This window comes from Paramisgurnus dabryanus, chromosome 8 (genome assembly GCF_030506205.2).
Source record: "Paramisgurnus dabryanus chromosome 8, PD_genome_1.1, whole genome shotgun sequence".
Lineage (NCBI taxonomy): Eukaryota > Metazoa > Chordata > Actinopteri > Cypriniformes > Cobitidae > Paramisgurnus > Paramisgurnus dabryanus.
The window spans coordinates 30,571,851-30,643,939 of NC_133344.1; the positions used below are offsets into that span (position 1 = coordinate 30,571,851).

The window sequence follows — 72,089 nt, forward strand, 5'->3', positions numbered from 1 at the left end:
TTGTAAATTCTTCATACATTTTTATCACAAATCACCGCTCTCTCTTTTACTTCGATTTAATCCACACTCCACCTCTAGGGCTGCTCAACAATAGCGTGCATGCGCAATTATCTTGACTAGGGAAATCTGGATCAAATTAGTTGCATTGCGTAAACTTCATTTACCTTTTTTGAAACTGCTTTAGCCTCGCCTTATTTGTTAGGTTAATTCAAGTCAGGTTCGTTACTTTAATCCTTTTTTCCAAGCGAGAAAAATAAAATTATATATAATTTTTTTTAATCTATACATGTATTTGTGTATGTATACATGCAAAATAATTACACACAATACACACAAATATATTATGCAAATATAAACTTTTATTTTGTATGCAAATAATTGATAATTGTGATTAATCTTTTGACAGCCCTACTGGTTATACTTTGTCTTTAAAGTGGTGATGATATGAGGAATCAAATATATGCATAATAATTACACACAATACACACAAATATATTATGCAAACTTTTATTTTGTATGCAAATAATCGATAATCGCGATGATAATCTTTTGACAGCCCTACTGGTTATACTTTGTCTTTAAATTGGTGATGACATGAGGAATCAAATTTCCATTGACTTTTTGACCTAAACTAAAGAGCTTAAAGACAAAGAAAGTCACCAAGACCACTAAGAAATCATATATCAACTTTAATATCAACCTATAACTCATACTGCTTCATAGGATGATCACTCCACTCGGGGAGATGAGAGATCTTCTCTTCAGTGCTGGGCTCGATCGGCCAACCCCAGGCTTTGAAGAAGGACGACAGATTCATTTTCACCACCTTGGAGAAGGTCTCAGCGTACAGATTCATCTTGCCTGGATTGTTATTAGGCACTCCAGTCATGTCATGATAGGCAGCAAAAACCTTCTTGAAAGCATCCCAGCCAAATCTGTCTTGAAGCTTAAAAAATATTAAGTGCATATATGATTATGAATACAGTGATGATAAAAATTCATCATTTTTATTTTCTTATTTTCAATGATTATCTTCCATAATATAAAATGAGTTGTTTAATAAGTTTATGAAAGCTGGCATCAATAATTGTTTTTTATTACAAAAAAAGTACATAAAAAGTGTTCAAAACTGTCTACAACTGGCAATGGTAAGCTTATAATAATGGTTTTCAATTTAAGCTGTCGGTGCAATTTTGCAAGAAATGTCAATTTGAGTTGAACTGATTTAGAGAAAATAACTCCTCAAGTACTTGAAACTCCAAACCGAGTTGGCAAAGGCAAAAGTTATGGGTTGCAGCTTTAACAAACAATATTGCTTTGTGCTGTCATAAAAAATATGTAACCAAATATAACCAAAAATTACATTATCCAAATTTTTGCGGAAAAACGAAACAAAAAACTGACATTATAAGCTGTTTGTTCCTACCTGCATGTAAGTCTCCAGTGCTGTCCACATGGTCCATTTTTCCAAATTCCTGCCACCTTTGACATAATCTTCAATGCGATCCTGGCGATTTTTTTGGGTCATCTTTGGGTGAGCAGTAGCCCTGTCGATACCAAGCACCTCCTCATGCACATACACTGACCACAGGATGCAGGTGCACTCAGATGTGTGTGGACGAAACTCCCAAACTTCACGCTGCTGGTTATGACCAAGCTCATGTATAAATCCCCACAAATCACTTTTATTGGCTTTCTCTGGATTCATCAGGCCTGGGGCGGAGGTGGAGTGCACCATGATGGGATATCCAGAATGCATAAAGCCTAAGCGAGAAAAAATAGGAGTACTGTGTGAAAACATTTTGGTCAGGGCTGACTTGAGAAACCCAGAGGTCTAACAGAACACTTTAAATGTACATTAAACAGAACTATACACAATGTGTTAAAATCATTTAATTATTTTGTGGTTAGACAGAATTAATACTGTAATTAACTCTCTCGGTGTCTTCCCTAGTCATGTCTTTTATTTTGATGTTCTGTCTGTGTCTTCCATATCTGTAGTTTCTTGTAGTTCTTTTGTTCGTTGGTCTGTGTGCTGTTCCCCAGGTGTATCTTGTTATCCCTTATTACTCTGTGTATTTAGCCCCAGTGTTTGCATAGAGTAGTGGTTCTCAAACTTTTTTGGCTGAAGTACCCCTTTTTATGATTTTTTCAAGCCAAGTACCCCTTAACCAGTCAACAACATTTGATTTTGAGATACAGCGAAATGAGAGTGAGACAGTTATTATATCTGATGCCCCAGAGCAGGTTTATTGCTTATTAGTATTCATCACGAAACTGGTGGTATTTTTGAGGCTCTGGTTTGTTTTTTCTTTTTAGCATCCTCTTTTAAGAAGCCACCTCTCATAACTTTTATTATTTCACGCAGACCCTGCTCCTGATTTTTTTTATTGGAGAGCTACTTTCTAAAAAATAAAAGTGGTCGAGAGCTACTTGTGTCACCTTATACCTAAATTAGTGAGTTCATAGACACCTGTCTATTAACTCACTGTGATTTGAACTCTTTCCCCGCCAGCATTTAAAAAAAAAAGTTGCCAGCCAGTGCCAGCATTTTTTTTTTTCACAAAATTGTAATACCTTCCAGAAAATGTTTTTCTTTAAACATAAACATACAATACATCAAATGAAAGAACAGATCCTTTTAAACAACAAAAAAACTTTCATGTTGTCTTTATTTATACATTTTTATCACCTCTTTATATGGGTAGGATTCGTCCAAAAATACCACATTTTGAATAAAAAAATAAATTATTAAAGATCAGATTTAGAAAGATGATCCAAACATAGAGTATTTACTACTTTTGGATTCATAATAGGGATGTGCATGTATGTCACGTATGGCTCTCTGGTATCTCCTGACATTTGATGTTTAAATATGAGATGATATTGAACTTGTGACGACTGTATTTTCGTTTTATCAAAAATGAATCCGAAAATGACGGCATCCATTTTAACCATAGAGCCTCGACTCGAGATATGCGCGGATCGTCCGGTTGCCGCGGCCGGGCTTCACAGCGTTGCGCGGATCGTCCGGTTGCCGCGCCGCGGGCTTCATAGCGTTGCGCGGATCGTCCGGGGCGGGTGCGCCGACTTATCTTTTTGTTTTTGAATCATACATGTTAAATTACTGATGTCATATGATACGCCGCTCTGCACAACTCAACGCGACGTCAAACACGTAGCCAGTCTTTACCACAGGCGCTTGTAACCAGACATCCAAATGCGCCATAACCACAGAAAATAAATAAACCCACGAGCGAGCTACCTTCAATTAAGACGCGAGCTACCTGTAGGAATTTGTGTGGAATACAGCTGTTTTCCCAAGGTTATTATGGAAGATTTAATGAGGTACATTTAAATAAAACTCAAACATATTTACAACACTGACAGATGTCACTTACTTGAATATATATATATATATATATATATATATATATATATATATATATATATATATATATATATACGCACAGCAACACCACAAAAGAAAGTAAACTTTAAGTATGAAATGATAACAGGAGCAGACTCCGTGTATCTCCGTTGCTGAAGCTGCTGAACTGAAACCTTGTGCATGCGCCAGACAAGGTCAACAGGTTAAACTCGCACATGCATTTTGTACAATGTGCTTTAAATTTATGATTTTTCTAATGCATCTTTGTGTAGTCCTAATGTCATATAAAAATACTATCATCATGAATTACTGATTTTATTAATTTATTCCTAAATGTCAGTTTCCAATTTTTTCTCACGTACCCCCTGCAGTACCCCAAAGTACCCCTAGGGGTACGCGTACCCCCATTTGAGAACCACTGGCATAGAGGGTAGACAGAGGGGCAGCATTTGTGAAAACACGTCTAAATGGGAAAAAGCTGTTGTGCGATAGACTGTACTAATAGATTAACAAGAATTTAGAGCTATTGTTTTACAGACTGCCAAAAACACCGAAAGGAGAAGTAAATTGATCGTTCATGCTGTAGTACGGCTGGTAAATAATCAACTTTAAGTTTATTTATGAAGAGACACTATAAAACAATTAAACCTCAGGTGGTGTTGCTAACCCAAATTTGACTCTTAGGTGAAACTCTTTACAGACATGCAACTCTCTGTTCTCCTAATCTTTTCATCACAAAGGCTTTGGCACTGTTAGCCTTAAGGCTCACATCACTGAGTATCTGCTGAAATATATGATGTAATGTATACATATTATGTGGTTCTAAGATGGTATTTTATATTAATGTTTAGTATTATTTTAAAGGTTATGGTGCGATGAGTAAAAAGGTCTCATTTCTATAAGTCTAAGATATGATGGATTAAGGTTTTAGAACTTTGGATAGAAGATGCATTTCTTGTAGAGGTGGGGTTTTTCCTTGATATTTCTGGCTAGTTTGACCAGTTGCCAAGATACTCCTGGCTAGTTTAACCAGGTGCTCTTTAGTATCACTTGGCACAGGTCAAACTGGATTTTGACCAGGTGTTCTTTAGTATCACTTGGTACAGGTCAAACTAGATTTTGGTAGTTTTCTCAAGCTGTGTATAAAAGGTGGCCTGCCAAAACATTCGGGGAGCCATTCTGTACCCAGAAGCTCCCACACTCTGTGTGTATTCAAACCTTATGGAGGCATCCTGTAACCAGGAGCTCCCACACTTTGTGTGTGTACTAAAACATCATGGAAGAAATCTTTAATAAGAATCTTCTTACACCATTTTAGGTGTATTATATTCACGATGGAAGTACTCTGTAGCCAGAGTGTCTATTACCAGGTATGACTTTGTAACTTTTGCAATTGTTGATCATTTTAATTGGAATTGAATCATATTCTGTATTATATGATATTCTTTAAGCTGGAACCTGCCTGGTATAATAAATTGTTATTCATTTTAATTCTTCATAAATTGTATTGATTTATTTGAATTCTTTCAGAAATTATTATGACTAGTAGATTAGAAGGAGTCTGGTATTACCGCAAGATTATTCTGTCAGGATATGATCACACTGGTGTTTTGATGGTTGAATGAAGCATGGGGCACATTCATTAAAACTCTAAGATTTATGTCTATCACCTGCCTTAGCAAGTTGCATGAGCGCTAAACTAAAGTAACTATTTTTATGATCGGAGCAAGCATGGAGCGGCCAGACATAAAAATATTAGTTTTCCCGGCAACCTCTGACTAAGATCAGACTGACAATTTTGTGTCCGTGAGATGTACGCAACGGCCGGCGTATATCCTGTGCGATATCGGGTCCCTAACGAACGAATAACTAAGACTATGGGAATTTATAAATAATCAAACATATAAATTATGATCAACAGATAATTGGAATAATGCACTAAATTCTTACTATATAAATTGGAGTCAGATTATAATTTAACCACAGAGATCAGAGAAATAAATTTTATAAATGGAATTATTCTTCTAGAAGCGCTAAGGACGGCAAGAACATGTGATGCCTTCACCACGCATTGGATACCTTCCTTGGGCCAATGGGTGGCGTCTTACAATGCCAACATTCACAGACCACAGGTGGGTTGACAAGTTGTTAGGGTCACTATCAAGCAGAGGTTTCACTTTCTACTTAAAAGTATTTTTCAAGTATTTGTATTTTATTCATTCCAAAGCATATATCATAATTTTTACTCTATTACATTTCATAAATACAAGTTTTTGTTTTACATTTCATATTTAGTACTTTTACTCAAGTAAAAGTACACAATTTTAATGAAATTGGGTATTAAATAAATTTTAATATGCAATATTAAAGAATACACAGTATGATTACAGTATGAATACAGTAAGTATTGTCCACCTCTGATCAAGTCCAACTAAATTTAATCTAAGCTGATAATAATAATAATAATAATAATAATAATTCATTACATTTTATATAGCGCTTTTCTGCAGCACTCAAAGCACTTTACATATGAAAGGGGGAATCTTTTCAACCACCACCATTGTGCAGCATCCACCTGGTTGATGCGATGGCAGCCTTATTGCACCAGAACACCCACCACACACCAACTTATTAGTGGAGTGAGATATAGCCAATTAGTATATATGGGGATGATTAATAGGCCAATGGGCAAGTTTGGCCAGGATGCCGGGTCACATCCCTACTCTTTATCAAATGACACCCTGGGATATTTAATGACCACAGAGAGTCAGGACCTCGGTTTAATGTCTCATCCGAAGGACAGTGCTTTTTTTGACAGTATAGTGTCCCCATCACTATACTGGGGTGTTAGGACCCACACAGACCACAGGGTGAGCACCCCCAGCTGGTCTCACTAACACCTCTACCAGCAGCAACCTGGTTTTTCCAGGAGGTCTCCCATTCAAGTACTGACCAGGCTCAACCCTACTTAGCTTTAGTGGGCAAGCTGTCTTGGGCTACAGGGTGATATGGCTGCTGGCTGAAAATAGTTAGTTTTCCTGGAATTTTCGCAGCAGCCACTATGAAAACCAGCCCTTTTATCTTATATCTAATAATCCTATATCTAATCTTTAGACCAAGCCTGCAAAACTGCAAACACATTACACAGGGCCGGCGCCACGAGGGGGCGTGAGGGGGCGTCGCCCCCTCACTGGCACTATCCCGCCCCCTCAGATCACCATTAATGTTGAATGGGATTTTAATGATAAAATGCGCTATTTAAAAATCACGTTTGCCTTGTGTATTGTCTTCCTAAAGTGAATTTTAAAGTCTTATTATTTAACAAAACAAAAAAACAAGTGTGCATGTATTCTACCGTGACACACGCCCACTCATGTGTAGCCTATAGGCTTGTTCGAATTCATCAGGCGAAGACGTCAAAATGCCGCGAGAGCGAGACGAAACGACACTTAGTATGATTTCTCGAATCGTTCTCGCGGTACTTTGACGTCATGTGGTTGTTGGTTCTTGCAGCCGCACCTGAAGTTGAACAAGTTTGTGTTGACGGCTTTAGGCACGCCGACAATGAGCCCGCGTTCTGAGTCTCAGAGGGAAATCAAGATGTCAAAGTGGGAAATTATATAAAAATGTACAGACAGGAGTGTGAGAGTGACCTGGGCCTGCCCTGTAGCAATGGATATATGGAAAATAGCATTGGAAGTTCTACAAACCGGACTCCGGATTGTCACACATCAATTAATGCTGTGGCGTGGATGAATTATCGGAGCATTTCAGGTGCAAAGATCCAAATGTTCGGCTGTCATTAAGTCAATTCGGGCACCATGAACTTCAGCCAGACTGTACATAGTTTTGAAAAGTTCAGATGTTCATGTTCTTCAGCATCCTTGCAAGTCAACGTACAACCAACAGCCTATTAATGTTCTGCATTTAACGTTAAAGGTAAGCCTGTACGATCTCTCTCTCTCTCACACACCTGTTTATCAGGAGTAAATAGATAAAAAAACAGACATTGTTAAATTTATAATTAACGAATTTGAATTAGCCTATCCTACAGCATAGCAGTATATGTAAACGAGTTATTGTCATTTTGCTATTGTGGTTCTCTAGCTGCTTAATTGCTAGCTTATACTTGTGGCAGTTAAAATAACTACGTTATATGATCATATTGAACCAAAATGGACCGTTTTTGGGCTGAAAACCATCAACTCTATTTGCCAACACTGCCCCCCACCATTACGTAAAATGTATTTCTACCTCTGGGTCTGAACTTCTAATGAGTAGTGTTGTGCTAATATGTAACGTTAGGTATGCGTTTTTTTGTTGTTGTTGTATTGTTCAGAGCTCTGTACGTTGCTCACTATAGCTGTAGTTTTTGTGGTTGTATTACAGAGATGTTTGTTTATAACACTTTAAAACTTAATGTACCAAACCTATGTATTTTCTAGCTGAGGGAATTATATTCATTCATGTGATCGCCCCCTCTGGTATTTTAGACGCCCCCTCATCAGCGCTCGGCTGGCGCCGGCACTGACATTACAGGCTTAAAACTCAGTTTGCTATTGTAAACACATTTTGCAAAACTCTAAACCCAGTTCCCTGCATCAGATACATTATTGAAAACTAAAAGCTCTTAGGGGCTGTGTTGACTTGGTATTAAGATGTGTTTTCATCGATCGGATCACAAGTGGATGAGAGAGACACATTACGTTTACACTTGGTATTTAAATCCGTTTCTTTTGTCCACTTTCGACCGCTTCTGTCCTGAATACTGTGAGGGGGTGGTCTGTGAGACGGTGGGCGAGTCTCTCTGCTGTCATTCAAACCTGAGCGGGAGTAATGATGAGTTTATATGGACGCAAACTAATATTATGTCGGAGTCCGCTGCTTGTTTAGCAAGTATACATGCTGCACAGTGTTTTGCACGTTTATATGTTGGAGCTTTCTCTGAATTTTCAGCGCAATTGATGAAATAGGATCGCGCAACTTTCACGCTTTCATCAGTTTTATCAATGAAAGGCTAAAAATAGCGCTGTTCACCGTGTGTTCACGCCAGAAGTAAAAAAAAAACGTAAAACTTGTGTTTAATACCTTAGATTAGATAAATGGGCGGAGAGAAGACGGTCGCGTGTGGCTGTTCGAACACATTCAACCACATTTGTGTTCCGCAACTCCAAAGCGATCCGATCGAAAGTGGTTTCGACTACCTCTGGATGTGGTTGAAAGTGGTTGAAAGTGGACGCGTTCAAAACGTTTTGAACACCGTTTACACCTGGCATTAACGTCGTCCACTTGTGATCCGATCGACGTAAACGCATGTTAATGCCAGGTGTAAACAGTCTCTTAGTTTCATTGGAAAAACACTGCCATTAAAAATGTCTTACTCATTTACTGATTAACTACACAAAGTGCTTACGTGTGAAAACACTTATAGCTAATTTGCTCACTTGGAAATCAGAGCTTGAGCAAAATATTTAGGCTTTAAATGGCTTTCTCGTCCAGATCAGTCAAGGTTTGTTGTCATCTGGTACAACGTAAGTTTCCACCAGACTCATCTGGTCCACAATTGGATCAATGATTATCAAAACTTTTGTGTGACTATTTGCATTACCTGTATGTGTGTGTGTTTTGGTAGTATTGGCTGTAGAGTTTTGAGAGCCATAGTTTCAGAAATTGTGTGTAAGCACTATTATTTGTCCTGCATTGGCACCTTACGTCATTTACATAGTTTTAGTTTTTTTCAACACCACCAGAAAACAAATGCAGAATGATCAGCAAGCCATTATCAAGCATTTAATGAAGTCATATGGACTGCTCATTGGCTCTCAGTAAATTATTTCCTTTTCTTCATTGAAAAAGAAAAACATCAGATTGAGTTTGGAGATGTGAGAGTACTGTAAGTGGATGTTGTCAGCATGCCCTTTTTTGAGTAAATATTCAAAAGCAGTTCATACCGTCAGAGATCTGAATATCTGCAACAAATCGCTCCTTGCGGGGGAACTTATGAGGTATTGCCGCCAGGTCAGCTATACCTCTCATTATTGCATCCCAACTTTTGGCCACCTCATCAGGACGATCCAGACTCCGTATCACACTTGACTCTAATGTGATGATGATGTTCTGAAACTCAAGCTCTGCCCAGGGGGCCGGGGCCTGACGGATCCCACCAACCCATTCAGATACAATGGTCTCTCCTGAAGGGACAAAAGCAAGTTAGCATTTCAGATTTTACTACAGTCCTTCACTTTTGATGAAACAAGCTTAAACATATCACACACATATGTATCTCATTATGATACTCATTAAATATAAACAGAGATACTGATTATTGAACTAAATAGCTTCAAACTAAATCTTGCAGAATTACAATATCTCTGTAGATGGTTGCGCTGTTGTTCCATCTTCTGGAGTTATGAACACAGGTGTTATGTTGTCTAGCAAGCAAAGAAGTGCTACATAATTGAATTTAACATACTTACCAGACTTGAAGTATGGAGCCTTTACTGCAGTCTGCACCACAATTTCCACCCCATCCACTTTGGTTTTGGGAGGTGCAACTAGGTAGATGAGCCCTCCCCAAAGATTACAGATTTGAACAATTTTTTTGTTTAAGGGAAAACGCTCATAGACCACAGGAGCTCGTTTCAAAACATCTGCAGCCGAAATGTTATCTGTCTGGCAACCGATCTGGACCTGTAGTAGACAGTTACATTAAAACATGTCGCTATCACCATATTAATCTGCAATAAATTATCTAATTACAATGTAAACAAAAATCTGCTATATACTGTATAAAATTAGTCTGGACACATTAAAATAATGTACTTGAGGGCATTATTTCAATCACCTTCCAGTTTTTCCCAATGAGCTCTGAAGGAATAACCATGTGTGTCCTCATACCAGGAGAAAGATACAAGCCTGTGCTTATCCATTCTTTAGCGTCTGAAACAACAGGTGATGTGCTGTTAATACGCCATAACAACTCTTGTGTGTAACAAGTCAATTTCCCCTAATTGCTTACGTACTTCAACAAAAGGAATAACATTTTCCCCTTCATTTAAAATTAAATACCATACCACCAGTGTTGGCGCTGATACAAACTCTTGCATCAGTCACAGTGGGCAGGTCAGGTATATCCTTAATGATGTATGGCAGGAGGGCATCAGAATCAGGCATGGTTTTGTAAAGTTCAGTCCCAATTTGGAGCATTAGGTAGTCTTTGAGAGTTTTAACAGGACATGTACTACTAACCTGTGGAACACCAATCTCCTTCACCACGTTGGTTAAAAGAGTTACCACTGAATTATATGAAGCACAGTCATGTGCACGCATGCAAAGGTATCTTGCACAATTATTGCCAAGTTGTTTCAAGCAGCCCTCTTCATTAGGAGTAAGTTTGTACCCCTTGGTTACATGCTTCTCAAAGTATCTCAGTCCATTACGAAAGTGGTACACATCTTTAAAGCTCTGCTTGATATCTGGTGCTTTGTATAATCCTCCAGTCACAGTGTTGTTCAATATACTCAGTCCCATCTTGTTAAGAATGCGATTTCCTGGGTATTCAGTCAGCACATTGCAGTCACCGTTTTCCAGGGCCCAATACCAGGCATGACCTCCGATCAGAAGACCACCTCCTTCTGCCACAAATTCTTGGATCTTTTCACACTCTGCATCACTGTAGGAAGTGCAGACATGGACACTGAGATCTTCTCTGAAGTTAGTTAACTGGCATTTCTGACCGGATTGGCTCAGTATCTTTTGGGCTCCTGCGAGTTTGGGTATGATCCCAATAATGCCTTTACGCCCGTCATCCAGCCAGTTAATAGCATTAATCAGAAAAGTGGACAGAGATTCACGGCTCAGATAGCCTTCGTGGGTTACCACAATAACCCGTCCTTGTCCATAGTACGCGCCGGCAATAAATACTTTTCCAGCTGGAGTAACTGCAATAGGAAATGCAAATGGTCCATGCACCATCAGCTCAGATGCCACATACGCACACTTGATGTCAAACATAGGCACACCTTTCAGCAGGAATTCTAGGTCATTCTTAAAATCCTTGATTATTCTGAAAAATGACAATAAAATAGTTACAAGAAATAGTTTAAGAAGTGTGTTTTTGAAAGTGCATAGGTTAAAGCTGTACTTACGATACAGCAAGCCAACTTGAAGGTATTTTAGAAGGCACAGGAATCACGCCACGTTCTCCTGTGTGTTCTGTAAAGTAAATTCCTGCAACGCTGCACACTTTGTTTCCAGGGAAGTTCAGAAAAACATCTTCCTTTGGATGAGAGTAAGACCAGTGCCATGCTTGGCCAGCAATAATCAAACCACCCCCAGCTTTGAGAAAAGCAATCAAATTCTTTGCACAAGCATCAACACTGTAAGCATCTGTGATATATACAGCCAATCCCTCACGAAAATCTCCAAGCTCTGTGCTGGTAGGCGAATTGCTGAAGTTATCAGCTACAGGTCTTAATTTTTTCTGAATCCCTACAATGCTGGCATCACCGGTACATGGCATGAGCCACATCAGGGCATTCTTTATTAGGCGGGGGAAACGGGTCAAGTAGTCTTCATGTCCCAACACCACCACACGTCCCTGACCGTAACGAGATGCAGCCATCAGAACTTGACCTTTTGGATTCATGGCAAGTGGAAAGGCATCAGAACCGATCAGCACAAGATCACTAGGCACCGGATTGCCTTGGAGGTCAAGCTCACTCAGACCAGTCATGATGGTGCAGTAGTCATTTTCACACGCCATGATGCTTTAAATAGTCAAAAAGCCTTTTAAAAAAAGACAGAAAAATATATGTTTATAATTGTCACATATACTACAATCTGTACTCTACAATATAGCATTTAAAATACAAAAGAATAAGTTGCAAGTCTTAGGTTTGGGTATTGCAGTATTTATGTGCTGTTGAGAATGTTGCAGAGTGTAAGGGCGCACTCACATTATCCAAACCAAACCATGCCCCAGCGCGATTGTCACCCTTCCCTACTCCTCGAGGTGCACACACTCACACTGTACTTTTTATCGATCCGAGTCCGGGCGCGCTTTCGTCATTAAGATGCGATTGTTTTGAAAAAAGCAGGAAGTAAAGCTCTCTCTTAACACTGGAACCCACCGTAATGATAAGTCTGTGTTTTTTATTCGGAGTCGTTTGGTGCGCGATTACAGACAGCCCTCTCACATGTCATCATATTGCTTAGTTGATCTGTCACGTGCGCAGCTCGAACATTCAAGTAACCCCACTGCGCGCATCAAAAGGTTTTCACGGCGGCAGATGAAGGTGAGTGGTCGCGCAACTGACGTCTTCACCTTTTGCGCTCACACCACAGCCTTCCACGCCTGAGCCCAAGTGAACCGCGATTAACCAATCCACGCCCGGGCGTGGAACAGAGTGATCATACTAGTCAAACAAACCAGGCTTTGGGGTCAAGCGCGCCCAAGCGCGGTTTGGTTTGGATAGTGTGAGTGCGCCCTGTGACCCTAGGTCCCTTTTATATCCACCCTTTTATATGCATCTTAAATGGCTTTTACAGCCATTCTCCGGAATAATGTACATAACATTTTACATACTCCACCTTTCTCAGCTGTTAACATATCTAAAGCCAGTCTGTTTTGAATTACATCATATCTTAATCTGACTCATTTCATTATTGATGAGTATTAATGTATTTGATGTATTTTGTGCTAAAAGTAAGACAACTATATGTTTTTGTTATCAGCGGTAGGAGGTTTGTCCGTGGCAGCTCTGGTTCTACTTGCATCAGTATCTGTTTATCCATTCATGGGTCTGGGACTTTCCTGCAGTTGCTAGCGTGCACCCACAATACATGTGGAAACAGGGTGGATTGTTAGGACAATGTCTTCAACAAATGCACAAGCAGAGCACTTCCAAATCTCCCTTTCACTGGTTATGGCGAAAGACGGCATACTCTTTAAAAATTTTTGGGTAACACTTTATTTTACGGTGTGTTTGTTACACATGTTACATGTAATTATCATAGTAATAACAGTTAATTAGGCATAGTTAACCCTAAACCAAACCCTAATCCTTACCCCAACCCTCTTATAAGTACATGTTGTTAATGATTATTATTTAGTACTTAAATGTATAATTACACTGTAACAGTGATGCCGTAAAATAAAGTGTGACCGATTTTTGTTTTAAACGTCACAGACATTTAGCATCTGCTATCGCAATTACTGTAGAAACAGAATCTTTGGCTTTAGTATTTTTAAGTAACCTCTAGTAAAGCGTTAAGTATGGGCATTTTATCTGATGTGAGAAATTCCCTATGTCAGGTTACCCCCAGGATTGTCAAATTATAGTATTCAAGGCTTTTTAAGACCTTTTTTATACCACTTCAAATGAAATGTAATATCTACATCGCATCCATTCGGGTAGAATAAATAATTTTAATGTATATATACCTCAAATAATTATATACCTCAAATATATACCTTATAATGTAATATACCTCAAATAATTACTATTTACAAGTGTTTGAGCATTCTTGACAACATGCCTCTCCAAGGCCCAAACGGCCCAACCCTTATCTTTACCCAACAATCAAAACCAACAATCAAATAGATTTAAATGTACATTTATACACTTATTGTACATTTGAAAATCCCTAAATCAGGGATTGTGCAGTCCGCCACGTTTTAATCCTTATGGCGGAGAAGGAAATTTATGTTAAAACAATAGCCTTGTTTGATCCATGCAATAAGCGGCAAATCAAACAATAACACCAATTTTAAGTTTTTTTTTTGCTGTTTAAAATAGTTAAGATAATAACAACATCTTATAACACTCATCAGTAATACTCTGAACCAGAACAATACTGACAAACAAAATTAACCATATTATGGCAAATGAAACAGAAACCCCTTATTGGGATACTCAAACACAACAACACATTAAAATGTAATGTAATTTTGACCCTAAAAAGACAAGAGATCTATTCACTGCACCAGACAAATAACTGGACACAAGCTCTTATATAGATATATTTATGTTAATCTTTTCTGTTAATCTTTATACAAGACAATACAAAAGTTTTCTAATGCTAACTAAAGTACTATTTGGATGGGATTAGTTTTACACAGGGAGGTTGGGTAAAGCCATTTTTATCAGAGCTTCTCTGTGATTTTAGTCCTGTCCGAATGCTCCAAGTCAGTAATAATTATGGACAATGTCAGTAAAGATTACGGCGACTTTTATTTCTGTAAAAAGGTCCGGAGAAACCTCAGGTAATACTAATCCAGTGCGAATAGACCAGCTGTAAATATACACGTAAATTGCGTCATTTCCTTTTAATTTGCGGGTTTCTTTTAAATATAAAAGCGCTTAAAGAAGCATTTACTTGCGTTCTAGGCGGAAAAACAAGTCAGTGGTAAGTTAGTTTCTGAATAAGACGACACAAACTTAAAAAAAGTCCAATTTACTTCTCAGAGGCACGGAACTGTTTCTGAAACTGACGTTTTCCCCAAACTGAAATTAATCACAGTGTTTTGCATTTTTCTCATCTGTTTCATGTTGTTTTCACATCTGATATCAGAAAGCAAGGTAAAGTCCACATGACGACGAGAGGTGACACGCTGCGCAATCGAGTTACCCCTCCCACTTTTGAATGTTTTTCTGAGATTTCTAATCCCGTCCAAATTGACCATTAATATAACAGACGTCCTGTGGTAAAATTACATTACGCCATCTACCCCTGTAAAACTAATCCCGTCCGAATAGGGCTTTACTCTGACAATGTCAATATGTAGCTTATAGTATATATTGCAAAATGATATTATCTTATTAAACAGTAAACAGCATATATAAGAACTTAAAAAATTGCGTTATTGTTTGCTGCTTATTATTGCATGGATCACACAAGACTATTGTTTAACATATAAATTAACCTTTTCCGACATAATGCTCATATTAAAACGTGTCTTCTCTACCTAGATTTACTAGAGGCAGATTGTGGAACAGAAGATTGTGTGTGTGTCACTGGCTGAATCCGAAACCGCATACTGCCATACTATATAGTAGGCAAAAAGCAGTAGGCGAACGAATAGCATGTCCGAAACCTCAGTATACGTAAAAGGGTAGGCGAGAATTACCGGGATTTTGGACTATTTCTCGCGAGATTCAGAGGCACGTGTACTTAAAGGGGACATGTTATGATATTAAAAAAAAAAAAGTAAACTAAGTCTTAATCTAGGTCTGAGCAAAAGTGTGCCGTTTTGGGTGTGTCATTTAAAATGCAAATGAGCAGCTGAAGTGCAAACACTGATCACAATGATGGTGGTTTGTTGCAATTGAAACTCAATTGTGCTGTGAATTATTTTCTCTCTCTCAATTTCTCTCTGTACTAAATGGCTGTGCTGTGGTTGGATAGTGCAGATAAAGGGGGCGGTATTACCTTTTTCTGACATCACAATAGGAGCCAAATTACATTGACCCATTTCTTCACATGCTTGCAGAGAATGGTTTACCAAAACTAAGTTACTGGGTTGATCTTTTTCACATTTTCTAGGTTGATAGAAGCACTGGGGACCCAATTATAGCAGTTAAACATGGAAAAAGTCAGATTTTCATAATATGTCCCCTTTAAGTATCGTCCAAAACAGCATACTTTACCAAAATATAGTACGTGAACAGATCTAGTATGTCCGAATCCTCAGTATTCATTAAATCAGTAGGCGAAAAATCTCCGGATACCCTACTGAGTCCGCCCAAATTTGGAAGCATGCATCGGATGGACACTTCTATACAGTTGGGGTACTCGGACTTGGACTCGAGTCCAATTTTGAATGAACTCGGACTTATCACGCACTCGGGTGAATTTGTACTCGGACTTGACACGGACTTGGACATTTTGGACTCCGAAAATATCCAGAGTACAGTCGAGTCAGGGTCATGTGTAACAATAAAACCAGCATAAACTTGAGATGAGAAATTAATTAATGTCTCTGTCTCGTACACACTGCAAACTTTCGGGAGTGACAACCGCATTTAAATGCAGGAGTGAATCCCCTAAATGTTCGTTTAATGTCTGTACGGAACAAGACTCACTACCGAAAATGTGATGATTGACACATGCGGTTGTCACTCCCTGCATTTTGTGGGAGTTAATTCGGTTGTAGAATGCGGTTTTGATTCCTGTAAATTAGCCTACTGAAGTGTGTGTTTACAGAACAGGATTAAGCATTAAAAGGTGAAGTGACAACCGAATTACTATGCAGGGTTTACGGGACCGTCTCCCCTCCTGTTATTTTACTGCAACACACTGGCAGGCAGCAGCCAGTCGCATCATACGTGCAGACAAACACACACATCACACACATCAGTGCGTGGCTAGCACGATGTCCTCAAAGTCAGCAATAATTTGTTTTGCTTACGAAAATCATAGAGAATTTATTTGCAAGACATCTGGTAAAGAGAAGATACTTATATATCCCTTTCTTTTCTTTGAAATCAGTTTTGGTAGGAAACTAGTTGACATAAAATAAAAATGTTCAATGGCAATGACAAGATGCAATAAAGGTATTTTTATTACATTTTTATATTGCCATTGGTTTAATGGGTTGAAAGGTTAAAGTAATAATAGAAAGTAACTATTTTTTTACCTTCAAATTTTGTATCTTTTTTCAATTTAAAGGAACAGTATGTAGGATTGTGGCCAAAACTCGTACTGCAATCACACAACTGGTGGCCAGTACACAAAATGACAACATAAACGTCAGTTGAGGGCTGCAACTCCACTTTTTAAATGACAATATCCTGGCCGAAACACTGTTGTCAGTGATATAAGTTTTTGAAATGAAAATGATTTCTTAATGTCTAGTGACATTTCAGGGCCATTTTATGATTATTGTTGTACAATTCAAATAAAAAACCTTGGGCAATGCTGGTGCATGGGGGGCCCCGGTTCTTGGGCTTTGCTTAGGGCCCCCAAAATGGTAAACACGCCACTGATTAATTGATATACATTTCTTACATACTGTTCCTTTAATTACTTTCTGGACTAGGGCGGACTCGACTTGGACTCTGCCTTTAAGAACTCGGACTTGAGTCCAACTCGGACCCTTTTGGACTCGGACTTGATGTTTAAGGACTTGGTCTTGACTCGTACTCGACAAAGGTGGACTCGGACCCAACTCTACACTTCTATCCCAGCTTTCCTATGATGCCACGGGAAAGCAAAGCAATCGACCGGAGACCAGCCAATCGGGTGATTTCATACACACACAGGGCTTTTCCAGCACCCTGACTTCACAAACAGACCCAGGATATCCCACTCAAGTGCTCAGCTGATTCATCAAAATAAATCTGTAGAAGTGTCAAAGCTGTGTTGAGAAGGCATTAAGTATGTGATAGTTTCTTTAAAAAATACATTTGAATAAAGTTTTGTTTTTATTTACGTTCACACACGTTTTCATTTATTGTGATGGTTTTATTCATTCATTTTTTTATTCATGTTTCCTGTTGTTTTAAGTAAATAAAAGAAAATAATTGCTTCACTAAAGTGTATATAATCACTTGTCATCTGACAATACATATTAAATTACAGTCTGCTTGTTTTACTCATTTTTGTCCACTTAAAAATAACGTGTAATATAATATCTGTAACACTAACAGAGACCGTAGTAGAGTTGTCAAGTTACTGATGCAATCAGGTGTTAGTGCACCTGTCCCTCATCCAAACGCATACGTTTTCATGCCTGTTATGAGGTTTGTTTGAGTTCATGCACGCTGCAAGAACCAACAGGTGGATGACATCAAAGTACAGTGAGAGCGATTCCAGAAATCATACAGAGAAGTCTGATTCTGAGTCGCTCTTGCGGTATTGTGATGTCATCCTCCTGTCGTTTCTTGTGGTTCCGCACATGAACTCGAACAAGTCTATTGCGTTATGGGTCACACGATAACGTCAACATGGCGAATGCTGTCCATACTAACGCAAATGTACGTACTGTCACTCAGTGAAATTCTGTACCTACTCAGTAAGTATGCGATTTCGGATACAGCCACTGATTAAATCAAACAACCGATCACAGGTGCAAGGACACTCGTCATTGTCCCGCCCCCACAGTCCCAAGTCATCTTGATCGAGCAAGTGCGTGTCGTGCAGCTCAAGCGCATAGAGAGAGGCCCTGTCCCAAATGGCGCACTTCATGTGGACTTTCGGTCTTGTGGCCTTAAATTGCGCTTTCTTGCTTAGTCTACAAGTCCGTAGGGTGTCCCATCTGTCATTTTTACGCTTTGAAGTGTGCTTATCAGTGCCTCCTTTGCCCCCTTGATGCGGTCTTCAGCGAAGCCCGCACTGCAGCAGGCTTTGCGCACTTTACCAACCCAGAAGTCCTTGCGAAAGGGCAATCAGACCAATCAGACGACGGAAGGGAGGAGTTCACACTGACAAGCAACTTCTCTACCTATTTCTGGTGTGATGCTCGAGTCTGTCCCAAAATACGACTCCGGTGCACCCACGTGGACTCGCATCAAGGCTCCCTAAAGTCTGGACTACGTGATTTCATCAAAGTGTGGACTCTGAGTAGGACCACAAGTCCGGAGTGTGCCATTTGGGACAGGGCCAGAGTCGAGCGAGCACTCCCAGCCTTTGCTCGCGTGACTGCTTTGTGCGCTCCCGCGAGGACGTTTTTCTGCGAACACGCGAGGATACTTTCCCGTGCGCGAATAGTGTTCTGCGCGCTCGCTAAGATGCTTTTCCGCACATGGATAGTGTTCTCCGCTCGTATCTGTCGCATGCACGCAAGTTATTTACAGCATATAAGTCTATTGATCATTTGAAAAATTAAGACCTCTGTGAAAAATTCAAGACTTTGAGGTGAAATTCAATACCTTTTAAGGCCTTAATATGGGAAAATAAAATTCAATACTTTTTAAGACTCCGCGGGTACCCTGCTATGTTTCCACAGAGCTCCAAAATCATAAAAAGCATAAGTACACAACTTTGAAAACACATCTAGAGTCAGTTTAAATGGTCACTCATTGACCAGTCACCAGTTTGGATGTTTCAGTCAAAGCCAATAGGTTCAGTATCTTATGCAGAGTAATCAAATGGCAGTCTAGATGTTAATGTTTCAAATGTTTCAGTTGCAACAGCAAAACCATCATTGTGCCTGTTTGGGGATCTTTTGAAGCAGAGCCACCCACAAAAGGAACACTGTCACAGTGTTGGAGGTCACAAGTGGAGGTCAGACAAGTCTGGTCTGGGTGTGCACACTTGTTCAAGAGCAGTTAAGCAGCAGTGATGTTCATGCCCATTACCCTCCACAGGCAGAAGAGGGTTAAAGGTCATGCATCCCCTTGTGAACAATAAGTGTGCTTAAGTGTACTTTTATAAAGTGTACTTATTACATAAATAATATACTTTAAGTACTGTATATACACTTAAGTGTGAATTAAATGCAATCTTTTCGGCGCACTTAATGCACATTAAGTGTAATTAATTTCAAATATATCATATATTAAGTTGAAATAAAATGTAATAAGTTGCCATTAAGAGTAATTTTTTGGAACAACTTAATTGGTACTTTATTACAACTTTATATCTACTTTCATAATTGCTTCTAGTGTTTTTACAATATACTTAAAGTGCACTACACAATATAATTACATGCAATTAATGTGATTTAAAATATACTTTAATGTCTGTTAACAATACTCTTAAGTGTGAACTGAATGCATGGTTTCAGTGCACTGAATGCACATTAAATGCAATTAATTTCAAATATATCATATATTAAGTTGAAATAAAATTTAATAAGTTGCCATTAAGAGTGCTTTTTTGCAACAACTTATGTGGGTCCTTAATACAACTTTATATTTACTTTAATAATTGCGGTACGAAGGAGGACGTAGCGGTGATAGTGAGCAACAAGCAGAGACAGAAGGTAAGTTGATTAATTAATTATTTTACTTTGAGTATTGAGAAACCTTTCTATTTCTTTCCTCAATCACAAAAAAATAGTAAACAACAATGAAAATACAATGAACTTTATATATAAATATATATATATATATATATATATATATATATATATATATATATATATATATATATATATATATATATATATACACTCTGGGTGCACCCTCTAAATTACTTCTCATTTACAGAAAGATGTACAAATTGAGATGGTACAAATGATATATCATCACATGTAACACACTGAAATCTGTATTCAAGTTCAAAGTTCTTATCAATTGGAGTATTGATCAGTCTTAAATTGTCAGAACTGTGCTTCTGAAATGTTTCAGTTCAATAAAGTAAACAAACAAAATAAGGAAACAGTTTCTGAAATGTATCCTCTTATTTGTCTGAAGAAAAATATTTAAAATAGAAATTTGTCCTTTGCTCTAGATTCGTGATCCAATCAGGTCGAAATCAATTAGGAAAATCCAGCTCAAGGAATGTTCATACGAAAGGAAAAAAACCTGGCCTGTCCATTCACGTGTTTCTCTCTCTTTTGTCTTTTACAGGCACGTGCAACCAAAATGGCGTCAGCGAACAGCAGTGAACACAACACACCATGTGGTTTTACATAATCACACTGCAATGAACAATCCAGCCCATATAACATCACAAAATAACACCATTTTGTATCGTATGCATTAAACAAATAAAATGATATGACATTTAAAGTGTTTACATTCGTTTTTATGGCTAATTATAACATTGGTAATTATAACAAACTCACCAGGTCAAAATGAAAGCTCAAAAGTGCTCAATCCTAGGGCTGTGACGGTGGCAAATTTTTACCACCGCGGTGGAACCATCAACAACAACCGCCGGTGTTGCGGTGGTGGGGTCCATGGGGGGTTAGGGTGGTTTAAATGGTGAAAGAAAATAAAGTTTCACTAAATGCGCTTCCTGATGCGCGCGACCTTAACCTGGTAAAATTTTTATTTCACAACAAAAGACAAACGTGATGTGTATGTATCACTGTCACTGGAGACCAAAAGAAACTAAAGCAGACGCACAACACAGTGACATGGCTAAACTCCAACGTGCTGAGTTATGCTAAAATCCACCAGTTTAGTGGAAACGCCATACATGGTAATGTAGCGGAGATTTGTGTATTAACATAAAACAATGTTATAAATTTGTATCTTAGGCTTTAAATTACTGTACAACTTTTGTTATTATTATTTCACGTGTAAAAAAACCTGCAATTTTTACTTATTATTTTGTTTAATCATTCACCTGATATGTGACGTCACACAACCGCCAGTGGCACTTCACCACTGCGGTGGCATTGCACCACCGCGGTGGTGCGGTGGTCATGACAACCGTCCCACCCCAATCCACACAATCACGCTAGATCATTGAATATATGCAAGTTAAATTCTGATTTCTTTAGTTTATATGAACTTTAAACAGTTTAGGAGTCATATTTAATCAAATTAAACACTCTGGCATTAGATCGGGTGTCTCTGTCCCTCTGCATCTCTCGTCTGAACTGACGCAATCTGAAAGCAAAAAGGGGCGAAGCTTACAATTAAACACTCCGATTGGTTTACTCATTTCAGATTTATAATTCAGATTTAATTATTCACATATATTTCCTCATTTATAAAATAAATGTAGATGTATGAATAGTCTCTATTATATATAAGCACACTTTTAAAATAATAATATTTATAATTATTTAACCAGGGTTACATTTAAGTAAAACTAAATTAGACATTAATACAAAGTACATTTTTAAAAAGTGTCCTTAAGTGTGTTAGTGAAATATTGTGTTGAAAGTGTACTTACTATAAGTTAAAATTAATTAGATATTATTACAAAGTGCATTTTTAAAAGTGCACTTGAGTGTGTTTATAAATATTATGATGAAAGTGTACTTTCTTTAAGTTAAGCTTAATTAGACATTATTAAAAAATGCATTTTTAAAAGTGCACATAAGTGTGTTTATAAATATTATAATGAAAGTGTACTTACTATAAATTAAAATTAATTAGATATTATTACAAAGTGCATTTTTAAAAGTGCACTTAAGTGTGTTTATAAATATTATGATGAAAGTGTACTTTCTTTAAGTTAAGCTTAATTAGACATTATTAAAAAGTGCATTTTTAAAAGTGCACATAAGTGTGTTTATAAATATTATAATGAAAGTGTACTTACTATAAGTGTTACGACATTGGGTTCTTTCTTTTTCTTCCCCTTCTCATTTACTCGCTTGTTAACCTATTAGCGCTCCCCTCAGCTGTTCCTCATTCCCTCACCTGCTCCCTATATATAGTTCCCCCTTTTTTCCCTTCCTCTGTTGGATTATTGATTAATGGTCATGCTGTGTTGTGCCTATCTCTATTTTTGATACGGAGCCGTGCTCCTGTCCTGTCCTGTCGAGTCTTTGTTTAAACAGTGGTTAATTGTTATCCTGTTTGTTACCCAGTCTGTTCTCTGTCCATTAACTCTGGAGGTGTGTGGAGGGTGCCTAGGCTGCACAAGCGCTCCTGTGATTCCCCTCTCCCTCTCGAGCCCGTCGCTGCTGCCGCAGCCGGTCACAGCCTACATTTAAACGCAGCGGTGCCGGCCGAGTCTGTCTGCCTACTCTTGGTTATACGTCCAAGTGGACCAGCTTTAATTTGCCCTTTGCATGACTGTGACCTCCTAAGTTATTTGACCAGTGCGGTCTTGCCTGTGTTTTGTTATTTGCTCTTATTTACCAAGTTCCTCTACCTGTACGGCTCAGACTGTGTTACATTAAAGAAAAGACTCACCTGCTATTTTGCCTTTGGTCCTCTTTTGTTCTCCGTGACAGAATAATCCAACCATCCACATGAATCCCACGGAGGAGAATCCTTTCCAGGCTGCCATTGAGCTGCAGGGTGCCATGTTGGGCAGACACGACGAGGAACTCTCTGCCACCCGTCATGCCGTCGATTCCCTCGCTGCCCAGGTTACCGATCTCTCCCAGCGGCTCCACCTTCTCTGCACAGAGCCCTCTCTTCTCCAGAGCCCCGTGTGAATAATCCCCCGTGCTACTCTGGTGAGCCAACCCGTTCTCACCAAGATGTGTACAAATGACACGCAGTGTGATTATCGTGCAATAGATACGCCAAATTCCGATTTTGCGTGCATATGATATGCCAGTCCTTCCCATTCACTTATATGGCGAATCGTTTCGTGACGTTTTATTTATTGTTTTCTCATTTGTTTTCTGTTTTTTAAACCATTTTCGCTTGGGTTTAGGGTTAGATTTCACATTTGTTTAAGCAGGTTATTTAATATACAAGTTTCTCTAAGTTTTTATCTATATTTAAGCCATGGTCGCTTGGAGTTGGGGTTAGAGTTGGGGTTTGGGTTAGGATGTCATTTTTATATAACAAAAATATGTTCTAACCCTAAACCCAAGCGAAAATGGTTAAAAAAACAGAAAACAAATGAGAAAACAATAAATAAAACGTCACGAAACGATTCGCCATATAAGTGAATGGGAAGGACTGGCGTATCATATGCACGCAAAATCGGAATTTGGCGTATCTATTGCACGATAATCACACTGCGTGTCATTTGTACGCTTTTTGGTGAGAATGGGTTCGGTGAGCAGACTGAATGTTTATCTTTTTTGACGCAATGCGAGGTTGTTTTTTCGCTTCAGCCTGCCACATATGCCAGAGATCAGTCTCGGATCGCATACGTCATCTCTCTTCTCAAGGGACGGGCTCGAGAGTGGGGAACGGCTTTGTGGAACTCCGACGCCGGATGTCTGGCTCAGTATACCCTGTTTAAGGAGGAGATGTTGCGGGTTTTTGACCGGTCCGTCCATGGCCCTGAGGCTTCTCGCCTGTTGTCCTGCCTCCGCCAGGGGAGGCGCTCGGTGGCGGACTTTTCTGTGGAGTTTCGCATGCTATCCACCTCCTGTGGCTGGAATGAGCCGGCCCTGGTGGTTCGCTTCATTGAGGGTCTTAATGCCGATATCAAGGATGAGGTACTGGCTCGTGAGATTCCATCCCGCCTCGATCCCCTCATCAACCTAGCGCTACGTGTGAAGAAGCGCTTCGAGCTGCGTCGGAGAACGCGTCACGTGGAGACGTCACTCTCCTCTCCCCCGGCTGCCGGTCCCTCTTCTTCCGTCGTCCCCGAAACGGAGCCGATGAAATTAGGCGGGATTCGCCTTTCTGCTGCCGAACGCCATCGCTGCATCATCAACCGGCTCTGCCTCTACTGCGGCTCAGATGATCACTTTGCCTCCTCCTGCCCTTTAAAAGCCAGGGCTCACCGGTAGAGAGAGAGGGATACGGGTGAGCGCCTCCTCTTTGTCCCCTCCACCTCTTTCTCGGACTACTTTTCCGGTCTCCCTCCCCTGGCCGAGCTCCTTGGCTTCTTGTCAGGCCCTCATTGACTCTGGCTCCGAGGGTAGCTTCGTGGATGAAGCATGGGCTTTACGGCATGGCATTCCGCTGGTGAACCTTCAGGACCCCACTACTGTATTTGCCTTGGATGGACGGATTCTACCTAAGGTTGGTCGTGTCACTGCTCCTGTGAGTCTCATCGTATCCGGCAACCACAGAGAGACTATTTCTTTTTTAGTTTTTCATTCCCCTATAGTTTTGGGCCATCTGTGGCTGGTAGAACATAACCCTCAGATTAACTGGCTTAAGAGTTCCATTCTCTCTTGGGGTCTGTCATGTCATGTGAAGTGCTTAGTGTCTGCTGTGTCCCCTGTTTCTTCTGTTTCTGTGTTTCAGGAGGAACCGGGGGATTTGTCAGGGGTTCCTGAGGAATAAGCCGATTTGCGAGCGGTTTTCAGTCGTTCCCGGGCTGCCTCTCTTCCTCCGCACCGCCCTTACGATTGTAGCATCGAGCTCCTCCCGGGCACGACGCCCCCCGGGGAAGCCTTTACTCCCTTTCGGGTCCCGAGCGTAAGGCTCTTGAGAAGTATCTCTCCGAGTCATTAGAGGCCGGTACTATTGTCCCTTCCTCCTCTCCTGCTGGTGCGGGGTTCTTTTTTGTGAAGAAGAAGGACGGTTCGTTACGCCCCTGCATTGATTACAGAGGTCTCAATGACATTACTATTAAGAACCATTATCCGCTACCCCTTATGTCATCGGCCTTTGAAATCCTACAGGGAGCGCAGTTCTTCACAAAACTGGACCTTCGTAACGCTCATCACCTGGTACGCATCAAGGAGGGGGACGAATGGAAAACGGCTTTTAATACCCCCCTCGGCCATTTTGAATATTGGGTCCTCCCCTTCGGCCTAGTCAACGCCCCCTCCGTGTTTCAAGCCCTGGTCAATGACGTTCTCAGAGACATGTTGAATATTTTCGTTTTCGTTTACATTGATGACATTCTAATTTTTTCCCCCTCTCTCCAGGTGCATGTGCAGCACGTTCGCCAGGTCCTTCAACGTCTCCTCGAGAATAAGTTATTTGTCAAGGCTGAGAAATGTACGTTTCATGCGTGCACCACCACTTTTTTAGGCTCCGTAATTTCCCCCCAGGGCATTAGTATGGATCCCTCTAAAGTTAGTGCCGTCACTGATTGGCCCACTCCTGACTCTTGTGTCTCGCTTCAGCGGTTCTTGGGGTTTGCCAATTTTTACCGTCGGTTTATTCGGAATTTCAGTCAGGTAGCAGCTCCCCTCACCGCCTTCACGTCCATTAAGACCCGCTTTATTTGGAGTGACGCGGCAGACGGCTTTTGATCGCCTTAAATCCCTTTTCTCTTCGGCCCCCATTCTTATTTACCCCGACGTTTCTAGAGAATTTATCGTTGAGGTGGACGCCTCCGAGGTGGGAGTTGGGGCTATCCTCTTCCAGCGCTCGTCCGCTGACGGGAGGATACACCCATGCGCTTTTTTCTCCCACCGGCTCTTGCCGGCCGAGCATAACTACGACGTGGGGGATCACGAGCTTCTGGCCATACGTCTCGCGCTAGGGGAGTGACGTCACTGGCTCGAGGGGTCGTCATTACCGTTCGTTTTCTGGACTGACCACCGTAATCTCGAGTACATTCGTTCGGCTTTATGTTCTGAGAACATAAAGCCTGATGTCCTCTCACGCCAGTTCGCTCCCCCTGATTCTGTTTCCGCTGTGGAGGGCATTGTTTCTCCGCAAATGGTGGTGGGAGCGGCGGTCTGGGGAATCGAACGTCTGGTTAAGCGCGCTCTCTCCAACACTATCACGCCGCGTCTCTGTCCTAAGGGCTTACTTTTTGTCCCGCCCTCCGCTCGACGCGCCGTTCTCTAGTGGGGGCATGCCTCCAAGATATTTGCACATCCTGGAGTCAGAGGTACTATTGCCTCAGTCTCCAAGAGATTTTGGTGGCCCACTCGAGAACGCGACGTCCGCCGCTTCATCGCGTCTTGCTCTGTTTGCGCCCAGACTAAGACTAGTAAACGGCCCCCAGCTGGCCTCCTCAGACCTTTACCCATTCCGTCTTGACCGTGGGCACAGATAGCTCTTGACTTTATCACTGGCCTCCCTCCGTCCGGAGGCAAGACCGTTATTCTCACCGTTATCGACTGCTTCTCTAAGACCGCCCGTTTTGTCCCGCTTCCTAAGCTCCCCTCCGCTAGAGAGACTGCGCAGATTGTCGTTGACCACATTTTTAAGATCCACGGTCTCCCCGAAAATGTCGTATCAGATAGGGGTCCACAATTCACACAAAAAGTACGCTTTCAATACACTTAAGCACACTAATTTTTCACAAGGGTCACTTAACATGTATTGATGATATTGATATTAAACATGTCAACCTGAACAATGTTATACCTTAGCCAGCGGCCTGTAAACAAATGAGAAGTTTTCTGCCATGAGTGAGATCAAAATAACCTACAAATTCTCCCAATGTCGGAATGATCTTTACTGCAGCTGCATTTTGTTAGGCCTGCAGCAACATTGTCAAGTTTGGTGGAAAAGTAAGCTACAGGATGCTATTAAGAAGAAAGCTATAGGACTCAGTAAGCTATTAAAACTTTGTGTCGCACACTAACAGCAACCAACAGTAAAATCTTATATTGCGGAGAATAAAACATTTTTCAACAGTTTGAACACTGTGAAAATGAAATGAAATCAAATTAGAATAATATTAATTTTCAACATATACAATAGTATTAGCAGCGGGACAAAAGTAACAAGTGTTACTTTCGTCCTGACAGGATCTCCTCACATATAAACCTGATTATATTTTATTTAGAAAAGCTCAGAGAAGTCAAACTTCAGGATGTGTTAGATCACTAAATAACCTGTAGATTGATCATTACTTTAACACATGAAACAAAAAGTACAACACGTTATAAGAAAAAAATGACCGCTTTAGGAATTTACTTATCATGGTTTAAAACAACTGGATCTACACGCGGAAAACTGTGAGTAAATAACGCGATATTTGTCAGGTCTGTTAAGGGTGAAAGGAGAAAATCGCTTTGTTACTTTTGTCCCGCGTTACTTTTGCCCCTACACCAAGAAAGACTAGAATTAGATAAGATTATGACAGAAAACCAGGTAGCATGTCTTGTAACTTGAGACATGAATTAGGCACATATGGGACCCTAGGTATAATTCACAGCTTGCAAGTTTTGTATAAATCTTAACTTATTTGCCTGGCCTCTTTCAAATTTATTCAAAAACTGGCCTGATGCCATCAATGGCTTCCTGTTTGAGAGAATATTGCAGGGTTTCCCGCAGAAAATGTGTTAGTTAAGGTGGTAGGGTTGGGTGAGTGGGCGGGGCAGAGGGCATGCAATAAAAGAGGCGGGGCGTATGCGTCATGTTGAAAATTAAAATATTTTTATTTAAAACACTCAAATAAAACTTAATTTTGAAGAAACTATGACAGAAAATGAACACATAGATTATTAATGAATTAAATATTTTTACCTCTAATGGGAAACTAAAGGGTTAATACAACACAAACTGAAGCAGATGTTGTAGAACGTCTGGCGAACGATGATAGATGGCGCACAAATGGTAAAAACTGATTATTTCCCACTATTAATTACATTATCTTAAAGGAGTGTAACTACTGTAGCATGTAAATAATGCACATAAATAAAGTAAGCAAGAGCGTTCAACAATTATATCTAATCAACAGGCACGTGAAACCTAGCTAGCAGGTTGCTTAAACAACAAAATCACCAGCTAACTTACTTTCAATTTGCAAGAAAGAACTATAGACAAATACAATAACAGGCTTAAATAACCCCAAAGCATAAGTCCACATACAGTTCTCACCAGGGGCGTCGGACTGGGGGTAAAACCAGTACTGATTACCAGGGCCCCAAAGGAAGAGAGGGCCCTTGAAAAGTCTGAAATATATTATGGGGTGGGGCATGGGGGCCCATCAGGACTGCCAATGCATAGGGCCCGAGATCTTGTGCAACGCCCCTGGTTCTCACGGACTCGCTTTTTATCAACTGGCTATCCTCCAGACATGACGGACCACGTCTTTATCTAATTTCGGCAGGGGCGATTCCAGGATTTTATAAATGGGGGGGGCACAGGGGGGGACCAATAACCAGTCAGGGGGGGGGCAATCAGAAAATTCAAATGAAAATAAATACTGGTTTAGAAAATATCAAGCATGGTTCCCAAAATCTTGTGCAATGCCACATGCTCTAATATAGATGGTATTCATTTTTTTGTATTTTGCATGGATTAGACAACACAGTTCTGTTTCAGAATAGTTCACTTTAAAACTGCCATGTTATTTTGTTCCTACATATGAAGTCAATGGGATCCATCAACTGATTTTGGTTACCGACATTCTTAACTTTTTTTCTTTTTTTTGTGTTTAGCAGAAGCAAGAAACTCATACAGGTTTGAAAGAAGTTTAGGTATATGACCATTTAAATTAAGTGAACTATTCCTTTAAGTAGGCTATTTAAATTACACAGAGTTGCGTGTAGCTGGAAATAGTTAACATTCTGACATATCAGGACCATTTGGGAAAATATTAGCCCTACTTAAAAATGTGTTTTTCTACTCTGTCTGATCTGACTTCCATTGTTTATTTTATTGTATTGTAATACAACAGAATGCTATTTCTACATATCATCTGTTCTGTTGTCAGGCATAAAGAAAGAGTTTAAAATAGTGACTAAACACGACCCAATAACACCTCGTGTTTAAACCAACCAGCTGTTACTTTATACTGCTAAAATCCTGATTTAAATGCGACATTGTCTGATAAAATCACCATACATTTACATTGAGCTGATACGAGGTGATTTCGGATTACCTGTGTGTCTCATGCAGGGTTGCTCTTCTCATCTGGTTGTGTTTATGAGCACTTTTAATTTTAAATGCGAGTGATAGTTTAATTGTCGATCGCGTATAGCGCAGACAATTCAGCGCAAATAAAAAAATATACTGTTACGCGGGCGCACGCATACCGCACCATAGGGAGGGAGAGAGCTCGTGCACAGAGAACTGGTGTGTGTCTGTGTGGGAAAACACTACTAACCTTTCGTTAAGTCATGATACTCGATCAACCGTCTTCTCTGTCAGTAACATCTGTTGACTGTTAACGTTTACGTGAAAGGACAAGTACATGAAGGAACCCAGGTGGAAAACGCCGCCAACTTTTAATTCCTTCACTCAGTGTCATGTAAGAGAGGCACGTCGAGGTTCCGCACGCAGCAGTGAGAAAGCGTGCACGCGAGAGCACTGCTGAGTGCTTGCAACAGCGAACGACGAAGCCGTTTTAAATAGTAAAGTAAAATGTAAATGGTAATCATGAAAAATCTATTTGATTTGTGCCAGTGTTGAGTCTGTGGCGGGGCGCCCGCTCCTTCTTCGCATTCGCACGAGTCTCAAATCAAACAGTGATTGACAACTGGTCCAATGGTGCGGTGGGTGTCGTGGTGTCTCTTTCCTCCTGTTTTAAAAACATGCAACTACTGTGCTCGCTTCTTCTTCGCGTTCGCGCGAGTCTCATATCAAACAGTGATGGACAGCTCTCTGGTCCAATGGTGCGGCGGGCATTTTCAGGTTGACAGTAAATCTAGCTGGCCCAATGAGATTTGAGGGGGGGCACCAGGGGGGGCCAATCATATTCCAGGGGGGGCCGGTGCCACCCCATGCCCCCCCCTCTAGACACTCCCCTGCATTTCGGCTGTGTGGCGCACGTCCACGCTATTGTCTGAGATGTTTTATCAACTGGCTAGTTATCCTCCAGACAGTGACGGTCCGGACCACGTCTTTCTCATTTATCATAAACCCTTTAGACGTATCTGCAGCAGGAACTTATTTTGACAAATACGTGATGCACACAGAATCTCTTGAAGTGCAGAACACATATTTTGAAAAAGGAACCACACACATGACGGGCTCAGACATGTTGTGACGAACTTCGCATCGAGTGCCCTCGAAAAAAGAAGTCACCGGCCACCACTGCTTTGCGCATAAGGTCATCTCACCTCACTACAGTGCTTTTGTCAATTCCCTGTACCTTCCTAGAGAGTCACCTCAGAACATTTAGTGTCTCAGTATCCTCATTTAAAATTTTCTTAACTCTGAATTTAATTCAGTATCTCAGCCTACTCTTTTCAAGGCCTATTAAGTCTTGACTCAGTGCTGAATACCACAACCATACACCAAGCAGAATGGGTTTTCCCAAACTTAAATTTTCTTACCTTAGTTTATTGCCACTGAGTTATTTCGACGATCAAAGTGCTGGCTGGCGTAGGGCTGGAATGGCAAAAGTATCTGGATGATCAGTCGTCTGTTCTAAGTGCGCAAGGTCCAGTCAAGGGATCCCACTTCTGACACCAAATTGTTCTAGCAGTTTCAAATAATGAGCCAGGAATGGTCTTTTAAGAATGTTATTTCTTGCAAGAAGGGTCAACAGTCATACAGATAATGCTGCAGAGTGTTATAAAGACCTTATGTCCCTGTCTCCTTTTATATGCATCCCTGAGCTCTATCTGCCAATCATACTTTAGTATCTTAGTTATTACCTTTTAAGGAATCCATTTCTTGATATGTGGAATCATACAATGGCATCATAAGCATTATAAGCAAATTATTTAGCCCCCCCCAAAAAGGATGAGTAATGTCACAAAACTAATGGTTCTTTTTCTCAGAGACACTTCCTCCTTTCTGAGAAGACTAAAGTACAAATGCACTGTTTAAAGTCAAGCATAAGCATGAGACATAAAATAAACAACTTAGACAACCACAAGAATAGCCAAATAACCCTTACAAACAAAACTATATCATGCCCTGTTTACACCTGGTATTAAGATGCATTTTGGTCAAACATTTCCCTTCACACCTGGTGTTTTAATCGATCTCTTTTGTCCATGTCTGTGTCTCAATTTGCTCCCTTAGCTCCCGAGGAGCTATGTATGTGAAACATACATGTCTGTGCATACATTTGGAGGAATATTACATTTAAATATTAAGTAGATTGTGGTCCCTTCCTATCTAGCGATGTGTGTTTATATTCAAACTAAAACAAACATTTGTCTTTATAAAAGTTTTGTTGCATTTCATGAAGTTTATTGAGTTGGCTTGCACAATTTTTGGTTTTAAGGAACGAATGTTCCAGTCCACTGAAAAGATTTTGCGATTGAGACAGCACTTAAAGTGGTCGACTCCATTAAAATATCAGCACATAACGTAATTAATATTCACAAGATAAGTCCGGCAACTGTGATTGCGCATCTACTGTACACGTGCAAGGTCTCATGCACAAAAAATGTTATGCTGCGTTGGCCACACACCAAAAGCAAAGCAATGCGTTCCTCGCTCTGGATTACGTGCGGGATTTTACTTCGACTCATGCCAATTTTCCGCTTTAGTTAAATATATTTTAATTGCGCTGAAGACGCCTTTAAAGGTGTTTGTGTAATAGTGCGCAAATAGTTAACCCTTGTGTGGTGTTCATATTTTTGTTACTTAGACAATGTTTGTGGGTCTAGTGGACCCAGAGCATTATTAGTATCTTAAACCAATGCAGTTATACAAATTCATGTAATATTGTTTACAGATGTTTAGGTAACACTTTACAATAACAGTACATGAATAATCATGTACTAATACATAAATTAATAATCAGTTTAATATGAACTAATGATGAGTTAAGCTATTTACTAATCAATAACTAACCGTAACTATGTTATGAGTCATATGAATTCATGCATGAATTACACCCACCTTAACTACACATTAATACATGTTTGTTAGTTAATGCATTAATTAACACTTTGCGTACCCCATATCAAACAAGCTCTAGAAGAACGAAAATAACTTTTGTTAATGCAAAATGTTTAGGTTTCTAATGCAAAACTGTTTATACATTTGCTCCTGCAGCCAGGGGCGCCGCTAGCAATTTTGGGCCCTATGAAAAAATAGGGGGTCAGGCCCCCCCATACCCATTTCGTACCAAACATACAATCCAACCTACTGTAGCTATTCAAAATCTTTGTCTGTAATTTAATAATACAGAACTATTTATTTTGATATTGTTTTGACCACAGTTATCAGTATTTATAGATACCTAAAATGTCTGCAGCTAAGATAATTTATTGTGCAATGCAAATTTAATTGAAAAATACAGTACATTAAATCAAATATTCAGAGAAAATGCAATATTCTTAAAGATTAAAGATAAATGTGACCATGCCTGTGAAAACCCAGCTAAAGTATTTCTTTGTGATTTACTGTTTTCCACATAAAATCATCCTATATAATGTAAAGAACATTTGTGAAAATATAAACTTGATATCTTTAATATTGACTGAGTAATGTCATATCAGCGATTGAAATCATAGTGAAATTAATGCTTGAAATTAAACTGTGATGCTTTTTATCTCACAATAAGATTTGAGGCTTTAGTCTGATTTTCAGAGACAGTCTCAGTGACATACTGTATACTTGAGCTGTTACACACACGACATTGTAACATTTAAAAATGGCGAACAACAACAATGCATCTTTTCTATGTACATTCTGCCTGAAATAAGACTGGGTCAACAATGCTTGACCAAAGCGGCGTGGTGAGCTTGAACCTGCTTACATTACGAGGCATTTTTGGACCCAACATTCAATAAGAAAATTCAACTGCAGTAGCCCCCGTTCAACCTGAAGATGGCAGCACTCAGACGTTTTTACACCATATATTGTAGTATTGAAACACTTTATATCCAAATGTCAAAAAACTTACTAAAATCAATGAACAGCACTAATAAAACCCCATTCTTACAGATCATTAACTAAAAAAAGTTGGTTTAGGGTTGAGTTATTATTTAAGAAAACAGCTATACTGTTATTAAATGAGACTGTTTTTTAATCAACGGGGCTCTAAAATGAAATGAATGACAACTATAGCAGATTACGACATAGATTTCCATTGATTTCTTAACCCTGTTGCAAGTTGAGAAGCTTTAATATACATAATTTGACTAGTTTAGCCTTAGTTGCATTTCAGTTTTATCACAACCAACTCGATTTAAGACTGCATAAAAATCCTTTCTTTGCATATTGCGTTACAAAACAAAACAGTGTGTAACCGATCACATTTCTAGTTTATGTTAATTAGCTTATACGGGCTACGTTAAATTAAACAGCTTATAAGGGCTGACTTTGCGTTAGAATCATAACACAAAACAGGGAACGTAAATCCCCTTGTGTTTTTTTTAACTGGGGTGAACAGAGCGAAGACTTTACAGTGGAAAGAAAACTGCATTGTATTGCTCCAGCGTCACATTGTGTAAACTGCATTTATAGTAAGGAAGTGCACATATGCAGATATCATAGGAAATAGCAGAAAAATACACACACCTTGTTCTTCTGAAGTTCACGCGCACTGTGAGACCGTGGATTGAAGACGGCGCTAAAACGCAGAGTAAAGACGGGGCGGAGCTAAGAGGGCTCAGCTTAAGGGGGTTGCGTGTGCGGCACAGTCCTTGGCTGGGGCCCTCAAAAGTTCATGGGCCCTTAGAATCGTCCTAACTTTCCCCCCTTTACGGCGCCCCTGCCTGCAGCTGAGCTAAAAACATTGAATGGCACTGGATTTCTTGCAACATTTACAGTTAAACTTAATCATTAAATGTGCAATTATGGATTAATGATTAAAATTAGTTCCACTGCTGCCATTAAGAGTGACAGATGCTATTCTTTCTAAATTTAAATCAGTGTTAGCCTACAGACGATGGTTATTGTGTGAACTGGCTCGTCTTATTATCAAAATGCACATACAGTATCTATCTTTATCTTCTTTTAAGCCATTATTACCCCTTCCAAATGTCTGACCAATTTTCACATTTGCTCCTCTCCTTTAAAACCACCAAAAATGTGGATTTTGATGAGCTGAATTTGTATAGAATCTGTAATTGATAACTTTTTAACAGTGTACCCGTCCAAGAAAAGTCATTGTGTAGGTCCTACACAATAATACATTAACAAGTCATTAATTTATGTTAGTTTATGAGTAGTTAATAATGATGTGCCCCCTCAAGTAAAGTCATGACCTAATCATACCATAACAAATCATGAATTTATGTTAGTTTATGAGTAGTTAACGATGAGTTAATAATGATGTGCCCCTTCAAGTAAAGTCATGACCTAATCATACATTAATAAATCATGAATTTATGTTAGTTTATGAGTAGTTAACGATGAGTTACTAATGATGTGCCCCCTCAAGTAAAGTCATGACCTAATCATACATTAATAAATCATGAATTTATGTTAGTTTATGAGTAGTTAACGATGAGTTAGTAATGATGTGCCCCCTTAGTAAAGTCATGACCTTATCATACATTAACAAATAACAACATAAGGTACAAAGTGGCGGAGGCAGAAAGTGTTTTTGATGGGTGGGCATCTGCGGGCCGGAAAAATTCACATACTTTTTTTAACTTGCGTTAATTGGGAAGATAAAATGATTGTGTTTTTTCAGTTTTGTACATTTTAAGATGGAATTACGTTATTCAATCTTACTGTATTACAATCGGCCGTCTCTCAAACAGAAGGCTCCATCGTCCGGAGGTCGGATATGCAGGCTGCATACGTCATTAAGCTTGGTTTATTTTAATTAAATAAGCATAACATTCGCAAGTCATAAGCATATTACATCGATTTACGATGAACTATTTAAGCATTGAGCATTTATTTAGCTAAACGCCCGTGGCTTACCTAAGCACTGGTTCTGAAACACAGAGGACCCAGAAGCAAAAAATTCAACACTGCTTTATTGAAAATCAACTTAAACAGTCCAGTCGGGCCGTCGAGTCCCGAGCCACCAAGAGCGAGTTAACTTTAGTGTTGCTGGTGTACACCGTTTTTAATTAGAAGTCTTTTCTTTACCGCAGTGATCCACACGTTCACACGAATCTGCTACTCAGTGCAATCTAACCTACCGCTCTCTCTTCAAACCCGCCTCTTCCGCTCTAGATGACAGCAGCGATTGGTGGACGGAAAGCAAGACATTACTGTAATAAACCATATATTGCCAAAAAGCGCAATTTGTTTTCTTCAGGAGCAATTCTAATTTTTTGAGAGTTCAAATGGTTGAAGAATTACGGTTTGAATGAAAAAACATAATGTATTTCCATGAATCTGATTGGGTGGGCAAGCTGTCAATCCACCCGTAGATCCGCCCCCGGCTGAACGCTGATCCTGATACAATACGAAAAATTAATTAAACAATAATTAAAATAACATCAAGATAACATTTTAATAGCTTTAACAAATAAACTGGTATGATTGACGTTTGATGGTCTTTATATGAATCCTATACATTTGGCATTGTGACTTTGGTTAACATGTTTGTCATTTCTGAGGAATAGTCAGAATGATTTTAACTGAAATATTTTGACAGAGCAGCAGACCACAAGTGCAACGAGCTGGCAGCCTGTTGTAGGCTGTAACGTTTACATCCACCTTCCTTTTGATTTTGCAATCTACATTGACAAGCACACAAAAATAGAGAACAATTATCTTACATAATAAAATACTTTAACTACCTGCTATCTTGGTATTGTGAGCACATGAATTTGAAAAATATCTTTTGTTTCTGAAATTATAAGTGGAACATTTTATGCATCTTTATTTGACCTCAAACAAAGCCTCAGATCCTGCGAACCGTTGGGAACCACTGTTCTAGAGCATGTTTGATTTCGGTTACCCAAAGTGTTAATTAATGCATTAACTAACAAACATGTATTAATGTGTAGTTAAGGTTGCTGTAATTCATGCATGAATTCACATGACTCATGACATAGTTATGGTTAGTTATTAATTAGTACATGGCTTAACTTATCATTACTTCATATTAAAGTAATTATTAATTTATGTATTAGTACATGATTATTCATGTACTGTTATTGTAGCCTTATTGCAAGTAACATAGACAGAATTTATGGTTAATATTTGTCATTTACCACTGGTAGAGGACTATTAATGAACTAAAGTGCCATTCGTTTTTGTGGTAATGTGAAATAAAAGAAGAAAATTGTATTCTGATCCAGATATTGATGGAAAAACATGTCAATGTTAAATAAGTATAAATGAAACTAAGTTTTTCATCACAGTTGATGTTTAATTCTTTGAACTCTTTGAAATTGTACAGATTTGTGTCAGTCTACACAGCATAGGCCCCAACTGAACAGATGCCGTATCATAAGATATTATCCACACTGAACACATAACCTGTTCATGCCAGCCAACACAACACATAAGAAGCAAATTTTTACTGTGTAGTTGTGTTGCTTATGCATTTCTTGCATTTTATACACATATATTGTGTACATCTTATGTCCACACACATTGCGAACAATGTGTTGCTATTGGCCACAACTTAGAATGATGAAAATACATGGATAATATTTTACTTTCTCTATTTTTCTCTCTCTCACACACACATCTTTGTGGGACATTTGGTCCCCACAACGTAATAAATACCAGGTACACACACACACACACACACACACACACACACCATAGGTTTTGTGGTAAACCCATGGTTTTACAAATGGCAATCAATATACCAAATAACCATGATTACTACTCTTTCACTACAAAACTATGGATTTTTTTGTAAGGGAGATAATGGAAAAATGTAGAATGGTTTCTGTAAGACAAAAGGTCAAGTGTTTTGGACAGTGGGTACAGACAAATGTTCATGCACGATATATAACATGTTGTATCCTTGCGGCATTACAGCAAGAGCAAAATGACAAAACTCTGACATGCATCCATCACCTATGTACAGGCGTATATACAAACACACTCATGCACTCACAGGAGTCCAAGGTAGGAGAAAAATAGAGTAAAGTTAAATAGAAAATTAATTTTTTACACTTTTATTGCCCCATGGGTCCAGTGGACCCGAACACCACATATGTAATATTAAAGTGTAGGGGGGTACACAGTGTACAGTAATTATTAAATTGTTTATTTTTATGTTCTTTATAGAAAATGAGCCAAGGCCAATAAATCTGAGGTTGAAACAACAATTAATTGCATAATTTTTCTTTCAGTAAACATTAAAAACGGGTCCCACAGACCCGAACACCACACAAGGGTTAAATTTGCTTCTGGTGCATACACAGCATTACAACCATTGCAGCGCGAGCACAAATGTATTTTGATCTTTTCAAAGGAACTGTTATGTGATATCATCACTTTCTCTAAACCACAATTATTTTTATAGGAACTGATACAAAAATGAGTACAGAAGTTATTCTGTGGACTACGCAAGATGTGCCTGACTGGTTGTCTCCAAATAGTTTCCAGGAATTTATCCCTGCATTTCAAGGTTGATATCACAGAAATGCATCTTTTTAACTGCCCACTATGCAGCAGACAAACATTTTCTCTTATCAAACAGATTCAAGATATTGGCTTTTATCACCAAAATAGAACAAAATTTTAAAACGAAGAGAAAAGCATTGTATTGCTGCATCGTTCAATTTCGTATTGTGGAGAACCTTAAAAGTTATCTTTCAGAAGCAAAGGTGGGTAGTAACGAATTACATTTACTTCTTTACATGTACTTGAGTACATTTTTTGGGTAACTAGTACATTTAGAGTAAATTTAAGGATAGGTACTTTTTACTCTTACTCAAGTACATTTCTAGTGAAAAAACTGTACTTTTACTTTGCTACATTCGTTACTGCGGCATTACTGCACTACTGTGACAGGTAACTGGGACTTTTGTTCGTCACTCTGGCGACTCGTAGTAAAAAGCAGAGATAAGTAATAATCAATAACTACGTCTCGTGTAGTCGTCCTCTTAGCTGGTAATTCAACAGGCAATTCAATTTCATTTACGGCTCATGGACGGTGGGCTTACGGCGACTGCACTGTAACCAGTCGGTAGGTGTACTCACAGACCTTGGTGTAGTAGGACGTTGTGGCACAAACCTACCCAGAGGCCTCTTGTCCTTCAGGGGGACCCTTTCGCAGTCATGCCGAGCCGAATGCTTCCCTCTCCTCTCTTCCACTTACAGCCACAAAGAAATGGACAGGGGCGCACCTTTGAAGAGGCTCCATGACAGGTAAGGTTAATCCACACTACTCTCTTTACAGCAGTACAGTTTCTTCCTTCGTACACATAAAGCACGTTTTGGTGTTTGTTTTTGCTTACTCACACAGACCAGTCGCCGGTCTACTTCACCACTGCCTCCACCGAGCCAATGCAAATCCAAAGGATCACCAAAAGGGAGCGCCACACCTGGGTCATCAATACAGGGGTCACGAGCAGCATATATTAATAGTTTTTGTTTCTCGACTTCCACAGCCTCCCGTTCTCCCACGGTAAGTTCAGTCAGGGGGGCTACTGACAACGTAAACACAGCATCACACTGCACAAAATTTAAGTGTACACTCACAGCAAAGGCACAGACTCACCCACAGCACTTCTCACACTCTACGTGCAAAAATAAGGTCGTCGCCCCGTCTTCCTAGAACTGTCCCCGAGACCGGTTGGACGTTTATAAGAAGGGAAGTCAATAGGTGTATGTCGCTGCCGCGGCTCTTTGCTTCTCCCTGGGTCGTTACTTCCCGGCTCTCCCACCACTCTGCTCCGTGGTAGGGCCGCTAACCTGATTGCTGAAGACTCACAATACACGTTGCACAGCACACCTTCCACCACAATTCTCCGTATAATAATCCAAGTAATCACAATGAACGATGATGCTCTTCCCTTCGTTCCTTCTCCTTGTACTTAGCAGGTTCCTTTACTCACCATACTTCCCGGCTCACCCACCTTTCTGCTCTTATTTTTAGATTTTTTTTCTCACCCCATTGGCAGATAATTTTGCTTGTTTTAAGCACAAATTCACTTAAATTGTATATTTTTTGTCTAAAAACTAGACTTATTTTCTTAGGTCATTTTGATCATCAAGAAAAAACATCTTAATTTAAGAATTGTTTGATATTTCTACTGAAAACAAGACAAAAATACCAAGTAAGAAAGTCATTTTTTGCAGTGTTCAAGTATCACAACATGAAAGTAATCAAGACTGATTACCTTTAAACTATTTCAATGTCAAATTTGTAAATCAAGTTAATAGAAAAGCATCAGAAGAGTCTTTAAACTTCAAACAGATATGAACCAGATAGGATACTCACTACAGGGGGCTGCAAGAATAATAATTAAAAAAATATATTGTTGATTATTCCCTCGAGAAGCATGGTCATTAATGTCAATTAAAATTGTCGTCGATTTCCTAATTCAAGACATCACACTGACTTTCTGAGTGACATGAAAACAAAAGGTTTTTTAAACGTAGACTAAATTGTATAGAAATTGGCTACACGCACAATAAAACTCCCTTTATAATGAATGACGTGGGAATTACTTGGCCCGCCTGACCTGTGGATTATAATTAGTACAATATAATCAGTACAATCAATGTACAGTGGAGAACACAGCAAAGTTGTATTGGGAGCAATTTAATTTGTCATTTAGTGCCTTGCGTTCATATTCTTAACTTTGGACATAGATTTATTCAGGGGCGTAAATATCGGTAAGCAGGGTAAGCGTTGCTTACGGGCCCGGACCAATCAGGGGCCTGCCCGATCTGGAAGAATTTGATTGACAGTCGGCGGGCCCTATCACATATTCGTTGCTATCCGCTCTTCCCAGGCTTTCTCACGGGTTTTCAACGGGGCCGTCTGGGGCTAAGCCCCGGCACATAGGCTGAAGGTCTCGCTCTGCTCTTGCCAGTGTACCAGCTGCGGTTGTGCGCGTGCACTCGCTGCGCTGGTGCGTGTGCACTGAAGTAAAGGGAATAATGCGTTTCCGTTCATTATAGGGCATGAACGAAAGTTTAACGATTTTGCGCGAACAGATTACATACAAAGTCAATGCAAAGACGCAACCAGGTGCGTTCTCACAGGGCGATGCAAATGACGCGAATTGGGCGGCGCAATTGCCGCGAAAACACGGGCTTTCCCCTTTAAATGCGTCGTCGCGCAAGTTATGCAACTCAAGCGAAAAAACTCAACTGCAAGAACGCGCTCTCACACAGGATCATTTGACATTGTAGAGGAGAGAGCGAGAGAGAGAGAGAGAGAGAGAGAGAGAGAGAGAGAGAGAGAGAGAGAGAGAGACTTTTTTGACTTTATAATCTCTTTATTTATAAACAGTATTAGAAAAAAACATCAACATCTAATCAGAACACCACATTTAAAAAGGAGGAAAATAGGGAAAGGAAAAAAAGAAAAGAAAAACAAACAAAGAGAGAAAAATAATAATAATAAATAAATATACACACCTCTTAAGAAAAAAAGATTAAAATACATACATCACTTTAAACATTAATATGTAAGCAGCCATCAGAGTCAATTTCACAAACACATTTTTATACACCACTTCAGATTGAAAGTTTCCAAGTCATCAACAAGTCTGTAATAGGCATACTCTATATTGATACGAGATTTCAATAATCCCCTAAAGATCTGAATGATATCAGTTAATCCTGTGCCAAGGAGTTTTCTTTTCCGAGATACCCAAATTGCCATTTTTGCCTGACCAAACACAAAGTTGATTAAAACGTGAACTGGCATGCTGCTTCTTTTGTACTTGGGACAATAGATAAAACATGTAGGAGTAAAAACCTCCCCCAGAGACTGACAATACTCTTCTAATAAATAAAACAGTGGCTGGAGTCTCAAACAGTTAAGAAACAAATGAAAAATTGTTTCTTGTAGCCCACAAAAAGAACACTCTTCCCCTACTAGTGGATCCAGGTGTGCTCTGTGTCTGTTTGTAGCTATTATACCATGCACTATCCTCCATTGAAGGTCTCCAGACCTTTTCTCAATTGGGGGTTTGTACAAGGTCCTCCAGCAGCCTTTAGGGGAAGCGCCAGTTCCAAAAATCTCCTGCCATTTAGACTCCCTCACGTTTCCAAGAGTGTGAAAATGTGTCACCTTAACACACAGCACATAAAGAGCCTTCTTTCCTACGTCACCAAAACAGTTCAGTTCAGGGGTTCTAAAAGAGAGTAATTTACCCTCCATTTCCTGCCATTCTCCAGTGTCAAAACAAAAACTTATTTCTGGGAAAGGAGAACTGTCCACATCAGATGTTTCCAGAGAAAGTCTAAAATCCAGTGGTAAGGACTCACGTACTTGAGTTAGCAGTTTCTCTGCCACTCGAACTGACCTTATACCCAGTTTATGGGCCAAAGTTTCTGCAGATATCCATCCTTCTTCGCTGATTAAGTGTCCAACTTTGGTGATCTTAGCAGACCACAAGGCTTTAATGAATGATTCAGACTTGAGGATATCTAAGTCCATGGTGGAGTTAAAAAGCAGAGGTTCTTCCCTTAGCCAAAGCCTCTGTGTGTTATTAAAATCTCTGGAAATCTTGAAAGGGGACCAAGCTCTTAGTAATGTCCTGTAGAAAGGCGTTATTCCAGTCAGATTCATCTTGTTAGAATCCATGAGAAAAAGGTGACGGTCTAATCCCATGTTACCAGTTCTCCTCAGAAGGGCACAGGCTACTTCAGCCCAGGATACATCCTCCCCGTATAAAAGTCTCTGAACAGTCTGGAGTCTGAAGGCTTTAATTCTGGAATTAATGTCTACAAGTCCTTGTCCCCCTTCCTGAGTAGGCAGGTACAGGACAGGTGCCTTAAGCCAGTGCTGTCCTGACCAGAAGAAGTCCACCAATTGCTGTTGAATTTTCCTCACCAGGTCTTCAGGAGGCTCTAAAATCGTCATTTTGTGCCAGAGAGATGAGGCTACCAGGTTATTGCAGATTAAGACTCTCCCCCTGTAGGACAGCTGGGGTAGCAACCATTTCCAGTGAGACAACCTCGCACACACTTTCTCCACTAGTCCCACCCAGTTTTGTCTCCTATAATCTTCTGTGCCTAAAAACACCCCTAGATATTTAAAACCCGCTTTGCCCCATTGTAAACCACCTGGAAGTGAAGGACCATGGCAAATCTGACCACACCATAAAGCATTGCTTTTCCCCCAATTTACCTTGGCTGAGGAGGCTTTGCCATAACACACCAAAGCCTCTTCTAAAAGATGGACATCATTTTGATTTTTTATTAAACCGGTGACATCATCAGCATATGCTGAAAGCTTAATTGGTTCTTGAAACTCCAGTTCACTAACCCTTAAGCCTGTTAGGTGCTTTCTAAACTTGCAAAGCAGAGGCTCTATGACTATGCTGTAAAGTTGACCAGATAAAGGGCAACCCTGTCGTATACCTCTGTTAACCTTAACAGGGACACTTAGGCCACCAGCAATTTTAATCATACACGTGGCGTCATTGTACAGCAGTCTTATCAAAGAAATAAACTTGTCTCCAAAACCAAAAGCCTTAAAAGTTTCAAAAAGAAAAACATGGTCGACACGATCAAAAGCCTTTTCTTGGTCTAATGATATAAAACCCAGGCTAATGTTGTTATTGAAAGCAAAATCAAAAATATCCCGAACTAAATGTAAATTATCTAAAATACATCTCTCTTTCACACAATAAGACTGGTCTTTATGAATGATTGTATGCAGTACATTATTCAATCTATTCGCCAAACATTTTGACAAAACTTTGTATTCAAAACACAAAATTGCGATGGGCCTCCAGTTTTTTAAAAGGGTTAAATCACCTTTTTTTGGTAAAAGTTTTAAAACAGCCCGTTGACAACTTAAAGGAAGAGACATCTCATCAATACATTGCTTAAGTACTTCAAAATAGTCAGGTCCTATTAAAAACCAAAACTTTTTATAAAACTCAGCAGTTAACCCATCCAGCCCTGGTACTTTTCCTGAAGAAAGACCCCTTACAGCAGCAGTGACTTCCTCAAATGTTAAATCAGTCTCCAAAAATTGTTTTTGTTTCAAAGTTAAAACAGGGAGGTCCTGTAACAGTTCATCCTTAGATTGTTCATCTATGGCTTCAGCAGCAAATAGATCAGAATAAAAGTCAACAGCAAGTCTGCGCATTACCACAGGATCTGACGTTTCTTGTCCATCACTGTTTTTTAAACAGTGCATTTGTTTCTCCTGTCCTGCTTTGTGTTCCAAATTATAAAAGAAAGAAGTTGGGCCATCCATGTCTTTAATGTTTAAGAAGCGGCTCCTTACAAGAGCTCCTTTAACTTTTTCATTCAAGATGGAGCTGAGCTGGTTCTTTTTTTCAGTCCAAAGTTCATGCAACTGTCCCGCATCATTTACAAACATACTTTTTTCAATATCAAGGATTTCCTTTTCCAGCAGCTCTACTGTATTTTTTAAAACCAAGGAGGAATAAGCTTTATACTGTTGGCAATAAGTCTTTATGTGCACTTTACCGATTTCCCACCATTGAATAATATTTTCGTAAAGGCACATTTCACTTTTCCAAGTTTCCCAAAAAGACTTAAAATTTTCACAAAAGTATTTGTCTTCCACCAGCTTATTATTAAAATGCCAGTAATAGCTTTTATGGGTTCTGTTCACCAATGCACATTCAAACGTGATAAATTTATGATCGGAAAAAGATGCAGGAAAGATAGATGCATTGACCACTCTATTTCTCATGTTTTGAGATGTATAAAACCTATCCAAACGTGCCCCAAAGATCCTATCATTGCTCATTTGGACCCACGTATACTGCTTTGTAGAAGGATTAATCTCTCTCCATATATCTGAGAGATTAAAACTTTTTATGACTCTGGTCAGACAAGAAGCTGACTGCATATGAGGCTCATCACCATTTCTGTCTTGTACAAAATCAAGAGTGCAATTCCAGTCTCCTCCTAATATAATAAAATCACCAGCTTGCTGTAACTTTAAAAACTGTTCTAGTTTGGCAAAGAGCTGTAGTCTGTCTGCTCCAATATTAGGGGCGTATATGTTGATAAACACAAAAGAGAAATTATTGATTTCAGCTCTAACAGCCATCAGCCTCCCAGGATCTATTTCACTTTTTTTTTAAGATTTTAACTTTTATATTAGGAGAAAAGAGTACAGCCACACCAGCACTGACATTAGTTCCATGACTAAGCACTCTCTCCCCTTTCCACCATAAACCCCAATCAGCTTCATTATCATAATTGCTGTGGGTCTCTTGTAAAAAGACAACATTCGGGCCCTTTAATTGTATGAAATCTAACAATAAGCCTCTTTTTTTCCATCCCTTAATCCATTAATATTTAAGGATCCCACCCTCAATACTTCCATAAGGGGGAGAGAGAAAAAGAGAAAACAGTACAGAAAAAATGAGGAAAACATATCCATCTTAATTATTTGGTCTTTCCCCTTGCTTTTGCTGGTTTTCTTCCAGCTCTAATAACAGTTAAATGCTTTTTGAGGCGAAAACGCTTTTGTTGTGAAAGCTCATCATAACTACTCATTTTCCTAGCCATCATAACAGAGGAGACAAACTTTTCCACATCAGGAAAATAATCACAAACATCAACACCAGCTCTACCTTTAGTTTTATCAAGGAATTAATTGATTTGCTCAAGAGTGTACAAATCATCATCCACTTTTGAAACATCATCAGCCCATTGCTCATCGTCTCTTAAACCATCATCAGTGTACTGTGATAACCCTTCCATCTCATCAGCCATGTTCTCCTCTGAAACACCTGCCTGCCCTGTGACACTATCCTCACACACATCTTCAACATCACTTTGAATATCATTCTGTTCACTATCATCACACTCGTTCACATCCTTATTTATAACAGTAGGCCTGCTACATTCAGCTTCCTCCACACTGCCAAGAGTATCAATAGTTTCACTCACCTCCTGTTGCACATTCACATCATTTGAAGCTCTTTCAGCCTGCTGCTCTGACCTCTGTGCCTTTGTGTGATTCGTATCCGCACCAGATGTGGATGCGCGTTGTTCATCCTTATGCGGGAATGTAAAACGTTTGTGGCCCACGTCACCGCATTCGAAACATCTCATGCTATCGGTACTGGCATAAATCATGAATGAGCTCTCTTTGTAAGTGACACGGAAAGAGACATCCAAAGTCCGCTCAGGGGAGTTTAAAAACATAAATACCTGGCGTCTAAAGGAAAGGACGTGCTTTAACGCAGCGTTTTTACATCGCAGGGGAACCGCTTTAACAGGACTTGCGATCTTGCCGAATCTCTTAAGTTCATTTAAAATGGCCTCATTGCATATAAATGGTGGGACATTAGAAATCGTGACTTTAGTTGCTGGTGCAGAAAGCGGGGTTACCGGAACATAGGTTTCTTTCACCCACACACCGCTCACAGTCACCTCATTCACCAATGTTTCTGATTTTAAAAACACGACCACGGCTTTGTTCATCCTTGAGGCCGAAACGATGTTCTCGAAGCCGATTTTTTCACCAAACACTAAAAGCATATCTTCCACGGACACCGCGGGGTCCGGTATACACCTGCACCCATTACGGAGTGACATGGCCGGCGTTAGCACGCTAGTGCTCGCCATACTGGCGACGATAAGCCGCGCGTACGCGACAAGAACACTCTTCACTGTCCAAATATTACTAACAAGGGAAAAGATAAAATAATTAAGTGGGTAAAGTGAGGAAAAAACAAAGGGGCAAAGAAAAACAATGCTCTCCGCAAAGCGGCGCGCTCAGCTCCTGTCTCACACTCCCAGCATACACTCGAGAGAGAGAGAGAGAGAGAGAGAGAGAGAGAGAGAGAGAGAGAGAGAGAGAGAGAGAGAGAGAGAGAGAGAGAGAGAGAGAGAGAGAGAGAGAGAGAGAGGTAAGAATGGTGCCCACGTCGAGAAAACTTAATAGAAGACTAGAAACGTGTAAAGAATTAAAGTATTTGTCACTCACATTTAATTACAGTATGTTAACTGGATAACACTGGATATAACTCATTGTATAGGCATAGTTTAATAAAATAATGTATTTTGATTACACAAATCAAACCTAACTATATGATTGTTTTAGCTGCTGACCAGCAAAGGGAATCTCTATGGCTAATTTATAAGACATGTAAGAGTCTTTTTGGGTATCTTATGCCTAGAATTATTCAAGGAGGTTCATTCTTTTAACTTCCTTTTAAGTTTGATCAGTTGTGCATAATGACATGTGAAACAAATAGATATAGAGTGTCAAACTCATAGATTTGCATCATTTAAAATTCAGATGCTCTTTTTAAAATATTTGGGGTCAACCTCTGGCACACCTTTAAAGCTGAAACTTATCAAATCCTATCAGAGGTCCAGAATGTCACTGAAACACACCAGTGGCTTTGCTGTCATCAGTATTAAACATGTTACCCATCGAAGTACCCCTCCCCGCAGAGCCCCCCCACATAACAAATTCCAATTTAACCCCTGAATGTAAGTGAGCATCTTTTTTATGTATTTAGACCTAGGTGTATGTGTGTGTGTGTGTAGTCATAACAGTGAGTAACAAAATGTTATAGTGTGCTGTCACCAGCAGTGTTGTTTGGTGCGCTGTCACCGATGTTATGTTTTTGTTGTGGTGCGCATAGGCTATTTCTGATTTTGTCAGTAATCTCATGTCTCTATGATCCTGTCTTGTCCCATTCATTGTAGCCTGCTTGTGGACATTGCGTCATCACGTGCTGTAGTAAAGGGCCCGCCTTGATAATCCTGCTTAGGGGCCCGGTGTTGGCTCGTTACGCTACTGGATTTATTAATATATTTGTGTGCTGAAATGATAAGATCAATAATGCATTGTCGGTAGCTTTCAATGAAATTTGGAGGACGCATTTGGCTTTGAAACTGGTCCTGGAGAGCCATAAACAGTAACTCGTTGTATTCATTTGTCATTGCATACACATATCGTTACCCCCAGTGAGCACTAGATGGCAGTAGCATATAAGCCAGCCAGAACTACTCTTCTTCGAGGATGTGTGTGTGTGTGTGTGTGTGTGTGTGTGTGTGCGTGCGTGCGTGCGTGCGTGCGTGCGTGCGTGCGTGCGTGTGTGTGTGTTTTTCAAAAAAGTATTTTTTTGTAGGCAGTATTTTGCCTTTTAATTACTCCAGAGTACAAGTATATATAGCCATATAGCACCTATGTAGCACCAGTGTAGCACCTTTGTAGAACCATAATGTGCCATATAGAACCATATCTAGCACTTAAAATGGTTCCCCTATCATTACAAGCTTTTAGTGCTATTTAGCACCATTATTGTAGGTCTATAAAATTTCATTGTTGATTTTACATTTGAATAACCGTTGTTTAAAGATTATTCACCCATTTATTTATTCACAAGATTGACAGAAACTGATTTAAAGGAGTAAATTTTGAACAATGACCCACCCTGAGGTTGTATGAGTGTGCCTGATGAGAGAATACATACGTAAAGGAGTTATAGGACTTAATATACTCAAGATGACCAAGCGATCCTTATGGAACTACATCCAAAGCAATCTACTCTTGACTGCACAGCTGGACATACAGGAGCTTTTAAAGCTTATTATTTTTCTTAACTTAAACAAGCATGTTTCTTCTTTTTTTGCTATTGCCTGTTTTATCTTTATTTAAATTATATTTTTGTTAAATATTTTTATTATCTACATGTCATCTCTGTGTTTATTTTATTGTCACAAATCAATATATCTATGACTTTGCACCTGTACATAATGTAGACATTTGTAAACATTTAAAATAAGAGGGTACCTTTTACTTTTCATACTAAATAAAATATTCAGCCCCAAACAGCACTTGATTCAAGAAGAGCTTTCACTTGTTAACCTGACCGATACAGCAACCATCACAGCAAACATTCCAAAACCTGTTTCTGTCTAATAAAACAATCAATCAATTTGGGCAACCAAAGGCCAGTATCTGATCGAATACTACAGTTTTGGTCTGATTGGTTGTTTCTGTTTATGTATTTGTACGCTGTGTGTTTTGTCTTTGGTTTTTTCTGACAGTGAATCATAGGTTGTGAGGACTGTGACTCCAGTTAAGTGCAATGTCACCAGCATGCGCTAGTGGTAAACAAATACTGGTATGCTGTGGTTGATCATGCTGAATTTCTAGCACTGTCAGAAAACAATTGTAGGCTATCTTTGAATCTCACTCACTGTACGGCATAGGACCATCAAAGAGCCACGATCACAGAAATTGCCACAATTGTTTCACAATGGTAATCTTTCGTTTGGGACCGCCAAAAATCATGCAGTGTATTCTGAGCTATATCCTCCCCTACTTCTAGTCTTCTCATTATGAGCTGCGCTGTCAGTGCTTTTTCTTTCTGTTCTCTCCAGATCGTGCCCTAATGCCATCTGCCCCGTTCTCACAGCCTCATCTTACCTCTCTACACCTAGCTTCACATCCTTTGGCTCTTCTGTGGCTCTCTTCATCCCGTCTGCCTGCCACACTGCTCTCCCTGATAACATTTACTGCCCGATGCCTTGCCCTCTGACTCTTTCTGCTAGGTGCCATCCCTAGGGTTGGCTTACTTTGGTGCCATCCTGCTGCTTGGTCAGTCGGTCCGCTGGGTCTCCGCATTCTGGAATTTAGATTTTCATTGCCCACTCAATAAACTCTTTTGTGCCTACAGTTGAGTCTGTGACTTTTTCCTGACCAAGTAATGTAAGGTATCAACCTTATACAACCCCAAATCAGAAAAAGTTGGGACACTGTAGAAACTGTGAGTAAAAAAGGAATCGTCTCGGTTACGGATGTAACCCTCGTTCCCTGAAGGAGGGAACGGAGACGTCACGTCGTGACCGACGAATTGGGAACTCGCTTAGAGAGACCAATCTGCTTCGAATACTACTAAAACGCCAATGAACTTGGCATTGAGATATTTGCATAATGCTGGCGCCGCCCCGCCAGGTGCGTATATAAGCAGCAGGTGCAAATAAGGAAATTAGCTTCTTTTTCGCTGAGAAAGCCGGAAAGTGTGACCGGCCGTAACAGCAGGTGGCAGCACCTGTGGCGACGGGACGTGACGTCTCCGTTCCCTCCTTCAGGGAACGAGGGTTACATCCGTAACCGAGACGTTCCCTTTCAGTCGGTCACTACGACGTCACGTCGTGACCGACGAATTGGGAATCCCTATCAAAACGCCACTAGGGGCTGACCTCTTCCAGTGACTGCGTAAAAGCCCTCCGGTTCCACTTAAGGAGGAGGAGGTAGGTTTTAAGGCAGAAGGCCGGGCACTAGATGTTCCTTTAACCCCACAGAAGTGCCAGCGACTGGGAAGCGCCCTACCTGAGCGGGATAGGAACGCTGCGGAAGCCACCGCCCGTCTTAAGGGCTAATGGTGGGCGAAGTCAACCGTAGTTGAGGAATAAAGACAGCCGTGGCTGTGTAAGCAAAGCAGTGCTCTGCTAAGGGAAACGTGGGCTGGTAGGATTAACCCCACGGAAAAATACTCACAAAGGAACCCGGTGGGACACAATGTGGAGCCCGAGCCAGACACGTAGGTTCGCGAGGATACAGCTAGTGAAAGGCTGACAGCCAATGCTCCGCAACAAAGGCTGCCAGGGCAGCGGAGGAAGAACAATTCAAACCATTACGCATTTTTGTTCTGAAGGCCTTCCATACTGACACAGTTATGAAGCATCAGTTGGAGGCTGCAAGCCGACCTGTGAGACTGTTCTCCGTGCTCCCCCTGGTGAGGAAAGAACACGAGAGGATACAGGCTCAATACGAACACTGTAAAATCTAATGAACGTATTAGGTGTCGCCCAACCAGCAGCTCTACAGATGTCTGTTAGCGAGGAACCACGAGCTAGAGCCCAAGATGAGGCAACGCTCCGTGTGGAGTGCGCTCTCAAATTAAAGGGGCAAGGAATACCCTGAAGATTATAAGCCAGGGCGATAGTATCAACTATCCAATGAGACATCCTCTGCTTAGTGACAGCTTTCCCTTTCTGCTGGCCACCATAACAAACAAAGAGCTGGTCTGAGGTCCTGAGGCTTTGCGTGCGATCCACGTAGAGTCGCAGTGCGCGTACGGGGCACAACAAAGCCATGGTTGGGTCTGCGTCCTCCGGAGGCAGCGCTTGCAAGCTCACCACTTGGTCTCTGAAAGGAGTCGTGGGAACTTTGGGCACGTAGCCTGGTCTGGGCCTCAATGTTACGCTTGAGGCAGCAGGACCAAACTGAAGGCACGAGTCGTCAACAGAGAATGCATGTAAATCCCCTACTCTCTTCACTGAGGCCAATGCTAGCAGGGTCAGAGCTTTCATTGATAAAAGCTTCAGACTCACAGACTGCAAAGGCTCGAACGGGGGGGCCTGAAGGGCTTTCAGCACCATGGACAGGTCCCAGGGAGGAATAGAAGGAGGGCGCGAGGGGTTTAGCCTACGAGCGCCTCTTAGAAATCTAACAACCAAATCATGCTGGCCAACTGTTCTGCCGTTAATAAGTGAGTGATGAGCAGAAATAGCAGCGATATCAACTTTAATGGTGGAGGGTGACAGCCTACCGTCTAACCTATGTTGAAGATATAAAAGCACGGTGTTAATAGGGCATTCTCTGGGGTCCTCGCGTTGCGAAGAGCACCAGGTGACGAAAAGGTTCCATTTAAACGCGTAAGCCCGTCTCGTAGACGGAGCTCGTGCCGCGTTGATTGTGTTAGATACCGCTTGCGGTAAATCACCTAAACCTTGCGCGCGCTCAACGACCACACATGGAGATCCCACAGGTCGGGGCGCGGGTGCCATAATGTGCCCCCTCCTTGAGAAAGAAGGTCCTTCCTCAGGGGAATCCGCCAGGGAGGGGCTGTCGCGAGGAGCATTAACTCTGGAAACCAATTCTTGCTCGTCCAATATGGGGCGATCAGTAAAAGGCTCTCCTCGTCCTGCCTGACTTTGCACAGTGTCTGTGCGATTAAGCTCACTGGGGGGAATGCGTATTTGCGCATCCCCCGAGGCCAGCTGTGTGCCAATGCGTCCACGCCGAGGCTGCCCTCGGTTAGTGAATAAAATAGGCGACAGTGGGTATCGTCCGGCGACGCAAACAGATCTATCTGCGCACGACCGAACTTCTTCCAAATTAGCTGGACCGTCTGGGGGTGGAGTCGCCATTCGCCGGGGCGCGCAGCTCGAGAAAGCGCGTCCGCCGCTGTATTGAGCGAGCCCGGAATGTGAATGGCACGAAGGGACCTCAGATGCTTCTGACTCCAAAGGAGGAGATGACGAGCGAGATGCGACAGGTGACGGGAGCGCAAACCGCCTTGACGGTTGATATACGCAACGGTCGCAGTGTTGTCGGTGCGTACTAGTACATCCTTCCCTCGCAGCTCCGTAGCGAAGCGTACAAGTCCCAGATATACTGCCCACAACTCTCGGCAATTGATATGCCAGTGCAACTGGGGTGCTGTCCACACCCCTGAAGCCGTAAGCTCGTCGTACGTGGCACCCCAGCCCGTGTCGGACGCATCTGTATGTACAACAGCATGCCGAGCGATCTGTCTCATGGACACACCGGACCTGAGAAACGCGGGGTCCGACCACGGGGGGAATGTTAGGCGACACGCAGGTGTAATGGTTACACGATGGATGCCGGCGCGCCACGCTCTCCTCGGGACTCGATCGTGAAGCCAACGCTGAAGCGGTCTCATATGGAGCAGTCCGAGCGGTGTCACGGCCGCTGCTGCTGCCATATGCCCCAGGAGCTTTTAAAATTGTTTCAGCGGGACCGCATTCTTCCCTCGGAATGAACCGAGGCAAGTCAGAATTGACTGGACGCGCTCTTCTGTCAAACGCGCCGATAAATCGATCGAGTCCAGTTCCATCCCGAGAAAAGAGATCCTCTGCGTGGGGCAGAGTTTGCTCTTTTCCCAGTTGACCCGAAGACCCAAACGGGCGAGATGCCGAAGCGTTAAATCTCTGTGTTCGCAAAGCGTCCGTCGAGAATGCGCTATTATAAGCCAATCGTCGAGGTAAGCCAATATGCGAACGCCGCTCTCTCTGAGGGGTTTTAACGCCGCCTCTACTACTTTCGTGAACACACGGGGAGAGAGGGATAGCCCGAACGGTAAAACTTTGTACTGGTATGCCCGTCCCTCGAATGCAAACCGGAGAAACGGTCTGTGACGAGGGAGAATGGACACATGAAAGTACGCGTCTTTCAGGTCTATAGCCGCAAACCAATCTTGGGGGCGAATTGAATTGAATATTTGCTTCGGTGTTATCATCCTGAAAGACCTCCTCTGCAGAGATTTGTTCAGAACGCGCAAATCCAAGATCGGTCGTAACCCCCCGCCCTTTTTGGGTACTATAAAATACGGGCTGTAGAAGCCCGATCTCATCTCGGTTGGAGGGACCGGCTCGATCGCGTCCTTCGCCAGCAGGACTTCGACCTCTGCACGCAGTACATGTGCATCGGACGCTTTCACCGTGGTGAAACGAATGCCCGAGAATTTGGGAGTGTGCCGGTTGAATTGTATTTCGTAACCGAGGCGGACAGTGCGTAAAACCCAACGAGACGGGCTGGGAAGCTGAAGCCAAGCCCCCAGGGACCGTACGAGGGGAATTAACGGCACTACCGGGGTACCCGCGGGGGGGCGGCGGAGCGGGACAGGTGGTACTGCCGGTACGTCTGCTGGGACAGCATAAGTATCTATAGTATGTGTGTGACACTGACCTGAGCCCGCTGAGGGTGACGGTCGTCTGGTCTCCTCAGCGGAGAGCACAGACTCCGAAGAGGGTGCTGGTGGTCCCGTCTCCTCAGCGGAGAGCTGGAACTCCTCAGAACACCCGCTGGCGATAGAGGAGAGGGAGGAAGAGCATGTGAATGCCCGCTCACATCTCTCTCGATCCTCTGAAGACCTGGAGAAGGAATAGGAATGCACTCTTTTTGTGGTTTTGTGGGTGCCGGCTGAGAAGCCGGCGGAACAAAAACAAAACGAAACCAAGGATTCTCCATCCGGCCCTCTACCGGTGGAGGGAGCGGTGCCGTCACCGTCTCCCGAAGAGTGATCCCATCCGATTCCAGGTCGCCCGTCTCAGGGCCGCTTCGATTTCCGTTTACCACGGGAAGCGGGTGGGGCGGGCGGGGCGGGCTGCCGACGGCTGTTCCCCCTCCGTGGCCTGGAAGATGTTCTAGTGGGGGGGGTGGAGGCAGCCGCCGCAGGGCGCCCTCGGCGAGGAGCAGACGGGCCCGCCGGCGCTGGAGGGCGAGATGCAGGTCGCTTGCGCCGGGGCATGATCTGAGCGATCGCCTCTGTCTGCTTCTGGGCGGCGGAGAACTGCTGGGCAAAAGACTCCACCGACTCACCGAAGAGGCCAGCCTGCGACACTGGAGCGTCCAAGAACTTGTTCTTCTCCGCATCCGACATGTCAGCCAGACATAGCCATAAGTGGCGTTCCTGGACCACCATCGTGGACATGGCACGACCAATCGCCTGCGCTGTCACCTTCGTAGCGCGAAGAGCCAGGTCAGTGGCAGCCCGGAGCTCCGAAAGGACAGGCGAGTCGTGTCCTCCCTCGTGCAGATCCCTCAAGGCTTTGGCTTGGTGAACCTGCAGCAACGCCATTGCGTGCAGGGCTGAGGCCGCCTCTCCACATGCCTGGTGGGCAGCGCCCGTTAAACCGGAGGACTGTCTGCAGGCACGAGAGGGGAGGGTTGGGCGGTCCTTCCAAGAGGGAGCGTGTGCCGGACACAGCTGCATCGCGACAGCACGCTCCACGGGAGGGATCCCCGTATAACCCTTAGCGGCTCCGCTGGTGAGGGAGGTGAGGGGGGAGGGCTGAAACGGCCGTAATCTCATGGAAAACGGCGACTTCCAGGTTCTAGTCAGCTCCTCGTGCACCTCGGGGAAGAAAGGCACCGGTGGAGAGGGTTGTGAAACCCGGGCAGCTCGGCGTCCCAACCCGACCAGAGGGAGGAAGGGCGTCGGGGTCCACGTCAGGGGGAGGAGGCCAACCCTCGGATGCTGCGGCGTCGGTGGACCCGGAGGGCGGCACGATGGATTCTAGAGACATCGTAGAACACGACGCTGAAGTCTCCATCGGCACATCAACCGGCTGTGGATGAGGAGGCTGAGAGCCTGAGGACGAATCCCCCGCTCGGCTCAGCACAGTGATGCGCAGGTCGTCTTTAGAGAGCTTCACAGCCGCACCGTGGCGGCGTTCAGCACTCGCATGACGAGGGTTGCGTTTTTCCCGGAGGAAAGACAACCGTCTGCGCAAATCCACAAGGGACATGTTCTCGCAGTGAGAACACTTACCCCCAGCGAACGCTGCCTCTGCGTGCTCGATGCCCAAACACGAAAGACAACGCTCGTGACCGTCCTTCGGACCCATGTATTTGCCGCACCCAAGATCGCACGGACGAAAAGCCATCCTGAAAAGGACGCTGATGTCCGGATATACGAGAGAGTGGCTGCCTTTAACAAGGCACAAAGCTCTCTCGTATCACTCTTTTAGGGAAATTCACTCAGATGCTCAGTTGATGATGCGCACAGGGAAAGGCAACGCACACACTAAACTCAAAACAACAAACAGGTGTAGAGTCGTGGAATTAAGCGAAGCGTCCGCTGTGGTACTGCTAGTCCAACCAACTTCAGCAATCGAATCCCACCAGAGTAGAGTAGCTTCTCAGTAGCAGATACTGCCGGCTTTCGAAGCGATAAAAAGCTAATTTCCTTATTTGCACCTGCTGCTTATATACGCACCTGGCGGGGCGGCGCCAGCATTATGCAAATATCTCAATGCCAAGTTCATTGGCGTTTTAGTAGTATTCGAAGCAGATTGGTCTCTCTAAGCGAGTTCCCAATTCGTCGGTCACGACGTGACGTCGTAGTGACCGACTGAAAGGGAAGGAATAATTAACTAATCTCATAAACTTTATTTACAATAGAATATAAATAACATATCAAATGTTGAAAGTAAGACATTTTGAAATGTCATGCCAAATATTGGCTCAATTTGGATTTTATGAGAGCTACACATTCCAAAAAAGTTGGGACAGGTATCAATAAGAGACCAAAAAATTTAAATGTACATTTAAATGTAAGCTTAAAGAATTAATTTGAAACTTATTAGGTCAATCGGCAAAATTATTGGGTATAAAAAAGCCTGTCAGAGGGACAGTGTCTGTCAGAAGTCAAGATGGGCAGAGAATCACCAATTCCCCCAATGCTGCAGCGAAAAATAGTTTTCTGAGTTTCTCAGAGAAAAATTGCAAAGAGTTTGAAGTTATCATCATCTACAGTGCATAATATCATCCAAAGATTCAGAGAATCTGGAACAATCTCTGTGCTTAAGGGTCAAGGGCGGAAAACCATACTGGAATGCTACTGTAATGGAAATCATAACATGGGCTCTGGAATTCTTCCAGAAAACATTGTCAGTGAACACAATCCACCGTGTCATTCGCTGTTGCCGGCTAAAACTCTATAGGTCAAACAAGAAGCCATATCTAAAATGACCCAGAAGCGCAGGCGTTTTCTCTGGGCCAAGGCTCATTTAAAATGGACTTTGGCAAAGCGGAAAACTGTTCTGTGGTCAGAAGAATCAAAATTTGAAGTTCTTTTGGAAAACTGGGACGCCATTTCATCCGGACTAAAGAAGACAAGGACATCCCAAGTTGTAATTAGCACTAATTTCAGAAACCTGCATCTCTGATGGTTTGGGGTTGCATGAGTGCGTGTGGCATGGACAGCTTACACATCTGGAAAGGCACCATCAATGATGAAAGGTTTATCCAAGTTCTAGAGCAACAAATGCTCCCATTCAGACATCGTCTCTTTCAGGGAAGACCTTGCATTTTTCAACATGATAATGCCAGACCACATACTGCATCAATTACAACGTCAAGACTGCGTAGAAGAAGGATCTGAGTACTGAAATGGCCAGCCTGCAGTCCAGATCTGTCACCCACAGAAAACATAAAGAGGAAGATGCGACAAAGAAGACCTAAGACAGTTGAGCAATTAGAAATCTGTTTTAGACAAGAATGGGACAACATTCCTATTCCTAAACATTGGTCATACTCCAGCTGTTCCATATATGTACATTTAACTTTCCGGCCTTTATATTGCTACCTGTTCCAACTTTTTTTGGAATGTGTAGCTCTCATGAAATCCAAAATAAGCCAATATTTGGCATGACATTTCAAAGTGTCTCACTTTCTAAATTTGATCTATATTCTGTTGTGAATAAAATATAAGTTTATGAGATCAGTCAATTATTCCATTCCTTTTTTACTCACAATTTCTACAATGTCCCAACTTTTTCTGATTTAGGGTTGTACCTTTATTATTGATTTATTTATTATCTTTATGATGGGCCTAGCATTTGTTTAGCGAGTTTGTATTTCTGTTTCCTATTTCATTACTTCCTGTGACAATGTTTTTGGTTAAAAACAATTATATGTCTTTGTTGCTAATATTTGTTGTTTATGGGTTTTATTGATAATCAACCATTAAATAAGATTCATTTAAAAATAAGTTTCTTTTGGAGTCTGTCTATATTCTATGTCACTTGCCTTATTCCTACTAGAGTACATGTAATAAATGACAAAGGAAACAGAACTTTATGTTTTCACTACAGTACATTATGGTTGTATAAAGTTATGTCACAGAGTGACTTATACGGGCGGAACAAAAATTATGTGGAGGTGGAGGATGGATTATAAAAGCCATCATCTGAGGAGAACATGGCAGAAGGGCAAGGACACAGACAGAGCAGCGAGGAGAGATGGAATCGGCCGGTGTCGTGAGCAATTCAGTCCCCCCGAGCAATTCGGTCTCCCCTAAGACCCCGATTGGTACCTAGCACTAATGCCTGCTCAAAAATTTGTCATTGCGATATCTCGTCTGCATACGCGGTCTAGCAAGTTAATTATGCTGTACAAAATAGAAGCATAACATTTAAAGAAATAAAAGTTAACAAAAAATTATATAATACACTAATATTCATGTTGCAGACATGTCAGTACTTTTGTGTCATCATCTGCTTTACAAAAACAATACTTTTATTTTTTTGTAAATTATTAACATACCTTACGGAATATATTTTTAATAGTAAAAGTGTAGTAATCATGGCTTATAATTATAATTTAAATGTGTGATTCAACTATGTAGTAATCATGGTTTGTATAAGTAATTAATGAGTAAATAATTGTATAAGTAGACAGTAAAAAGTGGAAATGGTACAGTATATAATATCTAAATAATAAAATGACACAAACAATGTGTAGATCTCCCACCTATAGCCTCATTTATATACTACTATATGAAACATATCATTTAAAAGACATTAATTGTAATTTTAACAACGTTCTAACTACATAAATCATAACGCGATTTTGTAGGAATTGTAATAAGGCGCTAAGAAAACTACCCATGAGAAGTTTTTTCAGCCAATGGAATCACGCGGGGTCCTAGGGGAGACCGAATTGCTCGGGGGGACCGAATTGCTCATGACACCGGCATTGGGGGTAGAGAGAGAAGTGAAGTACTGCAACCCCAGAGGATGTATGAAAGATGAAGAACGGACGTGTACGTACTCATTGGGGCGAAGCGCTGTGTTTATGTGACTTATGTGACTTTAAGCTGACGGAACCAAAATGGCGGAAATTGTTCCACCTGGACCAACTTCACTGTAACACCAGGCCGGTTCCGGCCGACTCCGGGCAAACAAATCGGGGATTATCGGGATCAGGTGTGCCAAGTGAGCGTGGCGATTAGTGATTGGACATCGTAGTGAAGAGGAAGCTCATAAATAAGGCGTTAAGGAAACCGGAGCAGGGCAGTTGTTCCGCGAGTTCACTCTGGGAGCCCGCTGGGTTTGTTATTATTATTATTGACCATTCATTGTTACAGTGCTGTTGTGATCCTGTCATGTGTATTAAAGGAACTGGAGATGTCGAACGAATGTAACAAGTGGATCTAAAAGAGAGGACGCGGAGAAGAAGGAGTTTGACATAGTCTGATGGGCACAAACCTCGGAGGATTGGGACGTCTGTTGCAGAGTCTCCAAACCCAGGCCGAAGCTGTGACACTGACCCTACCCACTGCGCAAAGTGACGTCGGAATTACGTCTTTTTCATGTAATTTTTGGACGTCCGAATCCGGTCCATAAAAGGGGTTGTTTTGTAACGCCAGGCGACTTCTTATCAAAACAGATATTTTTAAAACTTTAATTTTGTGTAGATGTCTATATATCCGGGTCGCGCACTCGCGCATCTGTGTGCACGCGCTTCAGATGTCAGTCAGCGTTGAAGATCGCTTTTGAGTCTTGTCGCTCTTAATAACTCTTTAACATTAATCAGGTACCGAACTTTATCTCTCTTAATAACCCTTTTAACATCAAGCAAGTCCTGCAATCTATTTTCTAAGTCATGCATAAAAGCGAATGAATGAGACGCATCTTTGTATTATATTAAGCATTAGGAGGACGGTAACGTTACACCTCTCAGACGTATAAATAAAGATCATTTCAGATGTCCAACGAGCATTTAGAGCATTGGATTTGCTAGACGATTTGCTTAATGTTCTTATTTCTATGAAAACCTTTAACTCATTTAGACAGGGTCACATTTGTCTGCGTCTCTGTTTATTCAACTATGGGCTGGACCAAGGGTCAAACAGAAATTGTGCAATGCGTTAATCGCCGTTAATAAAATTAGTGGCGTTAAAATTAATTTGCGTTAACGCGTTATTAACGCGTTAATTTTGGCAGCCCTAATAATAATTACACACAACACACACACAAATATATTATGCAGACTATTCGAATAATCGCATATATCAACTTTAATATTAACCTATAACTTTTACACCTTTCACACACACTGTAATTATTAAAGCTCTGTCAGGTGTCTTATTCATACTGCTTCAATGGATGATCGCTCCACTCGGGGAGATGAGAGATCTTCTGTTCAGTGCTGGGCTCAATCGGCCAACCCCAGGCTTTGAAGAAGGACGACAGATTCATGTTCACCACCTTGGAGAAGGTCTCAGCGTACAGATTCATTTTGCCTGGATTGTTATTGGGCACTTCAGTCATGTCATGATAGGCAGCAAAAACCTTCTTGAAAGCATCCCAGCCAAATTTGTCTTGAAGCTTAAAAAATATTAAGTATATAGTATTATGAAAACAGTGATAATAATTTTTTTTTTCTTTTTTTTTTCTTATTTTCAATGATTATCTTCCATAATATACAATGAGTTGTTTACAGTTTTTTTCGATTGCTAAACGTCAGTGGGCACAACTGGAGCTACATGTGCAAAACTCTAACTACAACCTGCAATACCAAAAGTCACCTGAGCACAACTCTTAACACATGACTCAAAACAGCTCAGTTCAGCCAAACACTAAACACAACCCTCACTGAGATAACACACACTGTCACTCACAACACACTGAGAGGAAAAACACTAACATCAAACACCAATACAGAAATTACTAATTTTTATCTTTACAGTTTGAACAATTTCAGTGACTTCATACAAAGTAATATTTTCTTCAAATAATGATGTATTTATTGATTGATTTATCACATGATTTATTGAAATTTTTTGACCAGAACAATTCTTTAAGGTAAATGAAATTTGCAGTTTGCTTCAATAGTCTGTAGTAGTTTATGGAATTATAGTAATGAGGAAAAAAGGTAGAAACTAAAAGTACATACTGTAATTCAAACAAATAATTGAGGAGCTAATCCTGCCTTTCTCTAGCATCAGGCCACTACCTGTCACCCTTCTCCCTCCACGAACCCGTCTTCCTTGTTCCATTTCCAAAATTTGTCTTTCTAAGCTCTACCTATCATATTTATATAAAAAGTAATATTATATATAAATGAAATATATAAATGAAATTGGAATTTATATGTTTATATGAAATTGCAATCAGCAGTGTTTGAAAGGCACAAGGCTAAAATCTATTCTGTTTTGAATGTGTGGTTCACAGTTTTGACAGCAGTGTGTTAGCATTTGAACAAAGTGCTGTAAATCCACAGTGTTGTGCAGGTTGTGGTTAAAGTCATGGGATAAGTGTGTAAAGTTTTGAAAACTGTGTTTAACCAATGAAAAACGAACTAGAGTTTGCTCCACATGAACTGCTGCTGTGCAGACTGTAGTTAGAGTTTTGCACATGTGACTCCAGTTGTGCCCACTGTCGTTTAGCAATCGAAAAAAACTGTAATAAGTTTACTAAAGCTGCCATCCATAATTTTTTTGATTACAAATAAAAAATTATTGAGCAAGTACATAAAAAGTGTTCAAAACTCTCTACAACTGGCAATGGCAAGCTTATAATAATGGTTTTCAATTTAAGCTGTCGGGTGCGATTTTGCAAGTAATGTCAATTTGAGTTGAACTGATTTAAAGAAAATAACTCCTCAAATACTTGCATTTTTATGTAACTCCAAACCGAGTTGGCAAAGGCAACAGTAATGGGTTGCAGATTTAACAAAAACAAACAATTTTGCTTTGAGCTGTCATAAAAAATATGTATTCAAAATGTAACAAAAAAAGTACATGATCAAAATATAATGAAAACTAATAATCTGTCTGTTTACCTGCATGTAAGTCTCCAGTGCTGTCCACACGGTCCATTGTTCCAAATCCCTGCCACCTTCGACATAATCTCTGATGCAATCCTGTCGACTATCTAGGGTCATGTCTGGGTGAGCAGCAGCCCTGTCAACACCAAGCACCTCCTCATGCACATACACTGACCACAGGTTGCAGGTGCACTCAGTTGTGTGTGGAGGAAACTCCCAAACTTCAAGCTGCTGGTTATGACCAAGCTCATGTATAGGTCCCCACAAATTACTTTCACTGGATTTATTTAAAAAAACCAACAGGTCTGGGGCAGAGGTGGAGTGTATCATGATGGGATATCCAGCATGCATAAAGCCTAAGGAAGAAGAAAATAGGAGTGCTGTGTTAAACATTCTGGTTTGAGAATGATATATAGGCTTTGAAATTACTTTCTTGGCCAGATCAGTTAAGGTTTGTTGTCATCTGGGACAATGTAAGTTTCCCCCATAAGACTACTCTTGTCCACAATTGGATCAATGATTATCCACAATTTTTGTGTGACAATTTGCATTATGTGTGTGTGTTGGTGTACACTGTAAAAAAAATCTGTAGAAATTACAATGTTATTGCAGCTGGGTTGCCGGTAATTTACCGTAGATTTAAAATTATGTTATTTACTGGCAAGAGTTTGTTCAAAGTTAAATACATTTTAAATATTAACAAGTCTTTATCTTTACAGAATAAAACTATACAATAACAGCCTCATGCAAGGCATTCTGGGAACCAGAAATCATCATCAACCTTTTTTTGTTTTTTGCTTCAGATTTTGTTTCCCAGAATGTTTTGCTTGATGCTGTTTTTTTAGTTTTACTCTGTAAAGACAAAGACTTGTAAATGTTAAATGTTCATTTAACTTTGAACAAAATGTTGGCAGTAAATAACATAAATTTAAATTTACGGTAAATTACCGGCAACCCAGCTGCAATTTCTACGGATTTTTTTTACAGTGTAGAGTTTTGAGAAATGGAGCCATAGAAATAAACAATAAAAAAAACGTCTTGTTTTGGCACTTTACGTCATTTACATAGTTTTAGTTTTTTTAACACCATCTGTGAACACATGCAGAATGATCAGTAAGCCATTATATAGCCTTTAATGAAGTCATATGGACTGCCATTGTAATCCACCTACATGTAAGCGGCTCACAGTAAATTATTTCCTTTTCGTATTTTGTGGAGATGTGAGAGTAAGTGGATGATGTCAACATGCTCTTTTTTGAGTAAATATTTAAAAGCAGTTCATACCAGCAGAGATCTGAACATCTGCAACAATTCGCTCCTTGCGGGGGAACTTATGAGGTATTGCTGCCAGGTCAGCTATGCCTCTCATTATTGCATCCCAACTTTCTGCCACCTCATCAGGATGATCCAGACTCTGTATCACACTTGACTCTAATGTGATGATGATGTTCTCAAACTCAAGCTCCGCCCAAGGGGCTGGCGCCTGACGGATCCCACCAACCCAGTCAGCTACACTGGTCTCTCCTGAAGGGACAAAAGCAAGTTAGCATTTCAGATTTAACTACAGTCCTTAACTTTTGATGACAAGCTTAAACATATCACACACATATGCATCTCATTATGATACATTGAATATTAATTTACTTCAGACAGATATTGATTATTGAACTAAATAGCTCCAAACTAAATCTGGCAGAATTAAAATATTTCTGTAGATGGTTGCACTGTTGTTCCATCTTCTGCAGTTAAGAGCATAGGTGTGATGTTGGCAAGCAAGCAAAGAAGCGCTACATAACTAAAACTTTTGTATCTAATTTAATTGAACATTCTTACCAGACTTGAAGTATGGAGCCTTTACTGCAGTCTGCACCACAATTTCCACCCCATCCACTTTGGTGTTGGTAGGTGCAACTAGGTAGATGAGCCCTCCCCAAAGATTACAGATTTGAACCATTTTTTGGTCTAAGGGGAATCGCTCATGGACCACAGGAGCTCGTTTCAAAACATCTGCAGTCGAAAGGTTATCAGTCTGACAACCAATCTGGACCTGTAGACAGTTATATTAAAACATGTTGCTATCACCCTATTAATCTGCAATAATTTATCTAATTACCATGTTAACAAAAATCTGCTATATACTGTATAAAATTAGTCTGGACACATCAAAATAATGTACTTGAGGGTATTATTTCGATCACCTCCCAGTTTTTCCCAATGAGCTCTGAAGGAATAATTATGTGTGTCCTCATACCAGGAGAAAGATACAAGCCTGTGCTTATCCATTCTTCAGAGCCTGAAAGAAGTAATGTGCTGTTAAATACGCCATAACAACTCTTGTGTTTAACCTGTCAATTCTCATCTACTTGTTAACTTCAACAAAAGGAATAACATTTTCCCCTTCATTTAAAAGAAAAACTTCCATACCACCAGTGTTGGCGCTGATACAAACTCTTGCATCAGACACAGTGGGCAGGTCAGGTATGTCCTTAATGATGTATGGCAGGAGGGCATCAGGGTCAGACATGGTTTTGTACAGTTCAATCCCAATTTGGAGCATCAGGTAATCTTTGGGAGTTTCAACAGGGCACGTATTACTAACCTGTGGAATGCCAATCTCCTTCACCATGTTGGTAAAAAGAGTTATTATTGAATTAAAAGAAGCACAGTCATGTGCACGCATGCGAAGGTAGCTTTCACAATCATTGCCAAGTTGTTTTAAGCAGCCCTCTTCATCAGGAGTAAATTCGTACTCTTTGGATACATGATTTCCTAAGTACCTCAGTCCATTCCGAAAATGGTATACATCCTCATTGATTTCTGGGGCTTTGTATAATCCCCCAGTCACAGTGTTGTCCAAAATACTCAGTCCCATCTTGTTAAGAATGCGATTTCCTGGGTATTCAGACATCACATTGCAGTTTTCATAGGCCCAATACCAGGCATGACCTCCGATCAGAAGGCCACCTCCTTCTGCCACAAATTCTTGGATCTTTTCACACTCGGCATCACTGTAGGAAGTGCAGACGTAGACACTGAGATCTTTTTTCAAGTCTGTGAACTGGCAGTTCAGACCGGATTTGCTGAGTATCTTTTGGGCTTCTGTGAGACTTGGTATGATGCCAATAACGCCTTTACGCCCCTCATCAAGCCAGTTAATAGCATTAATCAGGAAAGTGGTCAGAGATTCATGGCCCAGGTAGCTTTCGTGGGTTAACACAATTACCCGTCCTTGTCCATAGTAGGTGCCGGCAATGAATGTTTGTCCAGTTGGAGTGACTGCAATAGGAAATGCTAATAATCCATGCACCATCAGCTCAGATGCCACAGCCCCACCTTGGATGTCAAACTGAGGCACATCTTTCAGCAGGAATTCTAGGTCATTCTTAAAATCCTTAACAAATCTGAAAAATTACAATAAAATTATTACGAGAAATTGTTTAAAAAGTGTGTGTATGAAAGTGCATAGGTTAAAGCTACAATGTCTGCTGAACTTACGATACAGCATGCCAGCTAGATGGGATATTTGAAGGAACAGGGAATACTCCACGTTCTCCTGTGTGTTCTGTAAAGTAAATTCCTGCGACGCTGCAAACCTTGTTTCCTGGGAAGTTCAGAAAAACATTTTCCTCTGAATGAGAGTAAGACCAGTACCATGCTTGGCCAGCAATAATTAAACCACCCCCGGATTTGACAAAAGAAATCAAATCCTTTGCACAATCATCAACGCTGTAAGCATCTGTGATATATACAGCCAATCCCTCCCGATAATCTACAAGCTCTGTGCTGATAGGTGAATTGCACAAGTTGTCAGCTACTGAACCTAAATTCTTCTGAATCCCTACAATGCCACCACCCCCGGTACATGGCATGAGCCACATCAGGGCATTCTCTATCAGGCCAGGGAAACGGGTCAAGTACTCTTCGTGTCCCAACACCACCACACGTCCTTGACCGTAACGAGATGCTGCCATCAGAACTTGACCTCTTGGATTCATGGCAAGTGGAAAGGCATCACAACCGATCAGCACAAGATCACTAGGCACCGGATTGCCTTGGAGGTCAAGCTCACTCAGACCAGTCATGATGGTGCAGTAGTCATTTTCACGTGCCATGATGCTTTAAATAGTCAAAAAGCCTTTAAAAAAAAGACAGAAAAATGTAGGTTCATAATTGTTATATATGCTACAATCTGTACTCTACAATAAAGCATTTAAAATACAAAAGAATAAGTTGCAAGCCTTAAGTTTGGGTACTGCAGTATTTATGTGCTGTTGAGAATGTTGTGGCAATTTTAATGAATGAGGTTAAAATGGTTTTTTGAAAATGTTATTTCTTGCAAGAAAGGTCAACAGATAATATCTAATATGAATTTTACAGCCATTCTCAGGAATATAGTTGGGGTGAATGTGGTACAAAATAACATAGGGTTAATTGTAACGCAGCTACTTTACATATTTATACCATGCCAAGCAATCTGTGCTTTTGGTCTTTTTCTCTTACTGTCAGAAGATGTGTTAATTTTTGAAAGGTTTTGATGTGTTTTGGATAGGATATTGAACAAAGTGGATGTACGCTAACTGCAGGAAAGTCCCAGACCATTGAACGGAGACTGATGCAAGTAGAACCAGAGCTGCCGTGGACAAACCTCCTTCCGCTGATAACAAAATAATATATTTATCTTACTTTTAGCACAGAATACATCAAATACATACTCATCAATTATAAAATGAGTCAGATTAAGAGATGATGTAATTCAAAACAGACTGGCTTTAGATACAGTATGTTAACAACTGAGAAAGGTGGATTATATTGCTATGCACCAAGCTTGGTGGAAAAGTAAGATACAGGACATGGACATCTGTCTCCATGATGTTGCAGTGTTACTCTTTTCATAACGAAAGCAAATCAAAACTGTCTGTCTGTACACTGCTGGTACACTGAGAAAGACATTAGATAAGATTATAACAGAAAACCAGGTACTGTAGATTGTCTAGCTTGAGACATGATATAAAAATTAGGCACATACAGTATGGGGCCCTAGGTGAAACAGCAGAACTCACAGCTTGCAAGTTTTGTACAAATCTCCACTTATTTGCCTGGCCTCTTTCAACAATGTTTCAAAACTGGCCTAATGCCACCAATGGCTTACTGTTTGAGAGGATATTGGGCTTATAACAACAAGTTTACAACATTTAATGAGGCCAACACCATATCTATGTTTGGCAAATTTGTGTGAATCTTTTATAATATATAACACTGGATGAATGTCTTCAGGGGTCACATTTGCCATTTGATGGCTAATCTTTATTTGGTCATTTATCCTTACAACCAGAGTTGGTAAAAGTACACACATCCTCAACTTTAAGTTTAAAACTACTCTGTTCAAGTAGCCTACTTACTACACTGTTTTACTCAAGTCAAAGTAAAGAAGAATTTATAATAACAGTGGAATGACAATATCAACTTCAGTTGGCATGGCAAATTACATGGTAGGTGTGTAAAGCAGCTCGTACGGCTGTCTACCATTAGTGAAACATCACAATCCTCATTTAAAAGAGAAAGTCTAGGCATTTTAAGAAAATAATCACTATTAAACATAAAATTTAAAGATTCAAAAGAGAGCATAATGAATGTACTGTATGTGTGTACAGTGGTTAATGAGTCACCAGAATTACCACTTTCATTTTCTGAGGGAATCCCCTCCCTCTGCTCTCCTCTCTCTCAGACAGACACTGTGTTGTCCTTTCTTGACTCTGAAATTCAGCATCTCCTATTCTTTTCAGGTCGCATTGAGTCTTGACTTAGTACTGAATACCATAACCATACACCAAACAGAATAGGTTTTCCCAAACTTAAATTTTCTTACCGTAGTTTAATGCCACTGAGTTCTTTCGAAAACTAGCTACAAAAGTAGCCGGATGATCAATTGTGTCTGTTCTCAGGTTGTCAAGGGATCCCACTTCTGACACCAAATTGTCCTGGCAAATTAATGAGGCAAGAATGGTCTTTTAAGAATATTTTTTCTTGCAAGGTCAACAGTCATACAGGTATGCTGCAGAGTGTTATAAAGATCCTAGGTCCCTGTTTCCTTTTATATGCATCCCTGAGCTCTAGCTACCAATCATACTTTAGTATCTTAGTTATTACCTTTAAAGGAATTCAATACTCTGATATCTAGCATCATAAGGAAACTCTTAAGCTCCACCAATAGAATAAGTAATGTCACAAGGTTAATGATTCCTTTTTTCAGAGACTCCTCCTTTCTGAGAGAAAGAATTTATAAATGCACTGTTAAAAGTCAAGCATAAGCATCAGACACAAAATAAACAACAAGAATAGCCAAATAACCCTTACAAATTAAACTATTATCATGCCCTGTTTACACCTAGTATTAGATGCAGATTGGTCAAACATTTCAATTCACATCTGAGGTTTTAATTGGTCTCTTTTGTCCATGGCCTGTGTCTCAATCTGCTCGCTAGAGGTTGTGAATCAGCAGGTTTGGGCACTGGTAGGGACCCTAGCTCACTTCACACTGGGACACTGTTTACTTATTTTTCTATGATGTGGCTGCTAGAGTGCATTGTGATAATAGACCTTTCTCACAGTAACCGGAAATACGTAATCGTCGTGTAAGCGGAGTTCCTGTTAAGCGTCAACACACTAGAAAAACAAAAACCCGGGCAAGTTTAAAATGGATCAAAGAGTCTACACAACTTCGTTAACGGATTTGCCAAATATTACATTTGCTGGTGTGACACGACTAATGGAGGAAAAATTTTTCCATGAAGAATTTGTCCATAAATTTCTAGGTAAGTAGAGAGCGAGTCTAACTGTTACTGAACTGTTAACTAAAACGACACATCAGTGTTTCCCACAGGATTTTGAGATACTGTGGCGGCGATGACGTCACACGCTGACTAGCATGACGTCATTCCGTCGTGTTTTACTCTTTGATCCGTCACATTATATTGCATTTTAAAACAATTAGGATGCTATTTTTACATAGTTTATGTTCTGTTGTCTATAAAATAGTGACTAAACAGGACCCAGTAACGACCCACGACTCAGAGCTGATTGGATTAAACAAAGAGTTACTTTCTTAAACTGCTGCTAAAAACACGACCTTATCTGAAAAAATCATCATACGTTTACATTGAGGCTGTACTGGTGTTGCTCTTCTCATCAGTGTTGTTGTGTTATGAGCGCTTTTTTATTAGAAATACGAGTGGTATTTTATTGTATAGCACAGACAATTTGTTGCTAATTCAGAAATATGAGAGAATACACAGTTGCTGTTACTACAGAACACGTGCATGGGCATGCCGCATAATAGGTAGGGAGACAGCTCGGACACAGACTCACATCAGAACGGGTATATGTGGGAAACACTATGCTAACCTTTTGTTAAGTCACTCTCATGATGAACTTAATCAGCCACCGACTTCTCCGTCCGTGACTGTTGACGTTTACGCGAAAAAGAGAAAGTACACGGAGGAACACGGAGTTAAATACTTTTCACTGTTATGTGAGAGAGGCGTGCAGGCTCAGCAAAGAGAGCGGAGGGGGCCGGGGCGCGCGCTGTTGCGCTGCACACAACGAGAGAGGGAGGATGGAGGCGCGCTGAGCGCTCGCTGCAATGAATTAAGCCGTTTTAAATAGTAAAATTAAAATGTAAATGGGAATCATGAAAAATCTATTTGTGGCGGCCAGTGTTGATTCTGTGGCGGCCCGCCACAGATAAATGAATATATGGGAAACACTGCACATTATAAGTCTCGCCGGATAGCCTGAATCCACTTCTGTCTGACTTCACCATCAACAGGAAATTGATGGAACAGATACGGCTTTTTACATTGCCTTGACTGCGGAGGAAGTAGATTTCCGCGACGATTGCGTATTTCCGATCATAAATACGGAAGTTGTGAGAAAGGTCTATTCACAGCTGTTATTCATCAACAACCAGCAAAACCAACATCTCTCAGTAAAAAACACTTTCATTATTCTCTTTCATATCCGTGCAAAAATTAGGAGGAATATTACATTTAAATATTAAGTAGATTGTGGTCCCTAGCGATTTGTCTTTATAAAAGTTTATTGAGTTGGCTCGCACGATAATTGGTTGGAAAGCTTCAGAAAAGGTCACGTGATTTCTGTTAAGGGGACATAGGGACCATCAATGGTCACTGTTTTTTTCGTTGCATTGTGGGAATTTTTAGGGAACGAACGTTCCAGTGCACTGGAAGGATTTTGCGTTTGAGACAGCACTTAAAATGGCAGACTCCCTAATCATCCAAACTACTGAACAAGAGAGCTGATTGAAACAGCCCATGTTTCTGTCCTAATTACCTTGAGGGGATGGTCTATGCTGCCCTACAAAGCCAAAGCACAGTATACGCAATTGGTCAAAATTGAGTCAAGAAATGGGCTCTGTTGTGTTAGATCTGTTGTGTCTTGTGACAAAGTCTCCTGGTTTAATTTTGTCCCATTTCAGAGAAACGTGTGTCCCAAAACTGCAGTAACATGTTTGACTGGCTGGTGTAAAAAACTTTAAGGGCATTTTTCTCAGTTTCAGTGTTTGCGTAGTTACTGCACTTTACAACGTTTTTTTTTTAACAATTAACAATTTTAAACAGCAACACAATAAATAGTAACAATACATTAAGCTATTTTTTACGTATGCTATTTTTGGCTTTTGTTCGTACATAGACTTTTAGTAAAGATCCAATGCACAGTTTTATAATTCAGGCCCCTGGTGTGGACATCACGCTTTTTGTAGTTTGCACCATAAAACTTTATTCTGTGTAACTAGAACCTGTTGTACACAAACATGAACAATAACACTGCTTCATGATATTTTTAGTTATTATATTTATTGGTTCTTCCTAACCCCAAAACAGCTGGAAGAAATAAAAAAAGACAAACCACAGCTCGGGTCTTAGGAGGTTAATATTTAAAGTATGTAAATGTATTTTTTTCTTTGCAAAGGAACTGTTATGTGACATCATCACACTCTCTAAACCACAATTATTTTTATAGGAACTGATACAAAAATGAGTACAGAAGTTATTCAGTGCACTACGCAACATGTGCCTGACTGGTTGACTGTAAATAGTTTCCAGGAATTTATCCCTGCATTTCAAGGTTGATCTCACAGAAATGGCTCTTTTTAACTGTCCACTATGCAGCAGACAAACATTTTCTCTTATCGAACAGATTCAACATATTGGCTTTTATCACCAAAATAGAAAAAAATTAAAATGAAGAGCATTGTGAAGCATTGTGAAGAAGAACATAAGTACACCTGCATCAGCATGGGTTTATACTCCGGGTACCCTGGTTTCCTCCCACATGCCAAAAACATGAAAGTTAGGTTAAATTGGAGATGCCAAATTGCCCCTCCCCAAATGAATAAACTTGTATGGATTAAACTCAGGGGTTTAAGGGGGGCACAGTGTGCACAGATCACAGAAATTTGTGCATACACCGACATCAAACGAAATATTATAGAACTTTCAGTCTTTTCAATGGCACATATACATTTCTAACAAACATCCCTGCTTTCATGCAAAAACCTAAAAAAAAAGTGTTGATTAACTTTCATATCAAATACTATTTAATCGGAATAATGACATATTGGTATCATATTTACATCTGAAACGGCATGTTTTGTTTATTTATGTTTTGTTTGGTGACTTGTTTAATTGTGTCATTAATGCATTTTGCACAATAACTGCATTGTCCTATAAAATTTATGTAATTTTAAATCCATTAAGTATACAAATAACAAAAATTACAGAAGCTATAGCCACGTGATTAAGTTTAATTTTCAATAATGATTAAAAAAAACTGTAGATAATATTATTAGAGGAACGCATTATTGCATCAATTTTTACCTCATATGTGAGCATGTGTGATCCCGCGCCACCGTGAACTTTGGCGTTGTACCAAGAAGATGAATCTAGAAATCTGCTAATATAATATCGAGATCGTCACATTTTAAACCATACATTTTCTACACAGATGAGGTTAACTGCACATTACCGTACTAAGGTTCGGAAATGCTGTGAGCATTTCTTACACGTTTTAATTCCTCAGATAGCAAAATAAAGCTCCAACAGCAAAGAGTTCGTGAGCGCGCTCAGACACTGATGACGTCTGTGGCTGCACTGTCTGCAGAGCCTGCCGCCAGAATAAAGTAATGCAACATGATCAAAACACTATCAAAATGGCAAAAATCTTCGAAAAGTGACAAGGATGCAGCACAGAATTGATAACATTGTGCATATAAAACAGATTAAAAGTCAAATATGGACGCTTCTTTGATTTTGAGGTTGCATGCAAAATCCATTTGGCTCAACAAAAAAAAAACAAGTACGTGCCCCTTGAATGGGCATGACGCCTCTGATTAAAATTGTGTATAAATTAACCAGTTTTCACCATGAATATAACCAAAGATGCTGGAATCGTGTAAAGAAAAAGAAAGAAAAAAGAAAGAAAGAACTTGAATACATTGCACCATTGCAAGTTCCTCTGGTCTGAATCAAACAAAACAACACAGTGCACATTTACAATGCTGAGAACGCTTTGTTAGAATGAGGATGTGTGGGTAATGCTTAACCAAAAGGAAGCATCCAAACACGTACAGGTATATGAAAAATCTTTGTGCAAATGGTTGTTCATAACCTGTTGTTTTAGAGAATTAAATTGATTGACATTAATCAACCTAACTAAGAAAATGATAGCTAAAATATTTCCTAAAATGAAGGATCAAATTCATTGTACTACATAAACTGTATAAGACTGAGATACCTACTAAGACTACACACACCAGTCA

The 72,089-nt window shown here is 40.6% G+C and overlaps 2 protein-coding genes across 2 annotated transcripts; both read right to left on the reverse strand.

The window, feature by feature from the left end:
- Positions 1-202: 202 nt before the first annotated feature.
- On the reverse strand, positions 203-31,234 carry LOC135771326 (TRPM8 channel-associated factor homolog). Its single transcript, XM_065281524.2, has 8 exons — positions 31,020-31,234; positions 11,539-12,178; positions 10,465-11,456; positions 10,236-10,330; positions 9,868-10,081; positions 9,343-9,582; positions 1,427-1,764; positions 203-946 (listed from the first exon to the last, which is right to left on the reverse strand). The coding sequence occupies exons 2-8, from the start codon at positions 12,153-12,155 to the stop codon at positions 701-703; spliced, it is 2,742 nt and encodes a 913-aa protein (XP_065137596.1). The 5' UTR covers positions 12,156-12,178; positions 31,020-31,234; the 3' UTR covers positions 203-700.
- A 27,651-nt stretch (positions 31,235-58,885) lies between these two features.
- Positions 58,886-67,293, reverse strand: LOC135771327 (TRPM8 channel-associated factor homolog). The gene is made up of 8 exons (XM_065281526.2): positions 67,119-67,293; positions 64,748-65,387; positions 63,677-64,653; positions 63,451-63,545; positions 63,086-63,299; positions 62,537-62,776; positions 61,268-61,608; positions 58,886-59,811 (listed from the first exon to the last, which is right to left on the reverse strand). The coding sequence occupies exons 2-8, from the start codon at positions 65,362-65,364 to the stop codon at positions 59,569-59,571; spliced, it is 2,727 nt and encodes a 908-aa protein (XP_065137598.1). The 5' UTR covers positions 65,365-65,387; positions 67,119-67,293; the 3' UTR covers positions 58,886-59,568.
- Between the last annotated feature and the right edge of the window lie 4,796 nt (positions 67,294-72,089).

Bases quoted from the DNA above. Each gene is read 5' to 3' on its own strand.
- LOC135771326 (XM_065281524.2), bottom strand. From the start codon at position 12,155: ATGGCGTGTGAAAATGACTACTGCACCATCATGACTGGTCTGAGTGAG. The intron at 10,331-10,464 runs GTATGGTATTTA...CTGTTGTTTCAG, and splicing joins TATCAGCGCCAACACTGGTG to ACGCTAAAGAATGGATAAGC. The intron at 10,082-10,235 runs GTGATTGAAATA...TGTCTACTACAG, and splicing joins TCATTGGGAAAAACTGGAAG to GTCCAGATCGGTTGCCAGAC.
- LOC135771327 (XM_065281526.2), bottom strand. From the start codon at position 65,364: ATGGCACGTGAAAATGACTACTGCACCATCATGACTGGTCTGAGTGAG. The intron at 64,654-64,747 runs GTAAGTTCAGCA...GTAATTTTTCAG, and splicing joins TCTAGCTGGCATGCTGTATC to ATTTGTTAAGGATTTTAAGA. The intron at 62,777-63,085 runs GTAAGAATGTTC...TTGTCCCTTCAG, and splicing joins GGCTCCATACTTCAAGTCTG to GAGAGACCAGTGTAGCTGAC.